Source organism: Xenopus laevis, chromosome 5S (genome assembly GCF_017654675.1).
Source record: "Xenopus laevis strain J_2021 chromosome 5S, Xenopus_laevis_v10.1, whole genome shotgun sequence".
Taxonomy (NCBI): Eukaryota; Metazoa; Chordata; class Amphibia; order Anura; family Pipidae; genus Xenopus; species Xenopus laevis.
In genome coordinates, this window is record NC_054380.1 from 44,544,982 (window position 1) to 44,605,929 (window position 60,948).

The following is a 60,948-nucleotide window of genomic DNA, read 5'->3' on the forward strand; positions in this document are numbered from 1 at the left end:
GGAATATCAGATAACTCCCCCCCCCCCCAACGAACATTTTACAATTGAATAAACTGAGATACTTGACTTCTGGTATTGGAGTCACAGAACTCAAAATAAGGAGACCATATAAGTCTAAATGATTCTTTGGAATTATTTCCTTTAGTTTTTACTAATAAAGCTTCCTGCCAACTAAGCTGGTTCATATAAGCCATTGTGTCTGTCTATGAGGGAGACTCATTTTGTAGCCAACAGTTAAATAAAGCCTTTCTGGAGGCAGCCAAAAATAAAATTGTCAATATTTTATTTTCTTGGGACCTAAATTCTATATTAAAAATTGAAGAGAGCCTACCATCATCTAGAAGCAACAAAGCAAAACCTGGAGATAATTTAATTTTTATTTTCAGATTAATGTTTAGAAAACTGGTAACTTCCCTCCAAAATATACTGATCTTTGGACAAGTCCATAGATAGTGAAAAAGGGACACATTATACTCATCACACTTGGGACAGTATGATACAGGACTAGAAAAGATACCTTTAGAAAAAATTTTCCCATAGCCTAAGTGAACTAACTTAAAATGTTCTGGTCTACCCTAGACTCACCAACTGTTTTCCTTCCTGGGTACAGATATGCTGGGGTCACTGCCACATGTACATTCTTGGTGGGGGCTAACCTAAATGCCTTTAACCGCTGAGGTTAGCTATTGGGTCCAACTTGCCACTAGTTTGTCAGACAGGCCAACTTGCACCTACAAGGCCATGCCAGAAGAAGGACCTTGCTTTGTGGTATGACCATCCAAGACAATCCTCCCAGAACCTTCCAGAAGATTGGTAACCAGACCCAACTTTAGGAGTTGTTCTAGTGACAAACCGCTAAAATGCATATACCCCTGTTACATGTGGGAAGTGCTCATACAGGCATACAGGAACAGTCTCTAAGTTACATGATGCTAAAATCAACAATAACAGTGGGGAAATATGTGTATTTTGCTGCCCACAAAGGTTCCCCTCCAAATCCTAAAATCAAAGATGTTGGAATGAGGGTATAACTGAAACAAAAAGAAAATTGTGTTCAGGTTATATGTATGTATGTATAATGAATAAAGTACACCCTATTGTAAAATATAAGGATATTATAAGTCAAAGAGGAGTTCCATGATCATTTATACAGGTCATGGAACTCCGAGGTTACTTCTTTTTTTTTTTTTTTTGTTTTCAATAATTTTATTGAGTTTTCCATAAACACAATAGAATATATTACGCAGATTGAGTATGTCAAGATAACAAAAGAAAAGAATATACAATGCTGTACAACATGCCAAAGATACAAACACATATCTATAAATTTATACTCAAAAGCACACATTCCAAAGGAAAATAATTAACATAGTAAATAAAATAATGAAGTAAAGAAACAATAATAAACCAAACTTCACTCAGTGGATTTACTAATTAATGTAAAAAGAATTATCAACAAAAATGGCAGTATCAAGTATCCAAAATATGCATGAACTGATAAAGCCACCTTACATTTCAATATATTTAGATTTGTAATAGTTCTAAGACTTTAGTTTCTTGACCAGGATCGATTAGTTTGAAAAAAAGAGACCAGTCATCCATGAATTTGCGCTTTAAATGTGGTTCAGCTGTTTTTGCCCATATAGCTTCTTGCCAACACAAATTATTTATCTGTGATAAAATATCTTTCATGGAGGGGGGAGATTCTAAAAGCCAATATAAGAATAAAGTTTTTTTCGTAGCAGCAACAAAACGAAGGATTAAGTTGGCTAACATTTTAACATTGGCATTGCATTGATTTATCTTAGAGAAAGAAGGTGAGCCAATATTTAAGAGGACATAAGCTGGAGAGAAATTAAAGCATATTTTCAACTTTGAACTAATGAAGTCTTTTAGTCTTTGCCAGACCAACTTAATCCGTGGACAACCCCAAAAGTAATGGAACAGGTCTACATTCTCATGCTTACATTTTGGGCAAAATGAGACATGACCCAATCCCTTACTTTTGCGAAAAAGCTTCCCGTATCCCAGGTGGATCAGTTTGAAATGCTGGACTCTCCAGTCCTCTGAGGTAAAATACTTGTTAAATTTTGTAATAGAAGAGGACAATTGGGAAGGGGTAATTTCACAATGCAAATAATTTGTCCATTTTAAAGCTGCATCTTTAAGAGGGTGCATTATTCTAAAAGGGGGACACCAAAGTTTCCATGTTATATAATCTATATTTAAGATCCCCCAGTTATCTTCTATTTTAGCTAGCTCCTCAGCTAACCAATGTTTCTGAATAGCATAGAGGTTTTTGTTGGCAACTGAAAGAAAAGCGCTTTTTACAATAATATAGAGAAAGTGATCTCCTATCTTCAAACCAAGTTGTCTTTTTAAAACTGCCCAAGAAAGAAGTTTCCCATTAGTAGGATCCACAAAGTCTCTAATCATAAGAGGATGGCGTTTTTTAGAGAGGGAAAGTAAGGAGTAGTATCCGGGTTGTGAGTTTTTCCAAAGGCGATGAATTGGCATGAAAGGAGTCTGCATATGATTAAAATTGTGACTGGAGAATAGCAATTTCCATGTAAAAATTGAGTCCCTAAATAGAGGGTTTACTTTACATTCAAAAGGAACATCCTTCCATTTCAAATGGAGGATATTTAAAATGTGGGAGGTGGATGTGGGAAAAAGTTCAAGAGCAGGATTTGTAAATTTGTCTCCTTTAAACGTCCACTCAATAAGGTATCTAGTAATTGCAGCTAAGTTAAAGATTCTGAAATTAGGTAACTTTAGGCCACCTAAAGCATAGGGGCCTCGCAATTTGGATAGGGCAATTTTAGGTTTCTTACCACTCCATATAAAACTATTCAGTACTGAATCCAGTTTCTTAATGTCATTATGTTTAATTAAAATTGGCAAGTTTGTTAATGGATAAATTAATTTGGGAAATATCAACATCTTGAATAAAGCTATCTTTCCTTTTAGATTTAGAGGGGTATTATTCCATTTATGGCAAAGAGATAATACTTTATTTATGGCAGGCGTAATGTTTAGTGAATAAAGGTTCCTCAAGTCTTTGGGAAAAATTAGCCCCAAGTATTTAAGCTGTGATTTTGGAAAGTCAAGTCTCAGGTTCTTCAATAAGGCACTAGATAAAGTAGCATTGATGTTCATAATCTCAGTTTTATGAATGTTAATTTTGTAACCTGAAAAAGTGCCAAATTTATGTAACAAGTTAAAGATATCAGGGAGTGAATTGTTAGCATTCTGAACAACTAATAATAAATCATCCGCAAATGCTAAGGTTTTAACATAACATTTATTGATTTTAACACCTTGAAATACTTCCAGATTATCTAGTGCTCTGATCAAGGGCTCTAATGAAAGATTAAAGAGGAGTGGAGATAGAGGGCATCCCTGTCTGGTCCCTCTAAAGATTTTAAATGGGGGGGATTTCACACCAGCAATTAGTAATTGAGCCATTGGAGAGGAATATAAGGATTTGACAAAACTGTTGAAGGGGCCAACAATACCAAAATGGTCCAGACAACTGAAAAGATGTTCCCATACTACATTATCAAAAGCTTTTTCAGCATCAAGACTAATCACTGTACAAGGAGTTTTATGTCTAATGGCAAAAGCAATGGTACTCAAAAGGGCTCTAATATTTTTAATACCAGAGCGCCCTTTAATAAACCCATTTTGTGCTGAAGAGATAATTGAGGGTAAAATCAAAGCCAGTCTATCAGCTAATATTTTTGAAAGTATTTTAATGTCCTGGTTTAACAGTGAGATGGGCCTATATGATGATGGGAGAGAGGGATCTTTGCCCTCTTTGGGTATTATAATCAAGCTAGACAGAGAACTGGTTGGGAGTATACTTTTATTTAATAAAATATCATTAAACAAATTGGTAATGAATGGGCAAATTTTTTCTTTTAAGATCTTATAAAAAGTTGGGGGAAGACCATCTGGACCACTAGCTTTTTTCTTTTTCAGGTTGTTAATGACGGATGAAACTTCCTCTATAGAGACTGGTTTATTTAAGTTCTCCAACTGCTCTGCAGAAAATTGGGGTGTCTTAATTGTTTTTAAAAAAGCTATACTATCCATAGGGATTGACTTTGATGAAGAGTATAGCAACTCATAATAATCCTTAAAAATTTGAACCAGCTTAGATGGGTTATTAGTTAGGGAACCATGTTTGTCCTTAACCTTAATCAATGAGGACTTCTTATTCCAACACCTTGTAAGATTCACTAATACATTATTAGCTTTATTGCTAAAATTAGACAGTTTTGCCTTAGAATGTTGAGCAAGGACAGAGTCTCTTAAAGTTATCCAATTCTTTAAGGATTTAGATACTTCTTTATATTTCTGACTATTTGCTGGAGAGGGAAAATGTTTTAGTTTAAGGTAGCAATCTCTTTGTTGTGTGCTTAGCTTAAAAAAAATTTCGTTGATTTTACGTATAAGACGAAATTTGTAAGATGATATTTCACCCCTAATCACGGATTTCCATGTTTCCCACATTAAAGATGGATTATTAACGTGTTGTGAGTTGTCTGAAACAAATAAATCCCATCTCTCTATAAGCATCTTTGAAAATTCAGGTTGATCTGCTAACGTAACCGGGAAAGACCATGACACATAATCCCTAAAACCTTTAGAGGTGGCAATTTTAGCAATCACAGGTGCATGGTCAGAATGATCAATAGGACCAATATCAACAGAGATTGTTTTACCTACAATATTATTTGAAACTAAGATATAATCAATTCTGGTCCCCACCATATGTTGGGAGGAAAAATGTGTAAAATCCTTTTCAGTTGGGTGTAATAATCTCCATATGTCAGTTAGACTAGAGGAGTTAAGTAACTCGTTCATCTAATTGGATTTTTTCCCTGCGTTAGCCCTATTAGAATCTGATCTATCCAAAGACCACAGATGAGTCTCATTGAAGTCACCTCCTAAAATAATATTTGATTGAGGGATTGTTGAAATTCTATGTCTAAGGTCAACAAAAAAACTTTCTTTATGGTGATTAGGAGCATAAACCGAAATTAAATGCCATTTCCTATCCTGGATCAATACTTCAACATGAATAAATCTACCTTGCTCATCTTTATATTCTGATAAAATTTGGGCATTTAAATTTCGATGGAATAAAATTGCTACCCCACCTTTTTTATTTATGGCCGGGGAAAAAGCCATAACTCCAACCCATTCTCTAAGCAGGGTATTGTTGTCAGATTCATTAAGATGAGTTTCCTGCAATAGAGCAACATCACATTTACCTTTTTTAAGCTGTTGTAAAATGTTTTTCCTTTTTATATAATGATTACTGCCATTAATATTCCAAGAGACTATGTTAAGAGACATTTTACTATATATTGTAAATCAGGATAAAGATGAGCATACTTACATAAGCACAAAATAAAATATCATTGTAAAGAGCCACTGAGTGAGATAACCTATTAACATATATGAGAAGGATAATAAGTAGGTATAAAAACATTTTCAATCTCATAAAATATAAAACTAGAACTAATCTAACCAATAACTTGGGAAGATATATAGTCAGCAAAACAAAAGCAAAAATTGACCTCCTTTTTTCCCTAGAGGTGGAGGACTATCAACCCTCTTATAAAGAGAAGTTATCAGGAGAAAGAGAGCCATCTGTCAGCTTGTCTATGCAGATAAACATTAAGACACAAACATTGTATCTTCTTCACTTGAGATAAGTGGAGAAGTCCCTTTAGGTGAGATGGGAGATCTGGATCTGGATCTATGTTTGCGAGAATGAGATTGCAAAGACTCTTTAGTAGAACCCTTAGGTCTTTCTAACTTTTTATCTTTGTGATCTCTTTGGGGAAGAGAAATTGAATGGCCAGAGAAGGTGCTTGAATTAAGAGTAGACAAGTTATTACATCTCTGCTTATTTAGGTGGTCCACAAAGTAATTAGCTTCTGAAGCGTCACCAAAAATCCGAGGACCAGTTGTCAGAAAATTTTTTAATTTTGCTGGGTACAGCAGTGCAAAGTTAATGTCAAGAGACACCAAAGTTTGGCATGCTTTTGAAAATTCCTTCCTTTTTTGAGAAAGGTTTACAGAATAATCTTGAAAAATTAGGATTTTATTCCCTTCAATCTCTAGACTCTTAGATTTCTTGAATGCTTGGAACAGAGTATTCTTATCAGAGTAATCAAGGAATTTAGCGATAACAACTCTAGGTCTAGTGTGATGCATGTCTTTCAATGGGCCTATTCTGTGGAGCCTTTCAACTTTCATTGGGTAAGATTCCAATGAAATCCCCAGTTTTTGAGGGATTATTTTGGTAACTATTTTATGTAAGGAATCCATTTTGTGAAGTTCTGAGATTCCAATGAATCTTAAATTATTGCGTCTGGAACGGTTTTCTAAATCATCAACCTTCAGAACAAGTTCTTCTGCACGTTTTTCCAAGAAGTCAATTTTCTTTTGCGCTTTAAATGAATCATCATAAATGGAAGAGACAGTTGACTCTAGTTCAGAAATTTTTTTATCATGACGTCCCAGTTGTTGGGAAATTTTATTAATTTCCAGATGAAGTTTACTTAAGGCTTTATCCACGGATTGTTCTATGACAGGATTTAATAGTCTTGCCACTTCAGCCGCAATCAAAGCATGTTCTTCTCCAGAAGCTGAATTTTGAGAGAGAGTTTTTTGAGACTGAACCGTAGTTGGGGTGTCAGCATCTGACTGCTTTGCGAATTTCTTATGTTGTTTTTCATACGTTTTGCCATTGAATTTGGATGCCATATTAGGACTTATCAGTGTTATCCAACAAATGACGAATAAAGAAAGAGTTCAGAGATCTCCAAAAAAAAAAAAAAATACAAAAAACAAAAAAAAAATACAAAAAACAAAAAAAAACAAAACAAATAGATAAACAAACAGTTTTTTTTTGTATTTACCTCTTTTTATTTGTTTTTGTTTTGTTTTTTATGTCCTTCTTTCCCTTTTCTTTTCTTCAATTATATATATTTTTTTTCCTTCAGTGAGAAGTATGAAGCAAGATTCCAAGTTGTTGCTATAGAAAGATGTAGTGAAAAATATAGAGATGGGAGTGCAAGAGAACTAGGTGTCAAACTTACAGAATTTGTATAGGTGTAATAACCAGTGAAAATTTAGGCTGAAAAGCTTAGTCCCAATTGTATCTGGTACTGCAATAGGGATGATATGAAGTAACCCTGAGGCAGCAGAGAAGAGATGAAAAATTGTAGTTTGCAGCCAGCCGAAATTTATAAAGTCCAGCAGATGGCGCCAAAGTATTTACCAGTTAACTACTGGAATTTTAATACACGGCACCGATTGATTTAAGACTGAGATGAGGGCAGTTCTCCCCCACCGCACCGCAGTAAAAGAGAGGAGAGTAGCCAGCCGCCGTTATCAGTGTCACAGGGTCGCCATTTGCACACGTCAGGTACCTCAGGAACCGCACTAAATCTCTTTATTCAGCTCCTTGCCGTTCAGTACCCAGAAGAATGATTTGCGACGGTGACCAGGAACCTCCCCCACCTACTCCGACTCTGTTAAGGTAAAATGCAGGCTACAAATTGCAGATTTTGCCACTAGACAGCAGCTCTCAATCCCTAAGCCTCCATTCCTGTCAGGCGCCGAACCGGAAGTCGAGGTTACTTCTTATAGCCTCATATTCTCCAACAAGGGGTACTTTATTATAATACACCAGTTTTAGTGAGTCATGTGACCAAAATGACATCACTACTCATCGTGTATAACTGATGTCATCACTAGTCATAGTTTATATAGTGAATAAAGTACCCCCTCTTGTAAAATATAAGGATATTATAAGTTACAGAGGAGTTTCAAGACCATATAAAAACACGAGGCCGAAGGCCGAGTGTTTTTATACAGGTCATGGAACTCCGAGGTAACTTCTAATATCCTCATATTTTGCAACTGGGGGTACATTATTTATTATAATACACAAATTTCAGTGAGTCAAGTGACAGAAATGACATCAGAACTCACCGTTTATAAGGATATAATTTACAAGATATTCATGGCATTTGTGTATTATAAGGATATAATTTACAAGATATTTATGGCTTTTGTGTATTGTATATATACAGTATATATATATGACGGTGCGTGTCAACTTATGCATACTTTGTACAAACTTTGTAACTGAAAGTGTCTCTTTTTACTAATTGTTGATATGTTCCTTTAAGTTGTGCAAAATTAAGTTTTTTTTCCCTGGGGGCTATACATTGGAGTCCTGGGGTTATGTGTTAATATGTGATACAAGCTACACCTACGTGCGCCCAATAAAAGGGATGAGCTGCATTCTTTGGACAGAGACAAATTTTTGCTAATTTTGGTTCTGTATATTACTGCAATGAATTTTAAATGAAACAACTTGGATGCAGCGTGGAATAGCTCATTATCCAAAGCATACCACATCATCTGTAAAACATGGCGGAGGCTGTGTGATGGCTTGGGGCGTGCATGGCTGCCAGTGGAGTTTATTAAAGCAAAGAAGCATAATATTCTTGAATGGCCAAGTCAGTCACCTGATCTGAACCCAATTGAGCAGCATTTCACTTGTTGACGGCTAAACTCTGGCCAGAAAGGCCCACAAACAAACAGCAACTGAAAGCCGCTGCAGTAAAAGCCTGGCAGAGCATTAGAAAGGAGGAAACCCAGAATCTGGTGATGTCCATGAGTTCAAGACTTCAGGCCGTCATTTCCAGCAAAGGGTTTTCAGCCAAGTATTAGAAATTAACATTTTATTTTCAGTTTTTTAATTTGTCCAAGTGAGCCCCTGAAATGAAGTGATTGTGATAAAAAAAAAGGCTTTAGTTCCTCACATTTTTATGCAATCTTTTTGTTCAACCCTCTGAATTAAAGCTGAAAGTCTGCAGTTAAACTGCATCTGAGTTGTTTCATTTAAAAAATCTAACAACGGGGGCAATGAAAGTAAAGGGAGAAAAATATACTCACAGTTCACCCCAGTCCACATGTGCATAAGCAAGTAGCAACAGACAAAAATTGAGAGTTTTTTCTCCAAGAAGTAATAACAAAAATGGAATTAAAAGTTGAAACCATTTATTAGGACATAAAGGTGTTCATGTTTAATAATATGAAAAAGCAGACAATAAAGCAATAGCTGCACAAGACAGAAGGCCAAAACAATGTCTGATGTCACTGGGTCTTTATAAAGAATGGAAACCGTTTTTTCTTCATTTTAATAATAATAATAGGTGTTATGATTTTGTAATTCCTTTAATTATATGAATATATATTCTTGTCAGTTTCTATGTTGAACCAATTTAGTGCATGTTGTATTAATTGATATACCTAATTGCGCTGCTATAAAATAAGCCATTTGAATCAGTGGCAAGATAATAATTATGGAACATTGTTGAAAATATTTTATTTGATTTTCACGTTAAACAAGTGATAACAGTATGACAGCAAATATTATGCAGATGAAGAAAGACATGCTGTAATCGATACAATGGCATAGTATTAAAAACGAAATACCATTTAAAGAGACTGAGAACAACTAACTGAAATTAACTACGTATAATTAACTAAGCAAGTGGATGTACACATAATGAAAGAAAGAAAAATGTTGATTTGTCGACTGGAATGTCTAAAAACGCATCTTACAATTGGAGAAATCGTCCTATTTGTTCACCTGTATTGGAGTTACAGGCTTCAAGATAAGGACGCCAATTAAATTTCAAAGAGTCTATGGAATTATTGCCTTTGGTTTGGTTAATAAGGCTTCTTGCCAACTAAGCTGGTTCATGAAAGAAATAGCATTTGCTAAAGAGGGGGGATCTTTTTGTAACCAAGAATTAATAAAAGCTTTCTTGGAAGCAGCTAGAGAAAAATTGCCAATTTATTTTTATGGGAAATAAAATTTGTGTTAGGAACTGAAGAAAATACTATATTATCAAGATGCAATAAAACAAAGCACGGAGACAATTTAATCTTCAATTGATAATTCAAAAATTCTGTGATTTCTCTCCAATATAGATCAATCTTTGGACAGGACCATAGATAATGGAAAAGTGACACATTAGTCTCGTCACATTTAAGACACTATGAAATAGGGCTATTAGAGGAATTTTTCGAGAACAATTTTCCATAGCCTAGGTGAATAAGCTTAAAATGTTGTATTCTCCAACTTTCTGCTAGAATTAATTTATTGTAATCCCTAATAGATTTTACCAAATCTGAGGGAGTTATTTGACAATGTAGAAATTCAGACCATTTAGTGGAAGGTTTCGATAACGGGTGTAAATATGAACTATAGATATTCCAAATTTTTTTTGAAAGAGAGCTAATAGAGATCAAACCAGGGAATTCCAAAAACTCTGCCAAATCGTCTGCAAGCTTGTGTTCAGCTAAAACCAGGTTTTTATTATTCTGTATCAGAGTAAGACCATATTGACACGCTAAATAATAGTATCTCTCAGAATCCTGAAGCTTGTAATGTTCTTTGAGTTTTGACCAAGGAATTAAGGCTTTCTTAAGCAGATCAAATATATCTTTTACCAAAACCAGTGACTTTCTCTTAATTGAAAATATAAAAGTATCCAACCATATCAATGAATTTCTTGTGTTATAAACGGATAAGTTAAATGTCTCAGAGCAAGTATTACAATTATTACAACATTTGGGGAATTTCGCTGGTGCTGCTTGGAAATGTATGGACTAATATATCAAATAATAATGCCTCACATGGCAGCACCCCACTGGTTACCACGGGTGGCTCTGGTTACTTAGAGAAGTCCCATCAGGCAGCAGAGGGGCCAGGGTTGTCCCTGAGAATCAGTCTCTACTCTGGTCTACCTGCACCCAGAACAATTGGGCTGGCCCAGGAGCAATTTGCAATTGATTTTCATTGTTTATTATTTGTGGTTTTTGATTTATTTAAGCTTTTTATTTAGCAGCTCTCCAGTTTGCAAATTCAGTGGTGTGGTTGCTAGGGTCCAAATTATCCTAGCAATCATGCACTGATTTGAATAAGGGACTGGACTATGAATCGGAGATGGCTTGGATAGAAAGATAACTAATACAGTAAAAACAAGCAATAACAATAAATGTATAGCCTTACAGACATTTGTTTTTAGATGGCGTCAGTGACCCCCATTTGACAACTGGAAAGAGTCAAAAGAAGGCAAATATTTCAAAAACTATAAAAAGGAAATAATGAAGGCCAATTAAAAAGCTGCTTAGAATTAGCCATTCTATAAAATATTCAAAGTTAACGGGAACCACCCTTCAAAAGATAATCTTTATATCATTATGGCAGGAGCATATTATTATACGAACAGTGTTATATTTATAGGGGCAACCCCTACAGGTATTACTGCAGTTTCCCTTATTATAAAGGGGTAAGCAATTTTCCCTCTAAGGTGTGTGCTTGTGTGCACAAATTGAGGCCAGCACACATCAAAATGTGTTGTGCGCACAAAGAATTGTGGGAAAATACAATATTTTGTATTAATTCTGATCTCAAAAGATTTTTTTGTGTGCAAAATAACTGGGAAGGAAGAAGAAATTATGGGTAAATTGAAGGTAAGATACACTTCCTGCCAAACTAAAGGTAATGGGTAAGAAGAACAATGATGATAGACTTCCTGCCAAACTAAAGGTAATGGGTAAGAAGAACAATGATTCCTGCCCCAGATGTGGAACTCCAGAAGCCAACTTTCTACACATGATCTGGTCTTGCCCAGTAATAAATGCTTACTGGTCGCAAGTAATGGCTCCGTTAGTGAACACACTGGAGTTCCCACATATACTCTCCCCCACTGTGTGTCTCCTGGGTGTAGTGGAACACCTTGTACCCACTGTCTGTGCAAGATTAAGGTTTAGAGCATTATTATTCTATGCTAAAAAATGTGTGATTATGCACTGGATGGGACCTACCCCTCCCACAAAGGACTCCTGGATTAACCTAGTTGATTCAACTATACCCAAAATAAAGCTTACCCATGAAGCAATAGGCACAGCAGATAAATTTATGGAGTCCTTGGTGGGAATTGGGCCCGGGCGTGCAACCAAGAAATTATCATACAACCGGATAATACATATGCTTTACAGTTTACATTGTGCCCGTAATGACTTCTGATGTTAATTCAACCTCAATCTATGCTGCAACATTTGAAAGCAAATAATTCAGGACCAGTGACACATGTTTCAAATGTACACATGTTTATTAATATATTACTATATTTTTTTCTTTTTTGTAATGTTTATTAAAGCAAATAAAACATAACCTTTAAAAAAAAAAAAAAAAGATAGACTTCCTGCCATTTTGCATAGAAAAGTAGTCCATGTCTCTGTTATAACAGAGGCGTCAAATAATGGAACCGTTTCCCTGTGTGTTGTTGTAATCACAAATTTGTGCTTGAGTCTTGAAAGATCCCCATGGGAGACACTTATTCAGAGACATCTTTCAGAGAAGTCCATTACTCAGGGGGGGTATATCTAAACTTTTATTTGTCAGTGCAATGAAACTTGTAATCCACCACAGCTCAGGTTACTTTAATGGAAGAAGACAAAGGTGATATGAGATTTTTAAATAAAGCTTAGTAAACAGCCTCCAGAGCCTATATACAAAAATCCAAGGAACAACTTTGTTAATGTGCCGTTCCATGACAAATGACTAGAAGCAGGTCATAGGATAAACTTGCAAAATGGAACAATATAAACAATGTTGACACATTTCCAACAGCCAAGGACTAGAGACTTAAAGTACAAGGATTCAGTGGGGTTCCAATATGTTAGCTCTTTGTTTCATTGGGGGATGCCTAAGTTGTTACTCTGTATTGTGCCTGCCCCAGTTCAAATTTATTTCCCATTAATACATTTATGCAAAAAAAAAGTAAAGTACATCAACTTAACTATATTGTATTTATATTTTTAATATAGAAATGTATACATATGTACAGTGGCGTAACTAGAGTGTGCCGGGCCCCCCTGCAAAAAAAAATAAATTTCAGAGGTAACCAGCGCATCCGATCCCCATCCTCCCTCCCACTTCCTGCCAGGACTCTGCCCACTTCCTGCCAGAACCCCGCCCCATACCGACACGAACTGCTTACCTGCAGCAAGTAATAGAGGCTTGGGAAGGGGGGGTTTCTTCTTAGCCATAGAGGAAACAGACCCCGAATTCCGGGCCCTGCATACGCCACTGCATATATATGTACAGTATACATACACCCCCCTCCCCCCAAGAAAGCAAATTTAAGAGTCTTTTTACCTTCCTCTGGATCAACAAGCAACTTGGCAGGTTTCATTTGGGCAAAAAAGTTGACGGAATTACCTTATTTTAACCTCACCCATGTTCTATACAGTAAACAAAAGATGAAACCTTTTTAGAATGTGAATTTCCTTTTTAATATACCAAAAAGTATATGGGTATTTTATGCCACAGTCATGCATGCCTATGGTTTACGTGTGTTCCGCTACTGTCTTCCCTTACAAAACTAAAATGGATGAAAGAAACAAGCAATATAATCTACAAAAAAAACCTTTATTCACTGGAAAAGAGAGTAATGGCATGGAACATATTCACTGAATATACACTTCTCTGATCAGTAGTGAATTTTAAATAGTTTGTGCCAAAGCAGAAGCTCTCCATATTGCTTCTCTAACTAGTTCATTGTGAACACTCTGCAATGACAGCAATGGTTGCTGGTTCCCCAAACTCAAAGGCACACATGGTATTTAGTCAACACATTAAATATATGGTGAATATACAGTATAAGTGAATTGTTGCTGAGGTTGGGTTGGGATTGATTTTAATAGAGGAGTTCCAAAAAGCATTGGATAGTTTCTGAACAATTGTTTTTCCATTGCAGGGTATGTCTTTATAATCTATTCTTGGTTAAAAACAGGAAAACTATTTTAAGTGTACACATAGGGGCAGATTTATCAAGGGTCGAATTTCGAATAAAAAAAAAGAGTGAAACCAAAACTTATTAAAATAATCAAGGTTTTTGATCGTTCGAATCGAAGTAAGATCATATTCGATTTAATGTATTTTCAACAAAAAAAACCCGTAGATTTTTCAAAGTCCACCAATTGACTCCAAATAGGTTCTAGGAGGTCCCCATAGGCTAAAACAGCAATTCAACAAGTTTTAGATGGCAAACGGTCAAAGTAAGAATTGAATTTAAACTATTCCCTAGTCAAAGTACACAAATAGCTTGAAATTAGAATTTTTTTTACATCGAATTTTAAATTTGACCCTTGATGAATCTGCCCCATAAAGTCAGCCATGGTTCATATGAAGGTACAAGGCACCAAGTGAAGAAATATCTATTTAATGCTGAAGCCCTTTGTTAAGAATTTCGGCTTTTCATTTTGCCACCTGTATTTTTGTGGAAAATTTCTAAAATCGCCAGTAAAACCTTGTTGGCAGCCGTAAACCACCAAAATTCTTAGAATGTCCTTCTTAATTACCTCCCACACCATCAGGCATAGCACTAACAGAAACAAATACTTTTGTGGATATCCTTTACAGTGAGATACTATTAAATAGGCCAATGCAAGGCAAAACCAGCAAAAACTGTTTAATGCAAAGCGGCATTTAGTGCTGGCAAGCAGGCATTGTAAGCTATCTTCAAGGATTTCAGCTTTTACATTACAGAAGATATATATCCAACAACAAAATGCAAATGTCGTACGCTTTCCTGACGTGGTACATAAATAAATTGTGATTGAAATAAATAAAGTCACACTCTAAGGCTGGAACTACACAGTGAGCGTCCTTCCGATCCGAAGCGATGAGAGGAAGCGCAGGCGTCACATTGGATGCGGTGAATCTAAAGTAAGTAATACAAATGTTGCATCTACAAACTTATTGCTGCACGTTGCATCTTCATTCAACAGTCGTGTCGGATGCAGTCAGTTTTTAGATGCGTCATTTGTATTACTTACTTTAGATGCGGCGCATATGACGTGACGCCTGTGCTTCCTCTCATCACGTATGATCGGAAGGACGCACACCGTGTAGTTCCAGCCTTAGATCTATTTTATAAATACATCAGTTATTCCATTACCAATAGATGCCAATTTTCCAGGGACAGTTCACATAAAGTGGTTGGAAAAGTCACCTATCATTTCTTTTTACAAGGCAGCATATATGAATGAAATGTCCCGTGGATATATCAAAACGAATGCATTTCATAAAACATGAAAAAAAAATACAGACTGACATGGTTTATGTGTGTAAATAATTACTAACTTAAACTGAAAAATAATGTGAAATCTGAAACTCCCATCGACATTGTTACCTTTTGGATTCTCAATTTTATTTGGGTTTTCGAGTTTTTTATGTGCTTAAAGGGGTGGTTCATCGTTAAGTTAACTTTTAGTATGTTAAGGAATGGGTAATTTTAAGCAACTTTATTTTAAAAAAATGCTTTAAAAACCCTCACCCTTAAATGCAGAGAAGCGCATTGGAGCTCCAGGTCGCCATCTTGCAGATCTTCATGTTGTCTTCGGGTCTCAATGCCCATTTGCGCATGTGCAGTTAAAGCCAAGTCCTGACATGGCCGAACTGAGCATGCACCGGCAGGCCTTGTGACGGTGAAGAGACCCGAAGACTACAAGAAGATGGTGACCGGGAGCTCGGCTGCGCTTCTCTGCATTTAAGGGTAAGAATTTTTAAAAGGGTTTTTAATAACACTAAAGCACTAAAGGAAGAGGGGATCAATGCCTGGAAGCTTATGGTGGGGGGTTAGTTCTCCTTTAAGGTCCCAAGCATTGCAGATAATATACAGTACAGACTAGGAGAAACAATTGGTTGTACAGTACCTGCTGCAGCTTTGCTTAGTCTTAAGAATGTCATACACTGCCAGATCTGCTTTATTGTCTAAGGGTGGCCATACACGGGCCGATAAAAGCTGCCGACAGACCGAGTAGGCAGCTTACTGACCCATCCGATGGGCTTCCCCGATCGATATCTGGCTAAAAGCCAGGCAGATGTCGATCGGACGGGACTAAAAATCCCTTTAGATTGCGGGCCGCATCTGTTTGTTGATGGGTCCCACAATCTGACTGCCCATTTACTCAACGTTATGATAAGGTGGGCATATTGGGGAGAGGTCACCAAACGAGCGCATCTCTCTGTGTATGGCCACTTTTAGACATCATCAAACCAGCAGATCTGGACCAGAGATCTGGCCACGCACAAGCAAGGCCAAATTGTGTTGACCCGATCACACACCAGGGCCTAAGAGGACTGCCTCAATACGCAGGTCCTCGTCCTCGTTCATAGGGATTTTTAAGACTGTCAACTGAAATCTGGCCTCTTTTCATCCATGAATTAGTCAAGCAGGCTCATTAGAGGGCCCCACACAGGGGCCGGTAAGCTGCAGACTTGGTTGGTCTTGAGGAGCTGCAGAAGACTGCAAGTGACACTACCTGGTGTAATTGTCAGTAAACAGCATCTGAATGTGTTTCTGTACTGCACATTGAACTATTTCCTGTAAACACACAGGGCTCAATTACTGGGTTAAGGCTGAGGGGACATGGAGCGTTGGCTCACGTAGACAAGAGGAGACGCAATTTGTACTTATCAGTTTTACCGAGGTATTTAAGGGAGTGGATCCACTTCTCTCAGTCTGCAAACAAAAAATAGGCTAAGAGCAGCTGAGTAAACGTTCCTCGTGCCGTCAGCCTTAGGCAAATCCGACCCAGTGCAACAACCAGCCATCAGCACATTAAATATATTAAATATAATGGTTGGGATTGGATATTGCAGTAAGATAAATTTGGCTAATATTAGCAAATGACACACAGTAAGAAGGAAGCTTGTCTCCGCATGTGTCAGAGGCTACAATAAACAGATGCCGTATACAGTCACATATTAATATTTCCATTAGAATTACAATGGGAAAATAAAACCTCAAGCCCTTCCCTAATACAGGTGTAGAAAAGCTCTGAATTATGGAATTGCCGTCTCCCTAAATTTTAAAAAATGATTTCCTTTTTCTGTGTAATAATAAAACAGTAGCTTGTACTTGATCCCAACTAAAATATAATTAATTCTTTGACAAAATCTGGGGCCCATGGAGTGACATTGACCCAAACCCCCCATGGAGAGACTGATAGGTAAACCCCCCTACGCTTAGACAGTGGGGGATCACTCTATTAAATTTAGAGGGCTAAACTTAGCCCTTAAGTTGAACTATACAATGATGTTTTGGGGTGTCCATCAATACCCACTAACAACCTTTGCTGTAATATGCCTTGTGTCAACTTGTGACGTTATACCTTCTTTTTGGACCTTATGTGCATTAGTCTGCTCAACTGTCTGTCATGTATGTGATTGATGTGTGTTTAAAAAGAAATACCATTTACCTTTAAAAAAAAAAAAATATATATATATATATATATATATCTATATATATATATATATCTATATATATATATCTATATATATATATATATATATATATATATATATATATATATATATATATATATATAATTAATCCTTATTGGAAGCAAAACTAGCCTATTGGGTTTATTTAATGTGTATATAATTTTTTTAAGTAGACTTAAGGCATAAAGTTCCAAATTACGGTCCGTTATCCGGAAGACCCCAGGTCCCGAGCCTTCTGGATAACAGGTCCTATACCTGTAGACTGTTTTTATACGACAATGACCTGAATTTTTACAAATTTGCATTAGTTCCTTGATCTTTGCTTGATGCATCTGGTCAGAACATTCCATCATTTATTTTCTGTAATACTGAGTGCATTTGCTTCTTGTGGTTAATTGAAATTGTATGCAGATGTTAGGGGGACCGAGTATTCTATATTTGATATGCAGAGTCAGTCCCACGGACTATAGTTTAGAAAAAACAAAGTAGAAAAATTGTACAGGCCTGGCTTATTTCAGACATGGCTTCTTCAACTTGTAGTTTGTGCAAGTGTTGACCAGTAGGTGCCACATGAAATAAATAGTATGTAGCATGAATCCACATGGACCGGGTTTGCACCTAATACTGTAATTTAGGGTATAAAGGCACGGAGTGGTGTCACAGTCGGAATATATTTAGCGAGGCAACCGTTTTAGTTTTGTAAACCAGCTGACCAGAAATGATGGCTCTGTGGAGGAATTCCTTGAAGACGAAGAAGCATTGTGCTTTTTTTCAACATCTTCCTGGTAAGGCATTGTGGAACTATTGTGCAAGTCCACGTTTAAAAGGCTCGGGCTAGCTCGTACATAGTCTGCTCCTCTTACCAGCCTTCTGCTGGCTGGCTTTGTTAAGTTGCTACAAGAATAAATATTTTCTTCACTGATAGGTGCTATTTGTTCATTACTGAAATACCTGGAAAGAACCCCTTCACCTTTGAAAAAAAATAAAAAAAGTGTCAATTCATTGTTAGAAATATCCTATTATTGTACATTTACATTACATTTCAAAACATGGGGGCCAATACGCTGGATCTAGATTCTAGAACTTTATATAAAATAATTATATATTATATAAAATAATTTAATGTCACAGCTACTTTGATTGAAGCTTACAGATAAACACTGAAAAGTGCACAGGCAGCAATGGGCATATTCTATAACTGCAGACATCATTGTAGGTGAAGTATGGGAGCAACAACTGTCCATTCTCATACACCCTCCAGTCAAATTATGGTGCTGGCCATAGACACAAAAATCTCCCAACCTGCCACTAACCATTCCGATCAAATAAAGTAGAAACAGAACAGAACAGCCAATGTTCTGCCCCTGACAGCAATCGTACGAAAATTATGTCTGACAAAACTAGTGACAGTCTCCCTCTGAAAATCGTACGGTCGGCAATACATGCAGAGATATTATCGGCAGCCGACAGAAATCTTTTAACCTGTCCGATCCTTGATTCGTACGATCAGATCTTTGCGTCTATGGCCAGCTTAAAAGGGGAAGGAAAGTGTAACATCGCACAAGGTGCCAAATGTAAGGCACTCCCCTCTTTCCAGTGATTGTAATCACTTATCCTGAGCCAGTGTTCCTGTTAGAAAAAAAGTGCACAGGGTCCGGGGTTCATCTTAATGAGCCCCATGCAGAGATTCTCTTCTTTCCCTTCTTCTAATGCATGTGCAGAAGAGTGAAGAGTGTTAAAGTTCAGCTTTTCACTCTACTGGGCATGCTTATCCATGTGAAGAAAGTGGATGCTGGAAAAGGCTTTTTATTAGGTGCTTGCTGAAAAGAACCCAGGAGTAACAGTTTTCTGGCTTCGGGTACCAGCTATGTGATTACAATCACTGGGGGGGTGGCTTTTATTTGGCACACCCTACTGATTTACACTATTTTCTCCCCTCTGAAGCCATAAAAGTCAGCACTTGCTCCTCCTTGGATTTCAAATAGGCCCAATACAACTTTGATGCTCTTCAGGATCACTGTCCTGAATCCTCTATCACAAATTTTTAACCCAGGTAAATGGCATGTCTCTGCACAAAATGTTTACTTCTGTTTGGTTTAGCTGATGCTGTGCAAGGCACTACCCCCAAAAACAGGCAACTCCCCATCTCAATATTTCTTGTTTCAGTGTTGCTTTATGTAGTCACACAAGCTCTCTAACTGCAAACTACAAATTTAGATTCTTCTGCAAATAAGACTTTCTTCTTCTTTCCAGTTTTCAAAAGTGAAACTGATGTCAATCAATACTTACTTTCTTTACTTTTGGTGTGTCTGTGCTAAAAGTAAACTATAGGTTTCTGTGTAGGATCTTTCCTTGTGGTGAAAAACATGAAACTACAAACACAGACAATCCAGAAGTTGTCTGCATGAAAAATCAATGAGCATTCCTGTAGCTATGTTAAGCTACGGATTTTTTTTACCATAACAAGTCAGGTAGGTCCTATCACCCTGATCGGTATTTTAGTCTCCTTGTTTATATGTGCCATAAAGTTATGGAAAACAGAGATCTTCAAAACTAGGGTTTGAAGCTGCATTTGTTGGACTTCAGCATAAGCTCCCTTGAACTCCAACCCTTGCTCAATGCCCACCTTAGGTCATAGAAATATTTACCCTTACATATATGTCTGCATGAGTGATTGAAATAACATATCAATGGTCCGTCTATTGGCATAATCAGTAAGTTTAAATTAATCTGTTATCTTGCCTTTTTTTCCCGTGAGTCTGTGCCTTGAGTATGTTTCAGGTGGTACCATCCAGCTCGGTTCAGCAGGCATTGACAATGGACGTGGTTTACCTTTATACAGGAAGAAAATCAAGAATGTTAAAGCAATTCCTTCTTTGCCTTTACATAAGTAAGAAAAAAAGCAGGAAAACCGGAAGCATTAGGACAGGATGAATGTAAATGTACTCGGTAACACCAAAAAAAAAGAAAGGACAATATAATGTAACTGGTGTGCAGGACTACATAGGCATAGGAAATTGCCTATGACTAAGTGCTAGGTAAGCATGAAACGCATTAAGCCATGTGGGGACTTTTTGATACTTTTTAATATGGATTAATGAACACTATTTTTATCCTAATGATTGCTGACCTAGGCAAGTCTCTTTGCAAAGGAAAACAACAAAGGCCCGGGCCTAGGGCGGTATGCTGCCCAGCCGCGTATTAAAGTGCAGTGGGGACCCACATTTCTTGCGTATAAGTACGTGTGTGCTTGCAGGGGCATGCGAGATCCGTGGGTCGAGCGGGTTCAGGCCAACCTCGCACCCCCCATTCCGGGTCATGGGCGGGTGCGGGTTGAGCTCTTCTGACTGCTCTCCCCGCCTATGATCTTACAAATGCGGGCTTCCTGCTTGAACTTTTATAGACTCGCACCTGCGCGCCCCACCCCTTTTGGGACGTCATTGGCGGGGCGGCGCGGGTCTATAAAAGGAACCCGGAAGTCGGGTTTGGGTGGACGCGGGTACAGGTCGGGATCACTAGTGCGCACCAAGGAAGATGGGGGGCTCTAGGACCGAGTGGCCTCAGGGAGCCGCTGAGGAAAATCCAGCCCAGCCCACAGTCAGTTGTGCAAAAATATCCCATTCATTAAAAGGTAGCTGCAACAAAAGGCACTCGTTGCGCTCAGTCTTTCCTGCCCCCTGTCTTGAATTGAGTGAAGTTGTGCCTATTAGCAGGGGAATTCTGGACCTTCTGCCACCTTTGAACCAGGTGGTAGTTTTAAAGTTCCCACAGCGGTATGTGTCAATCAACGCAGCACAACTCTGAACCAGGCTGTAGCTCTAGGGTTCCCACCAATGTCAATCACCGCAGAAGCCCGTTAAAAATAGGGTAAACAAGCAATTATGCTAATTTTAGAGCACCAGGAATAGTTGTGTTACGTTAATTTCTCCTAATAATGATTATGGAGAAAAGTCTGCCCCGGGGTGGAATCGCACCTGAGTTAAGTGAAGTTTAAAGTTCAAGATTAGAACGCACCATATGAAGGTGTTTTGTCTCTAAGTTTTGCAGGTTGCACCTTCACTTCCAATGGACACGAGAATAGCTGGTCAGAGTTGCCAATAGTAAACCATCTCCTGCGGCTTTCATGATCCAAAAAAGAATTTGGGGACTCAGAACCTTCTGACCCAGGAATAGGATGCACACTTCTATTGCTTCCACTGCTGCCAACCTCAGAACTGTAAAGATAAAAAAAAATTGCCACATGAATTTCTTACCTAAAAGATATATTTAAAAATACAGCATTTTTTTTTAACTGTAGTGTCACCAACCAGTGGTGTAACTAAAATTTACTGGGCCCCACAGCAAATTAGCTTTAGGGTCCCCATCATATCCAGAGGTTTTCCTGTTTTACTAATATATGTTTATTGCTCTTTATTTTGGCCCCCTATACCTCCTAGGCCCCCCTGCAGACGATAGTTAAAGGGAACAGAGGAAACAGACCTAACAGAGGAAACAGACCTATCACCTAACAAACACTGATATATGCAATAGTAGGTGGTTTACATGCAAGTCAGTGGGGAGGTGAAAACTGCTGAAATAGGCATGTGTCATTGCCCTTCAATTGAGGCTGTTACACTTATCCAGCAACCTGTTATCCAGAAAGATCTGAATTATGGAACCGTGCATATCAGAAGGCTTCTCTCGTTTGCTATAAAGGAAAGTTACAAATACCCCAAAAAAATAACTTTTAGGGCTGTGACACTCAAGTTAGAACATTTTATGCTGTTTAGTTCTCACCACTAGTGATAAAGAATTATATTATAAATTAATACTTGTGTCCTATTTTTGAGGTATTTCCATGCATATGTAGCAATAAAAAAAATTCATGCGGATTTTAGGGCAGATTTTTACGTACCCATTTATAGTTACTATAGCTACCTCTATGGTAAAAACCTAAAACAAAAATGAATAATTACATACCGTGGGAAATAAGGGACACTTGGTGGTGGTGGTATGTAAAGATCAAGTATTGCTGGCTTTTCTTTTTTTAAAGAAGAATCTGAAGTGCTTTCTGGAGACTGCAAACCTGTTGGTGAGTGACTTGTCTAAAAAGAATTATCTTTATTAGTAACAGGCATAAACTAGAGCAATATTTCAAGAAACAAAATACATAAAAGCACACACACGCACTAGCATCAGCAGACTTGGCTTGTAGGCGCAATGTATATTGGGCTAGTGTTAAAGGGTAGGACTTTGCAAAAGAAGAATATTAACCAATATAATGCTTTAAAAATGCTTCCTTTATATTGTTAGAATTTGCCCTTACCCAAACCTTCAGAGGGGGTCCCATTGTGAAGGGGATTCTGAACCCAAAATAGGGTAAGTGCTTAATTTTAAAGGAGAACTAAAACCTAAAAATAAATATAGCTAAATATGCCATATTTTATATATTTAACTTTTTGCACCAGCCTACAGTTTCAGCTTCTCAATAGCAGCAATGATCCAGGACTCCAAACTTGTCACAGGGGGTCACCATCTTGGAAAGTGTCTGCGACACTCACATGCTCAGTGGGCTCTGAGCAGCTGTTGAGAAGCTAAGCTTAGGGGGTCGTCACAAGTTTGCATGTAATTTAAGATGATGCTACAGGGCTGATTTAATTTAATTCTGATGCTAGTTTCCATGCTGCCAAGTAGTAATTATCTGTATTAATTACTAATCAGCCTTATATTGTGACATCTATATTCTATGTGTACTGTATATTGTAAATCAGTGCCTAATCTCAGTAAGTGACAGCAGCACAGAGCATGTGCAGTGAATCAGCAGAAAAGAAGATGGGGAGATACTGGGGTATCTTTGGAGACACAGTTCTTCCCTGCTGAAGGGGCTGGTACAGAAGCCAAAAACATAATGTACAATATTTCTAGCCCACTTCTTTACTTAAGCTTTAGTTTTTAATATAATATAAATAAAAGGAGGTTTTTTTTTATTATATTGGGTAGTGTTTTTTTTAAACAGTTTTTTAGCCTTAAATACTATGTACTGTGTACCTAGGTAGCAAAGGTGTTTTCTGTGCATTTGCTTTAAAATAAATATACTAAATAGTTAACCAAAATAATTTTACCTGTACAAGCTGAGGCCTCCATCTCAGGTTTTTTAAAGGCGCAGGAGTAAAACTCAGACTGCTGGTGGGTCTCTTTTTCAGAAGAAGCGTGACTCCACCAGAATTATCCCTCAGTCTGGCTACAAGATTCTTTAATTGCCAGCCAACCTTGAAAAGTTACAAAAAACCTCATTAGATCTTCTCCAACTCAAAAAACAGATAACAAAAATGATTTTTTACATGAAAGCTATTGGTTGGTTGAGGCTTTAAAATGTCTTGGAGGCATGGATCTGAGCAACTGGACAGCCATGTAGATTATAATGATCACATAGATCTAAGAGATGTTGTGTAATCATTTTGAACAGCCTTAGTCAATATTTTGGGTCAGGCATTTAAACAGCTACACCCTATGCCTGCATTTCCAAAACTGTCCGAATTACTAGATTAAAAAGAAAACAGAAATCAAATATCTTTTATAATAGGCAACTATAGCTTAATTTTTATTTTCCCTGTAAATATATCTAATGCAATGATTTTCAAACTTTTTGTTTCAAGGCCTCTTCTAGGTCCAGGCCCTCAATAGCTTATGATAAGCTTACAGATAAGTGGCAATATTGCTAGAACATATTTTCTAGAATAACAAAAAAAAAAGTTTCCCTCAAGCCACACTCTAATTGAGATCATTCTCGGCCTCCAAGAAATAAGCAAAAAATATGTTATTTTACATCTAAAGGGCACATTTCCTTGTCTTACAACACCTCCTATTGGTTAGTGGACCTGCTATTTCAGCATCAGCAGCAGTTTTCAAAAAAAAAACCTTTACGTAATAAGGAAAATTCCAGTCAATGCTTTGGTTCTGAAATCCAATAATGAATACACCACAAAGGTAGCACAAATTTACACCAGAGAATTTGATGGCTGCACTTCCCAGCCATCAATACCAGTTAGTATTATTGTATGATATCATATGACCAGAAATAGTGTTACAATGCTTTTTTTGCAACAACACCTAAAATCCAATGTGTTATGATAACACCACATTAAAACTTTAAAAGCTTTTCAAATGGTCCTTTATACAAAACTAACATTACTTCACAATAACAAAACTTCAAGGGAATATCCTTACTCACATCTTGTACACAAGTTTAAAAGATGCAGTGTAGGCAACTGCTATTGCAGGGGATGTCACCTTTGCTGGAAAAAAATACCGACCCTATATTTTTAACTTTGCTTCCTATTAACATTGACATCAAGCATATTTAATAGCAACCATTACTCAAACTTGCAGCTAGTAGGTGTACTGTCTTAAGTAGACCTTAAGTAGTATTTAGTACAACATTGTGTAAATGTTCTGTATGAAGCAACCTTTTTTCATAAAAATGCAATATTTGTTTACTAAAAAAGTAAAAAAAACTCTACTCATAGTAACAGGTCAAATCAGGTTGAAAAAAGACAAAGTCTATCAAGTTCAACCCCCTCCAAATGAAAACCCAGCATCCATACACACACCCCTCCCTACTTTCACATAAATTCTATATACCCATACCTATACTAACTATAGAGTTTAGTATCACAATAGCCTTTGATATTATGTCTGTCCAACAAATTATCCAAGCCATTCTTAAAGGCATTAACTGAATCAGCATCACAACCTCACCCGGCAGTGTATTCCACAACCTCACTGTCCTGACTTTATGGGTAAAAAGACCCCCTGCTATTTGTCTATAATGTCCTCTCATGTACTTGTAAAGTGTAATCATGTCCCCTCGCAAGAGTCTTTTTTTTCCCAGAAAAAACAACCCCAACCCCAATCCTCATACTTTAAGTCTTCCATCCCTCTAACCAGTTTAGTTGCACTTAGTCTCTGCACTCTCTCCAGCTCATTTATATCCCTCTTAAGGACTGGAGTCCAAAACTGCACTGCATACTCCAGATGAGGCCTTGCCAGGGACTTATAAAGAGGCATAATTATGTTTTCATCCCTTGAGTTAATGCCCTTTTTTATGCAAGACAGAATGTTATTTGCTTTAGTAGCCACAGAATGACACTGCCCAGAATTAGACAACTTGTTATCTACAAAAACCCCAAGATCCTTCTCATTTAAGGAAACTCCCAACACACTGCCGTTCAGTATATAACTTGCATTTATATTATTTTTGCCAAAGTGCATAACCTTGCATTTATCAACATTGAACCTCATTTTCTAGTTTGCTGCCCAGTTTCCCAACTTAGACAAATCACTCTGCAAAGTAGCAGCATCCTACATGGAACCTATAGTTCTGCACAATTTAGTATCATCTGCAAAAATAGAAACGGTACTTCCAATGCCCACCTCCAGGTCATTAATAATAAACAAGTTGAAAAGCAAAGGACCAAGTACAGAGCCCTGAGGTACTCCACTAACAACACTGGTCCAATTAGAAAATGTTCCATTTACCACCACTTTGTAGTCTATCTTTTAGTCAGTTCCCTATCCAGGTACAAATACTATGTTCCAAGCCAACATTCCTTAATTTAACCAGTAACCTTCTGTGTGGCACTGTATCAAATGCTTTAGCAAAGTCTAAGTAAATCACATCCACTGCCATCCCAGAATCAAGGTCTCTACTTACCTTCTCATAAAAAGAAATTAAGTTAGTCTGACAAGATCTATTACGCATAAAACCATGCTGGCACAAACTCATAGTATTATGATTTGCTATGAAATCCAGTATCTTATTCTTTATTAACCCTTCGAAAAGCTTTCCTACCACTGACGTCAGACTAACTGGCCTATAGTTTTGAGGCTGAGAACGGGATCCCTTTTTGAATAGAGGCACCACATTAGCAATTTGCCAGTCTCTCTGCACTATGCCAGACCTCAATGAAACCTGAAAAATTAAGTAAAGAGGTTTGGCAATCACAGAGCTAAGCAGAATACCATCTTGCCCCGGACCTTTTTTTATCTTAACATATTCTGGTACTCATTGTGTGCCTTAACCCTATACACTACACTAAAATCAAAACTTTAAAAACATTTCTGATACTATTTAAAAATCCTACTAACGGTTGTGATTGAAATCCAGATACTTACCACTGTACGATGATTAACTTGAATCACCTCATCCCCAGCATGAATCTTCCCAGAGCGATCTGCTGCTGACTAGTGAGATGGAAGGTAATAATTAAAACTGCCCTGTCATTAGGAAAATTATTTAAAGCTTTAAAGTAAAATGGTCATATACATTGAATGCACAAAAAGAAACATAGTTTAGGTAACATGCTCAGGAAAACACACCTAGTCTCCTATACAAGTACAGGGTATATTCATAATATTATATATAAAATATCAAAGTGTCTGTACATCCCATCTAATCAGTGGTATTGGCTTTTAAAGCCATGTCCATGTCTGCCATAGTATGTTCTAACAAATCCTCTGGCTACTGGCACATGGTGCTTTTTCTCCATTGGCATATCACAACAATCTGCAGCCTTCCACCCCGCGTCTGTTCGCACACACAGGGCAGATTCCAAGGCAGAAACAAAAAATTATGCATTTTCGGAAGACAATAGATCACTTTTTTCCACTGATGTATCATGCCAGTTAAGAAATAAAACCTTGTACCAGTGGAGGTCTGGTAATATGTGCTTAATGGTGAAAGCTATTTAGCTTATTACACTCCGTCTCACGAAATACTGCAACTTTAATAGAAACGCTTGGAGAAATCCTACTCTGGACAACCATGCAAGTAAGGGTTCCTTACTTCTCATCTAACAACTTCTCCCCCAAAATCATAACCAAATAATCCCATGAGGTCCCAACAGCTCAATTTCAGCTGGTTACAATGGAAAAAAAATACAATTCAAAAAGTGGTCCTATGGCTAATGTCTTCATATAACATTATATTCTGACAATTAACCATAATATGTATGAATGAGATAGGGACCTTAGACTGAATGGTATGTTATCTTACTTATAACATTCTTTATGATTTAAAAGTGTTCATTAAGGTTTTGTCTATAAGTGTTTTCAAGTGAGAATTGCCTGATCTGAAAGTCCATTGTGTGGGTCCATGCAATTAACATTCAGGTGAATAGAGGGGCAACATGGAGCGTTTTATCAGTCGTTCGGCTAAAAACTATGCAAGTGGGACACATTGCGTTTTTTCCGCCAGCCTAGAAAAGGCCGATATGCTTCCATTTACCCCTTGCTGTATGCGCACAGACAGGCATGACAACACACAAGTGAACAAACAACGTGTCTAAACTGATGGCTCAGCGCCCAAATAGTTTTTTTTGTACAAGGATCTTTCTGTAAATTAGATCTCCATTTAAAGTCAGTAGGATTATTTTTGCAACCAAAATTGATTTGTATCAATACTTATTGAAGGATTTATTTCAATTAACAATAATTAATAATTTAGCAGCAGCAGTGATCAAAACACTGCATGCGTCATAGCCCATAAAAACTGGAAAAAATTGGAGGGGACAAAAGAAGGAAAAATATTATTATCAAGTATTTTTGGAGCATCAACATATTGTGCAGCGCAACAAAATTAATTTTCTAAAAATATACAGTCTCTGTATCTACATTACTTTTATATACAGTATATTATAGACAATTATCGCACAAATAATAAAAACACAGTTTTGTAAGGGTAATTAAAAATCGTTATCAAAATAATATAATTTTTTACTTACATTCTCAGTAGTTCCTGTAATGACATGCAACCCATTGTACGTGGATTTGATATACATTCCCTAAGGTGAGGTATGGGAAAAATATGACCATTAGTATATGCATGCTATCAGTTTATCACTACTTCAGCATGAAAAAAAAAACCATTCTGCTACTTCCTGACTTGCCAGTGGCGCATTCACTTGACATGAAAGGAGACTGTCCAACAAAAAAAATCCCACAAAATATGCAGACAGTCTGGCAGTAAACTCATTGCCAAACTGCCCAACATTTTGGAAATAGAAAGAGGGACAAAAAGATTTGCTGTGCGGCAAATTTTTGACCACGCCCGTTTTGTGGCCACACACCCCTAATTACCTTGTCCATTTTACAAAATTTGTCAGGTTATGAAAGTTTGAACACATTTCTGTGTTTTTTATGTATTACAGTTTTGCTAATGAAGGAGAATTCAACCTGTGGGGGAAAAAACTTGTACCCCCCCTACCCCAGGTAGACCCCCCCCTCCTCCCCCAGGCTAACTACCCCCCCCCCCGGGGAAATGCCCCATACTCCATACTTACCCCTCGCCGCAAAGATCGGCAATTTCCGTGTAATTCCGCGCATGCACAGTTGTCGCAAGCCGGCAAACTGCTCCAACTGCGCATGCACAGAAATACTGATCTCCTAGTCAGCTTACAAAGGACGCAGAAGATGGACGAGCGGAACTTCACTGGAAGAATCTGCCGCGAGGTGTAAGTATGGAGCATCTCCCTGGGGGGTAGTTAGCCTGGAGGGAGGGGGTACGGGTTTTTTTTCCCCACAGGTTCTATTCTCCTTTAAGCTGCTTCACAGTTTCCCCAAGAGACCTGCTTATCTTAAACTGTTTCAAAAGTATCATAAGTATCTATTCTGGGCTCTCTGCGAAAAGCCAATTAAGTTAGAAACTTTGTATCTTTTTCTGGCTGTTCAGTGCAGTAGATCAAAGAGAAAGTCAGGACTTTTCAGTAACAAACCTGGGACTGTGTGTTGAGCTGTCAAAATCGGGCTGTCCCGTGAAAAATGGGACAGTTGGGAAGAACGCCAATCATATCTGTGCATGTAAGTAATACTGCAGGAATGAGTGCTAATTAGTTCAGCAGTATTGTAGACAGTTGCACAATACTTGAGGTTATCACTTTAACCCTGTAACACTACACATACAGTATAGCAGGGGTCCCCAACCACCAGGCCGCGGACAGTCTTGAACTGGGCCGCCTAGCCTCGGGGTGCGCCGAATTGGACGCCGACCCCCGGGTCAAAAAAGGTTGGGGACCCCTGCAGTATAGTATAAAATCTACATCAGTGTTCTTTATCCCCAGCAACTTTTAGGGGTTTATTTGCTAAAACTCGACTTTTTCTCACTTTATTAAAAAAAAAATATTGAACCAAACACCCAAACCTGAATCCCCTTAATTTACCAATAAAACTTCTCTAAAAAAATCATGCGACAAAAATTAATTTGAATCATGTGACTTTTTTTAATTGTCTCTCTAAAAACTCAAATCTATCCAATTATTGAACGAAAACCAGCGCAAACAGCCCAAAACTATAGAGAACCCTGAAGGTAAAAAACCTTTTTCAGTTGGTAAAGGGACCATCTGCCATTGACTGATTTTGACAGGTTTTAGCTGGAATATTTTCAGATTCAAATTTATCAGCGCATAATAAATCTCAAAAAATGTAAAGGTTTTATTCCTGTAGAAAGTAAAGTTTTTCCCCTTTAAAAACGTGACCAGAAAAATTTGAGGTTTAATAAATAGGCCTCTTAGTCATGCACTCTACTAAAGCTACTTGCCTCTGTCTGCAAGTACTGTGGTTACAGATTAGCACCACAGGAGTGGTGACTAACAAACATCCCAGCACAAGACTCAGTAATTGCATCTACTTAATAGTACAATTAAGGTACATTGAAGAGAGTGTCCGTGTAAATCTTACAAAAAAATATAGTTTGAAAAGATAAAACATGCCAAAATTCACACTAACTGGAACAGGCAAACATTGCTGCTGAAGTTAAAGGGCATGTAAAGTCTAAAATAGAATAAGGCTAGAAATGCTGTATTTTGTATACTAAATATAAACATGAACTTACTGCACCACAAGCCTAATCAAACAAATAATTTATGCTTTCAAAGTTGGCTACAGGGGGTCACCATCTTGTAACTTTGTTAAACATCTTTGCAAGACTAAGACTGTGCACATGTGTGGTCTGAGCTGCTTAGGGATCATCATAAACAAAGCTGCTTGAGTTCTGCATGGCTGGGAAGTAAGGCGGGGCTCCCCCTGCTGTTCATAAGTAAGATTGTTTCCCTATTCAGCAGTTAGGGACCATCTGACAATTCCTATCCACAGCAGTAAATGAAGGGAGAATTTCAATGCATACAGTCAGGTGTCTTATAAAAACTAGGGATGCACCGAATCCAGGATCCGATTCTGGCTTTTTCAGCAGGATTCGGCCGAATCGAATCCTAATTTGCATATGTAAATTAGGGGCAGGGAGGAAAAATGTTTTCCCCTTCCCACTCCTAATTTGCATATGCATATATAAGGACTCGGGGGTTCGGCCGAATCCAAAATTGTGGATTCGGTGCATCCCTAATAAAAACGGTACACATTTTTTAATTAAAGTATATTGGAGATATGTTTCTTTTTCATTAAAGAATGTAAAAATTGGATTTTATTTTTTTTTGCCTTTACATGCCCTTTAAAGTCTTCATACACACACAGATTTTCAGAGAGTAGATTTTATTTAGTATTATGAAGAATTATATTATTAGAGCATCACAGGTAACACATAGATTGCTTACCAGGCCTTCACCGGGTTTAATATTTGTTACATGCACTTCCTCCAAACAGGCACAATGATTTGGAAGTGGGTCTGAAGCCAATCTGATTGTCTTGTCACATATACCATTTAGTTCTTTGGACTATGAGAAAAGCAAAAAACATTTATTTGTTATTTATACACATCCACCTCCTTCTTACACAATTTCATACAGAGTCAAATGCTGTTAAAAAGCCTAGAAGCACAGCCTGTTGGATCGTGCTTACAAAATAATGAATTTTATACAATATCACTACGAAGTTAAAAAAATAAAATAAAAAACTTCTAAATATTTAGTTAATAAGCTCTTTCTACATTGTAAGGCAAATGAAAGAAAACAGGATTGTGATCTATTATCCCAAGTTTTCAAAAATGCCCACAAAGGCTGTAAATGCAAATATGGCCAATATAAGCCAAATTGTAGGATCAAATCTAGACATGTATAACCAGCTTTTGAAGGTTATTTAAAGGGATTCTGTCATGATTTTTATGGTGTGGTTTTTATATCTAAATTAAACTGTTTACACTGCAAATAATTCATTCTCCCATGTAAAATTTAATTTCTAACCCAACAAATGTATTTTTTTTTTATTTGTATAGTTGTAATATTGGTGTGTAGGCAGCCATCTCAGGTCATTTTGCCTGGTTGTGTACATTCAGAAAGAGCCAGCACTTCAGAATGGAACTGCTTTCAGGCAGGCCAACTCAATGTAACTGAATGTATCTCAGTGGGACATGGATTTTTACTATTGACTGCTGTTCTTATATCTACCAGGGAGCTGTTATCTTCCCATTGTTCTGCTGTTGTTCTGAAGCAAACACAGCAGTTTTAGTGCAGGGCAATACTGCATTATATTTTTATTACGTTAAAACAATTACATTTTTTGATGTTACTGGTCCTTTAACTGATGCATTTTTTAAAAAAAAATGTTTTCCCATGACAGTTTCCCTTTAACACATCTGTTGAAAACATTTAGTTGGATAGGACTAGGGTTGCCACCTCTCCCTGCCATGAGCTCTTGGCGGGGGGTCAAGTAGGCCAATGATATCCTGGGGGTGATGGTGTTATGGGCAGGACAGTGACATTGTGTGGGCGGGTCGGTGGGTGGAGCTGGTTGCCGATTGACCAATCCCTACGTCAATGTTAGGGAGTACTGCCCAGTTTTCCAAATTAGGAAAACCAGGCAGGCAGTTTTGACCCAGACAGCCCTCCCGAAAACCGGGATGTCCTGGTCAAATCCGGACAGGTGGCAACTAGGGATGTAGCGAACTGCCGATTTGGTGTTCGCGAACGCCGTTCGCGAACACCGGCAAAAAATGCGAACGTTCGCGAACAGTTCGCGAACTTCGAACACCGCTAAAATCGTTCGATTCGAACGATCGAAGGATTTTAATCGTTCGATCGAAGGATTTTCATTCGAATCGAACGATCGAAGCCATTCGATCGAATGCTTTTCATTGGATCCAATGCTTACAATCGTTCGAACGAATGGAAATCGTTCGATTTTTAGCGGTCGAAGGAATTCGAATGGTCGAATGGTCGAACGATCGAACGCGAACTCAAACTGCGAACGTTCCCAAACGTTCGCGAACATTCCGCGGACGGTCGAAGTTCGCGCGAACTAGTTCGCGGGCGAACAGTTCACTACATCCCTAGTGGCAACCTAGGCAGGACTAAGAGTGAACTTTTTTTGTGGCCACTCGTCACAGCAATAAATGTATAGAATTAATGATTCCTACACAAATAACCATAGTGGAGGTTATCTAATTTACAGGGATAAACATTTTAATAATTTACAATAGGTAAACGCTATTGAACCTGATGCTTTTGTTGCTGTCATATTTCTATAAAAACAATAAAAACTATACTTACAACAGTTAGTACATAATTTTCCATTTCTTCAACAGAGAATTCCTATTAGTAAAAAAAGACAACTATAAATGAAAATCCTAATGGAACACAGACATTTGACAGGTACAACCCTTCCTTCAGTTCATTCCAAAGTAGTTTTTAAGTAACCTATAAGAATTAGCAAATTGGAAAGGGGGGGGGGAGTGGAAGATTTTTAACCCCTCTCTCAAACTGAATAACTGCCCAGTAGAAAATCCCTTGCAGAACCCTGCAGCAGAGCCACAGCCATCTTGGCAGGTGTTTTAGCTACTACTACTTACTTACATTGCCCCGACTGGGAACCCAGTCATTTGTACCGGGAACACAAGGTTCATTGAGTTCAAATGAAGAAGTTGAAACAGTTGAGGACAAGATGGGGGCCATGGTCCCCACTGCACAGATCTACATTGTTATCAGCAATACAGCTGCAATGATGTAGATTGGGAGATGGCTGGGTCTCCAATAAGAGGCCAAAACTTAGAAAAGCTAATGGGTTTTAGTTTCCCTTTAATATAGACAAATCCTATTTACAACTAGCCATTTCTACCATTTAACCAGTTAAAGGAACAATAACATCAAAAAATCAAAGTGTTTTAAAGTAATAAAAATATAATGCAGTGTTGCCAGCACTGGTAAAACTGCTGTTTTTGCTTCAGAAACATTACTATTGTTTATATAAATATATTGCTGTGTAGCTATGGGGGCAGCCATTCAAAGGCGAAAAGGCTCAGATTACACATCAGATAAGCTCTGTAGAACATAATGGTGTTATCAGTTATCCACTATTTAACCTGTGCCATATAGCCTTTTTTCAATTTCCGCCATTGCTACACAGCAGCTTGTTTATATGAACTATAGTAGTGTTTCTGAAGCAAAAACACCAGTTTTACCAGTTCAGGGCAACAGTACATGATATTTTCATTACTTTAAAGCACTCTCGTTTTTCTTTTTCTGTTACTGTTCCTTTAAACAAACTAAGAGTTTATAGAAATACTGTAGAACCAACTGTAGACAGCACCTGCATATTTAGAATATCATTCCAAGTGAGAAATATCCCCAGGTAAAGGATTGCACAACACTTAATATAATATATATTCTCACTTCACATATAAGTGAAGTGAGAGGGATGTTCAAATTGCTACACATGGGTTGTGTTCAGCCCCATGTGCCTGGATCCAGAAAAGACTGGAGAGTGAAAAAAACAAAACAAAAAAAAACAGCACACACACCTAGAAAACACTTCAAAGTGTCAAATGAGCAGTAAGAGTAAACATCACCAGGAAAGCAACTGACCTGCTGAACGGTCGTTGTTAGATCCAGACAAAGTTGAATAATTTTGTTCTTTGTTGAAGATAAATCGGTAATCTCTGTAAATGGAGCTCTGCAACCAAACAACAGGCATTCTGAACAAATACTTTATAAAACATGTCACCTTAGTAAATGGTTCACAAGACAGGGAAACTGCAAACAGCGCACATTTGTAACAGTTATTCTATAATAATTACTTGAAAGAGCAACGTCTGCCCTTGTCCGGTGACTTTCAGTTGACAAGTTGTAAGAGAATCATCTGAAAGTGATTTAACTAGAATTTTTGGGTAATTCTCATAGAGGAGATGGGGGTGGTTTGGCGCATTTTTGACCCACGTTTCAGCTAGTAAAACGTCTTAACAAATGAATGATAAAATGCATTTCAGTGAACATTTTTTAGTTCAGCATGTATTTATGTAATGCATAATCACTTAATATGGGGCACCTAAATAGTTCCAAAGCCAGATTAGGCAGATATGACTTTAGAGAACAAAAAACTAAAGCTTGCAAATACGGTATGGGACCTATTATCTGAACTTGAGCAGATAAGATGTTTCTATACATCTCAGAATTCATTGTGCAACTGCCATTAGCAGTTACATAATCAATGAAGATAAATGTGCCAGTATCTGTGGCAGCCATACATGCCCATCATTACACTGCCACCACCATGTTTAACAGATGAGCTGGTATGCTTTGGATCTTGGGCAGTTCCTTTTCATCTCCTTTTCTCTTGCCATCGCTCCAATACAGCTTAATCTTGGTCTTGTCTTAAACACCTTTTTCCAAAATGTTGCAGGTTCTTTAAGTACTTTTTCTCAAACTGTGATCTAGCCATCGTGTTTTTGTGGCTAAATAGTGGTTTGCATCTTGCAGTGTAGCCTCTGTATTTCTGTTGATGAAGTCCTCTGCGGATAGTTGTCTCGTGATTAAGGCACACCTGCCTCCTGAAGAGTGTTTCAGATTTGTTGACAGGCATTTAAAGATTTTTCCTTTACCATAGTGAGAATACTTCTATCATCAGCTTCCTTTGCCCACCAGTCCTTTTGTGATTACATAGTTCACTAGTGCAATTTTACTTCTTAATGATAATCCAGATTGATGAATAATGATATTCCATTTGATCTTTGTAATCCTAAAGTTGGACCGTGCCTCTATTGATTTTATTCTTGTTTTTCAGCCTCAAAATACAATACTTCCTTGACTTTCTGCACAGCTTTTCTCCTCATGTTGAAAAATGGCAACTAAAGTACAGAATCCAAATGGTAGAAGCAAACCTAGGTTATCTTATCCCTGCCCCAAATGAAGCAAAACAACACACCCGAGTAATCACAAACAACTTTGAAGCCAATTGCCCAAAACATTATGGTGCCCTGAAATGAGGGGGACTATGTATAAAAAGTAATTTCTACATGGTAAAACTGAAATAACGTTAAATGAATGTCTGGAAAGTGCACTTTAACCAAGTTTGAGTGGTTTGATTTAAATTAAAATTTTTATTGAAGAGCAGAGGGGTAAACCAAAGAAAATGTGTCTTTGTCCCAAACTGTATTATAGTTCAACAAATGCTAAAACATGAACTATTTCAGTCTTTCAGTCTTACCTTTCAAGCCATGTTAATAGCGCTTTTGCAGAGCCAATGAGTTCTACAACAGAGGTAAGAAAATCATTGTGGGGCTTGTGAGATGTACTGCCATCATAAGATGTGCTTTTCCTCTGATTGCCGATGTAATTCTGAAGATTGGTAGATGCTGATCTCAGTTTTAGAACAATATTTTTCATGTTGTCCATTTCCAGGCCATAATTCTGCAATAAAGTAATAATAAAATGAAAAAAGGCAAGTCCTTTTGTGAGTGTGTATTTTATTTATATATTTATATATATATATATATATATATATATATATATATATATATATATATATATATATATACACACACACTATATATACAATGAATAAAGTACCCCCTCTTGTAAAATATAAGGATATTATAAGTTACTGAGGAGTTTCATGACCATATAAATACACGATAGATAGATAGATAGATAGTTGTGTATTGAATGTATGATAAATAAGTAATGAAATGTTATAAGATCATCAGTTCCAAACTTCTAGTCTACATTCTGTTTAACCCTTATGATGGCTCAACATTTGCTTAAAGGAGAACTAAACCCTCCCCCATACCAAAAGCCCCCCTAAACTTCCTGGCATTGATCCCCCCTCCTCCCCACGATGTGCATTATTTCTTCTGTTTGGGTGCTATTCTCATATCTACTAATAGGAGAGCATTTTAGCAATGCAGAGCATGGGAACATTTTTTTAGCATTTTTGAGTTAATTTCGATGTATACAATGCTGAAGCCGTCTCCATCCTGGAAGGATATGGGTGTCAGGAACCATTGCAACTCACTGTATGTAATGTATTTGTTGATTAATTTCCCACTATGTTTTACTTTATTTAATATATATTGTTTCAGTACACCGCTCTGTCTCTCATTGTATATTAAAAAAATATAATATAATATAAAACAGACATCTTTCATAATTGTGCAAAAATGCTCCCACTTGCCAAAATACAGGATTGTTTCACTACCAGCATATTTTATTAGCCCAAAGCAGAGCAATGGTGGCAGCAAATAGGTGATATCAGTAGTGATGAGCAAATTTATTCGCCAGGCACAAATTTGAAGCTAAATTCAGTACTTAGCCGGGATTTGCTGCAGAAAATTTCGCCAAAACAGAATAGTCGCCATAAGAACAAACACCCATTGACTTTAATGCATCTGTACAAAAAAAGTTGCAGAGACAAAAAATCTCCAACACAAAATTGTCGAACAAAAAAATCGCCATAAGAAACAACTCCTATTGACTAATGAATTTGGAGTGAGGAAAAAATTGTCATGCGTGTAAAAAATGGTCTTGTGTAAAGAAATTTTAGATGCCCTTTGACTTCAATGAGTTTCTCAAAATTTTTTGGCGAAACGGGACAGATTCGCTTATCACTAGCTATCAGTTCAGGCAGCTGAATCCTTCAGCGGGTATCAGGCAACTTATCTTTCTACCTGCCTATCCTGCGGACAGGTTGTTGTGCGAGTGAAGGGGACTGACATAACTCCAATTTGCAGTGCAGCAGTAAAGAGAGATTGAAGCTAATCATAGCACAAATTACAATGCTGGGGGAAGTAAGAAAATGGCTTGCCTCATGACTAATTCAAATATTTAATGTTAAAAAACTAAATCTGCCCTTTTGAACAACAGATTGCAATACAGGATTCTGTTTAAGGAGCCCTATTAACTTATGCATTTGAAAAAAAAATTTAAAAAAAAAAAGTTACCCCATGACAGAATCCCTTTAATACAAGTTATAATAAAAAAAAAAAATCTTGACATCAAGTTAGACTTAAAAAACAAAAAAATCATAATAATAATGAAAGGATATTGATTAGTTAACTGGAAAAATCAGCTAAATAAGATTTAATTATATAAGTTGAGCACAAGTTCGAGGACTAAACAAGTATTGCTAACCACACAGCTTTAGAATTAATCCCACAAGATGGCAGTGTTAGTTCATTACTTTTGTCAATTGTACTATGGAAGCCGTAGAACAAAATTAGAAAAAGTTTTATGAGTTCAAGTGACAGTTTTTGGCTATTTGGTGCTTTTGTGGTTAATAATAACATATCTTCATTAGACATGACGTTTGCATAATATTTTTTTTATGTTACATATCAAACTTCTTGCCAGCCTGCAGCTGAAAATGTTTACTCCCTAACTTTGGGTACTTTTTCCTTTGTTTAACAAACCAGCCTGTGTCAAACCCATCGTTAAAAAGGCAATACTGGACCCATCATGTCCAATTACAGCCCAGTTTTCTTTTTTTCTGCAAGCTGAGAAACTCTCTGAATGTCTTTTCTTGTATTATTTTCTCCTCACATATAATCTGCTTGAAGCTATGCAGTCTGATTTTTGACCTGTGCACTCCATTGAGAAAGTCTTAAGGTGGCCATATACGGGCTGATAAAAGCTGCCGACAGACCGAGTCGGCAGCTTATTGGCCGTGTATGGGGCCCACAGACAGGCTTCCCCGATCGATATCTGTCCGAAAGTTGGCCAGATGTCGATCGGACAGGACTAAAAATCCCGTCATATCGCGGCCACATCTGTGTATGGCCACCTTTACATAGAGTTGCAAATGATCTGTTATTGTTGTTACATTCTAACTGAAGGACTAGTAACATGAAAAAAACTTTTTTTAAAAAATTAGTTTTTACTTAATGGAAAAAAAAACACAAAGGCAGTTTTAACTTTAAATGTGCAAAGTCTTGATTAAGAAATTACTTACTGATTCTCTGCTTGCGCTCCTCTTCAGAAACAGCATCAGGATGATGATCCATCGTGCGGCGCTCGACTTCTCCTCCCTGCCTTCTATAGGAGCTGGCCAGGGAGGAGAAAATCGAGCGCCGCACGATGGATGGTAGCCCTGTTGCCGTTTCTGAAGAGGAGTGCAAGCAGAGAATCAGTAAGTAATTTCTTAATAAAGACTTTGAAAGAATTTAAGTTAAAACTGCCTTGGTGTTTTTTTGTAAAAAAAATGTTCATGTTACTGGTCTTTTAGTCCTGGTTTTCTTACTAGATTTCTAACCGCTCAGTTGAACAAATTGTCATCTCCACCTACGGGTATCGAAGTTTTCTCTACTCATCCCTCTATTGTTCTCCCTATATTATCTCTTTAGAGGACCTCATATCTACACTAGGCCTTAGAGGAGAACTAACCCCCCCACCCAATAAGAAAAGCCTATTTATCCAGTTTTTATTTGTACACTGAACTGTTCCTTTAAAGGGATTCTGTCATGCTTTTTATGATGTTGTTTTTATTTCTAAATTACACTGTATACACTGCAAATATTTGAATCTACAAAATAAAATTTAATTCCTGAATCAGCTGAATACTTAGACTGTAAATGCTACAGGCCAGTGAAGTCCTTCATTTTGTCGCTTTCCGCATGGGTAAGGTTTATTATGTGGTGTAAAAAACAGCGGAATCATTTGCCACACATCACCAGGATTCCCTATGTAAAAACAGGTGTAAAAATTGCATAATTTTTTTACGAGCTTTTTCTTTGAGCAACTTCAACCTTAAATTACTTACAAAGGTCTGAAGCAGTGCAAAATAATGGCGGAAAATCTGGCGTTCGCATGGAGTAATAAATACTCGTTTTACTCAGCATAATAAATAGGCCCCTTAATATCTGATTATTTATTACAGTGTTCGTCCTCCCTGTATATACGGTTCTATATTAGAAAATTGTATAGCATTGTGTTATCCTAGTAGTTATATCTATAAATACAGGTGTAGGACCGGTTCTCCAGAAAACTGCTATACAGAAAGCTCAGAATTACAGGAATTTTTAAAAATGATTTCCTTTTCCTCTGTAGTAATAAAGCAGTACTTTGTACTTAATCCTAAATAAAACATAATTCATGATTATTGGAGGCAAAACAATCATATTGGGTTTAATTATTGTTTAAATTATATTATAGGAAATCTAAAGTATGAAGATCCAAATATTTGGAAAGAGCCCTTCTCTGGAAGAGCCCAGGTCCTAAAGTATTCTGGATAACAGGTCCTGTACATATACATACATAGCATTATGTATACAACCTGGCTGTATGAATTTGCTTTCTGTAATTGTAGGGTCACTTCATTAGATGCCTTGACAGCACTTTAAAGTCTACAAAGCACAAGCCGAAAATAGCTCAATTAATAAAGTGCGGTCAGGTGAGGACCATATCAACACATTGATGCAGTCCTCTCACAACAGGTCTCCACATCCTACACGATTATGTGGGTTGTCTAATCACCAAACAAGCAGATCTTGCTGTGTGTGGCAGTAATCATAAAGGAAGATAGATTAGCGTATTACAGCTCACAATCAGCATTTACAGGTTTAGTCAACTGTTGTTGATGAAGGGTGATGGCTACCACTAAGAAATGTCCAAATACTACCAACTGTCAGTTTACTATGTAATAAACATGCATACAATTAATACATACAGTGGCTAAATGTACACACAATCAGCATATGAATGATCCAGCAAGGGGAAGTTGGCCAAGGCTATCCTTCCAAATGGAAACACGTGACAGTGGATGAATTCCATGATGGTCCCCAACACGGAGTTATGCAATTGCAATAAAATTAATTCTACCTCAATCACTTCACTGCATTACTTTATGTGCCCACTGCTGTGGCAGCCTTCCTTTTTAATCTGGGTGAGTGGATTATGTGATGATACCATACAAGTAGCAGAAGGGGGTGGGGGACATATCAGTTTTCCATTTGGAGATTGTTCTATGAAACTTCATTCAAGGCACTCAGAACAGATCAATTGTGATACAAAGTGATCAAAAATTTACCAAAATTTTAAGACCCACTACGTCAATGTAGAATTCCACAAAAATCAATCAAGCATGGATTATTAAACACATGAAATGATATTTTACAAAGACTTACCAAGGCACAAAGAAGATCAACTGCCTCAAGAACAACCTCCTGATGTTGAATTTGCGTAATTCCAAGTTCCTGAAGATCCTGATGAGTAAATTTTAGTAGCTGTTCACCATTTATCTTCTCTCGCTCTAGATTAGTAACATACTGTAGCAAACAATCATCAAGTCCTAAAGGTAGGGAGCAGAAAAAAAATCGGTCATATAGTTTCCAAATTGTATTGAGTTTTTATACACGCGCTTTATTACAGTTTCCTTTAAGATAACCTTTATATTAATAGGAAATTGCAAAACACAGTGCTGTGGATCCTGATTTTAACTCTAACCGTGGCTTTATCTGCAAGAGGTTTATATGCTTTATAATACACAAAAGCCATGAATATCTTGTAAATTATATCCTTATAAACGGTGAGTTCTGATGTCATCAGTTATAAACGGTGAGTTCTTATGTCATTTCTGTCACATGACTCACTGAAACTTGTGTATTATAATAAATAAAGTACCCCCAGTTGCAAAATATGAGGATATTAGAAGTTACCTCGGAGTTCCATGACCTGTATAAAAACACTCGGTCTTCGGCCTCGTGTTTTTATATGGTCATGAAACTCCTCGGTAATTTATAATATCCTGATATTTTACAAGAGGGGGTACTTTATTCACTATATTATGGTCTGCATGAATGCTCTGGTGTCCTTCAACTACCAAAAATATACAATACAGCATAGGGAGACATGCTAATTGCACATTAGCCTTATAGTTATGGAAATGGCTATAGAGTTACAAGCTACAATCCAAAAAACACAGACTGCAACAATGGTAGAAATGTTTTTACAAACCTCAGAGTAGCAAGATTCTCATAGGCAGAGTTATAAATCTGCATATCACTAAACTGATGTAGAATTTAGTTCAGGTCTAAAATATGTCATTGAGGAATAATCTCCCTATAATACACAAAAATATGAATATCTTGTAAATGATATCCTTATAAACGGTGAGTTCTGATGTCATCAGTAATAAACGGTGAGTTCTGATGTAATTTCTGTCACATCATGACTCACTGAAATTTGTGTATTATAATAAATAAAGTATCCCCAGCTGCAAAATATGAGGATATTAGAAGTTACCTTGGAGTTCCATGACCTGTATAAAAACACTCGGCCTTCGGCCTCGTGCTTTTATATGGTCATGAAACTCCTTGGTAACTTTTAATACCCTTAGAATTTACAAGAGGGGGTACTTTATTCACTATATTATCAAAAATATATAAACTCACAAACATGACAGAAACAATACACTCACACTTGTACATACTCAGACTTAAAGACTGAAGAAAAAGTCAATCAGCCTCAATGACTTCCAAAGACTGTCATTAGCGTGAACCCTTTGGCACATCATGCATACACTAATCTGCACTTTGTCATACTTTGCACTGTTATACACTGCCCAAAATAGCCTTCTAGCACACCTCCATAGATTGATCTACACTACCCTTCACTTTGCAGTCTTGCACTAAATCATATCATATAAGGGAAGGGGATCTTGCAATTCCTCACGCCTAAGTATTTTACTGGTTTGCTTAGACACTGTTTATATTAGCACCAAAATACAGTCAAGTCAAAGTTCACATACATTTATGCTAAAGATGTTAAAACTAAATTTTTTTTGCAACTTCACTTTTAAAACACTTCAATGAAATAAAACCATTATGCCCATTTTGTAATTTGTTGTCATTATAGGAGTTGTTTTCAGATCGTTCACCATAAACAAAGACTTTTTTCAATTGCTTTCCATCTTTTATTTTTTTTTACAGTTTTCCCATAATTGAAGTTTAAGGCTTAATGTTCCAGACTGGTGTTTCAGGCTGGCAGCTCAGTGATCCAGGAGCATCTGAACTGTTACATTTTGTTTCATTTCATTGATATATTTAGTGGATACATTTCTCAGCAGTATTTGGCAAATATTGTATCAATTCTAACAGCTGCCTTTAATGAAACTCATGGATTCTGTTCAGCAGGGACAAAGATAACAAATGTATGAAATAAACGTATCAATTCAGAACCGTTAAAGAGTCGGCGACCCCCCTCCCAGAACTGGTTTAGAAGGTGAAAATTTAAACTTTACACTTCAATATTAGAAAAACGGTCACAAATAGAAAGTGGTTGGAAAAAGTCTTTTGTTTCTGGTGAACAATCTGAAACCTGCCGAACTAAAAAAAAAACAGTTTGAAGGTGAGCAACCCCTTTAACAAAAGTTCACTATTCCCAATATATTTACCTGGAAAGGTTGCACTGATTTGATACTTTGGAATCTGCCTTCTGGCTAAGCCAAAGGGATCGCCGACACCCTGGCTGTAAAATATACTGTGTCTGGAGTTATGACTCTGCAACCCTGGAATGCAGGAATTCGTCACTAATGTGCATGCTTCCTTCATTTGCATATCGTTGATCGGAGTGGCTGAATTGCCAATCAGGTCACAGCTATGCAAAAGATCAGGTCACAGGTATGCAAAAGATTAGGTCATGGGTATGCAAATGATCAGGTCATGGGTATGCAAATAAAGGCGGATGTGTATCAATCGTGTGGTCAGGTTTGTCATTATGGGAATGGGGAGGAAGCCCTGGCTTCCAGGCAGAGAGGGGGGCTCTAGGTAAATGTTTTAAAAACAGTTAATTTTTGTTAATAACAACAAATAGTAAATATTATCTAAATGTGGAAATATGTTTAATGAGTTTGTTTTAAAGGTGAACATCCCCCTTTAAGTCAAATGTGCAATCTACTTTATTTCTATAAGACAGGGCTGTCCAACTGGCGGACCCCCCCCACCTTCTGTGGCCCCCCAGATGCTGTGTAGGTTTACCATATGTAAGATTTAAAAGGTATCGCTACAGAGATAAACTGGCCCCTGCATTGTTTAAACCTCAAATTCAGACTCTAACCCCCTGTATTGTTCACACCTGTGATCCCCCTGCATTGTTCACACTTGTGACACTTCTATTGTTTATATCCTGATGGTCTGTACTGTTCACACCTAAGACCCAGACTGAAACTGCCCACATTGTTCACCTGTTTACACCTTATTTAACATGCACCAACAATGTGTCACTGTATGTAGTACATATTAGAATGATAGCTTTCCTTGTCTCCTGCTCTGTTCTGCATTCCCTCCCTGCAGGACCGGAACTAGGGACAGGCAGAGTAGGCGCCCACCTTGGGCGCAATCATGGGGGCACACTTTTAAGGGGAATTTCCTTTCTTTCTTTTTTAAACCCTAATTTGCTTGGCCTTTAATAGTTTTCCAACTTTATAAACCCCCTGTTCCAGACAGAATCACTCCCAGCTCCCTTTTGGCAGCTGCTGGCACAGGTACATATTTGTGGGCAATATCTTGGCTGCTACTTGCACAGGTAAACAGATGATATGATGGATATTTGGCTGCTGCTGGCACAAGTACATATATGGAGGCAATAGTGTGTATTTTTTGGGGGCAGATTGGGGGCAATATAAGGGATTGGCTGCTGCTAACTCAGGCACATGGGGCAATATGGTGGCTGCTGGCACAGGTACACAGATGTTTGAGGGCAATATGATGGATTCTTTTGGTTGCCGCTGGCATAGGTACAGATTGGGGGTAAAAATATGATGGATGTTTTGCTGGCACAGGTACAGACTGGGGCCTGGGGGCAATCTGAGGGATTGACTGCCATTGGCATAGGTACAAATCGAGGCAATATGATAGGTGCTGGCACGGGTACAGGGGGCTATATGACTGGTAAGGTGGGAAATGGTAATGCAGGACTGGGTGGGGGGGGCACTGATTGAAGCCCTTGCCTAGGGTGAAGAAATACCTTGGCCCGGCCATGCCTCCCTGTGCGTGCCATTCTCTGCTTGCCCAGTGCTGCTTGTGTGTGCCATTCTCTGCTTGCCCTGTGCTGCCTGTGTGTGCCATTCTCTGCTTGCCCAGTGCTGCTTGTGTGTGCCATTCTCTGCTTTACCAGTGCTGCTTGTGTATGCCCTTCTCTGCTTGCCCAGTGTTGCTTGGGTGTGCCATTCTCTGCTTGCCCAGTGCTGCTTGGATGTGCAATTCTCTGCTTGCCCTACGCTACCTAATGTAAGCCTGTTAGGGGTTTGTTCTTGGGGTTATTAGCATTTGGAAATTGTTGTTAAGGACCCCCTAAGGTGTTTAATCATGTGTTGGGGGTTGTTGTATTATCCACAGGGGAGGATGAGGCATATGGATTTAAGGGTATGTTTTTAACATGGCTTCAATTTTTCACATATGAGTGATGAGGTATTTGCCTGCAGTGAGCACCAAACATTTGGTTTTTTAGTGTGCTGCCACCGTAATTGTGGATATGATCTTAAAATTTCTTGTGGTAATATGGTTGTGGTTTACAGTGGGTGTGGTTTAAAAGGGGGAGTGACCAATACCGACTTCCATTATCGGCCCTCCTCCACATAGGCCAGTAAAATTTTGGCCCTCGGTACCACAGAAGTTGGACAGCACTGCTATAAGCGGTCAATCCCAGAACAACAAAGGACATCAAACTTGTCACAGGGGGTCACCATCTTGGAAAGTATCTGCAACACTCACATGCTCAGTGGGCTCTGAGCAGCTGTTTAGAAGTTAAGCTTAGGGGTTGTTGTAAAATATCAAGCAGAATATGAGGTTGGCATGTAATAAGCTGATGCTACAAGGCTGATTATTTAATTAGCTAGCTGCACTGGTTTCTGTGCTGTCATGTAGTAATTATCTGTATCAATTACTAACAGCATGTAAGGCGTTTATATCACTATACATTAATCCTGCTAAAAATAATTTAGTGATATACATTCAGAAACCCCTTTCCAAAAAAAACCCAGGCCCCAAGCATTTTGGTTAATGTTGTATATCATTTACTTGTAGAAGGTACTCCCACAACCTAGTGGGAAAGATGAACCTTTTAACACATATTGCCATAAAGTGCAGTATACATTTCTTGTTCCAAATCACTGGGTAGCATAAGAGGAAAAATAAATGTAGGAAACTGTTAAGGCAATAGCACACAGGGACATTCAGGCACTGTGAGCACCGGGTTTCAAAATTGTCCTTATGACATGTAATGAAATCACCCAAGCGTTTCTGGAAATAATGCCCAGGAAACATGCTCTTTTTCAGGCGACTATCACCTCAAAAGTTCGCAGGTGATTCTTGTTCTAGACAACAGGTGCAGTTTTGAACCTTTAGGGCTCTTACACACGGCCGTTCCGACCTGCGCTCCCCTGCGTTCCGTTTTTTGGCGTTCAGCCGCAGGGGAGCGCAGGAATAGACGCAAGTAATGATTTGAAATGGGGCTGTACTCACGAAGGCGCGTGTAGGCGCCGAACGCAGGATCAGACGCAACATGCTGCATTTTTCCTGCGTTCGGCGCCTACACGCGCCTTCGTGAGTACAGCCCCATTTCAAATCATTACTTGCGTCTATTCCTGCGCTCCCCTGCGGCTGAACGCCAAAAAACGGAACGCAGGGGAGCGCAGGTCGGAACGGCCGTGTGTAAGAGCCCTTAGTGTTGTAAAAACCCAACACTTAAAGCACCTGCAATCACCTTTTACGGCCACCAACTTTAGAAATGATGGCACCGGCAAAAAAAATACAATTGTAGATTCTGCAGACCCACACACAGTCCTAGGTTTTGCTTTGTGTTGTGTGTTACTACCTTTTTTGACCACCACTGTCAGGGCCGCCATTAGAAATCACGGGGCCCCGTACAACAAAATTTTTGGGGCCCCCTGGGCCCCGCCCACACTGACGACCAAGCTCCGCCCCATATCCCGCCCACATCGCAGTTAAAAGACCACACAGACATCAGCGCTAAAAAAGTAACCCCCCCCCCACACAAGTTGTAAAAAGCTATTGATGGTCAGGGCCCCCTTATAAAAAAAATTGGGGCCCCAAAAAAAAAAAAATTAAAATTTTTTTTTTTTTAAAAACATTGGTGGCAGGGGCCCCCTGTTAAAAAAAACTTGGGGCCCCAACAAAAAAAAAATGTAAAAAAAACTAAAAAATAAACAAACATTGGTGGCAGGGGCCCCCTTCTAAGTTAAAAACAAATTGGGGCCCCAAAAAAAATTTGAAAAAAAAAAAATTTTTTTTTTGAAAAAAAAAAAAAACATTGGCGGCAGGGGCCCCCTTATAAGTTAAAAACAAATTGGGGCCCCAAAAAAAAAATTTTTTTGAAAAAAAAATTTTTTTGAAAAAAAAAAAAAATGGTGGCAGGGGCCCCCTTACAAGTTAAAAACAAATTGGGGCCCCAAAAAAAATTTAAAAAAAAAATAATTTTTTTTTGAAAAAAAAAAAAAACTGGTGGCAGGGGCCCCCTTACAAGTTAAAAAAATTTGGGGCCACCAAAAAGAAAATTAATTTTTTTTTAAAAAAAAAAACCCAAAAAAAAACAATGGTGGCAAGGGGCCCCTTACGAGTTAAAAAAAAAATTGGGGCCCCAAAAACAAAAGTTTTAAAAAAAAGATTGGTGGCAGGGGCCTATAGAATATTAAAATAATACATTGGTGGCCAGGGGATTAAAAAAAAAAAAAACACAAACTGGTGTTCAGTAGAATTGAACTCATGGCTTCAGTACTTCAACTTCGCCTCCTTTCGTGACTTCGGGTCTTTTCACCGCTTCAGGACTTCGGCTTCGGCTGTTTTCGTGACTTCGGGTCTTTGCGCTGCTTCAGGACTTCGGCTTCGGCTGTTTTCGTGACTTCGGGTCTTTTCGGCGCTTCGTGACTTCGGGACTTCGGCTTTTTCCGTGACTTCGGGTCTTTTCGTCGCATCGGCTTCGGCTTTTCGGCACTTCCGCATTCGGCACTGAAGAGGCAAGACGTACGGCTCGGGCGCTCGTAAGGGGGGCCCGGATCTTCAAAAAAATGCAGCGCTGCCGGGCCCCCCTTCATGCCCGGGCCCGGTACGCTTGTCCCCCCTGTCCCCCCCTGATGGCGGCCCTGACCACTGTACATGGGTTGTCAAATACTGCTATCTGCCTGTCCCAACTTCCCACTGAGATATAGGGAAACCAGTCTGACAAGCAAAAATCTCTCAGAAATTTCAAAGCAAGTATTTCTGAGTAGAGTCTAAAGTCTGCCATAGGCAGAATATAACACATGGAAAACAAGAACACCTTTAAGAGAGAAATGCCTTTACATACAAACACACAGTTGACTTTAAAAAAAAGTGTTATATTCTCATTAGGTCTTGGTTATTTTTTTCAAAATTTTCAATACAAATAAAATTATTTACTATGTCACCCCCTAGTTTAATTCCTGGGGCAGCATTCCTAACTAAAAATAAATACGACGGCCTGAGAAACTTGTAGTGCTGCCATCTTACCCGACTTTCCCAGGCATCCCTTACACAGCTTCAGATTTGTTTAGCATAACATATTCTAGATGTCTAGCTGTTGGTGTGGCACCACTATAGAACCTTCCCTGGGTCAGTGCAATTTGGTTTAACTTATCCAGATTTATAGACTAAATTTGCTGGGCTCATATTCCCTCTTGTAAAGATTTGCATGATGTCCTTTAGCCTACAGTCAGAAAACTGTAGCCACCTGGATCCACTGCTTGGTCTGACCATAGCCTTACAGCAATCCCACTGATCATCATATAGTTTGTTTGAAAGGTGCAATTTACACTGCAGGTCAGGCTTCAATCTAATGACAGGCACAGAGTGGGCAAAAGCTAAGGTGGCAGAGTAGATGTTAAAGAGGCCATACACTTAAAAACTAAATCACAGTAGAACCCCCATTTTACAGGAGACCAGAAAAAGATGATTTCAAATAAAGGGAAATGTAAGGAAATGCATTAAATATATTCATAGGAGCACAAAAATGTGTAAGTGAGGGAACACTTAAAATCAGGTTATGTAAAATTAAGATTTCACTGTATAGACTGCTGATTAGAAAACCTTGAAATGCTATATGAAATTTCATTCTGCTTGTATGAGTGAAGAATATGAGAAAACGTTACATTGTCCCACAAATTACAGGACACTTGAAAGGACTGTAAAAGCTGCCATACACTGGCCACTGGTCAAATGATCAGCCCAATACTGCACTAGGTCACTGTAAATTTCCCAGTTTAAAACCATTTTGAGCCAACAACACTTATGTGCTAGCAACCAAACCCTAAATTTAGTTTTAGCTATTGTACTTTTATTTTCACTCGTCTTGCCTTTTGTAAGTTCACACCCTCACATTGTACAATGACATTTTCTTGCTGAATTGTGGTTAGAGCTAGAAAAAAACCTATGCTAGACACAGTTTAGGCTTAACTCATTGTTACACAGAGATTTGCTGAAACAAAATAACCAGAAGGTCAAACAATGGTCTGCCCCAACTGATATATGGGCTGGGATCAGCCAAATATCTGAATGGTCAGAGAGATATGTATAAGCACAGGCAAAAGCAGTTGTGGTTCACCAACTTTCCAATACAATATTTGTAATTTGACCAAACAACTCATTCCAACACAGAGCAGTGATTATTGAGCAAACCTAAAATATGTCACAAATTTACAAAACAGTATAAGATTTTACATGTTCCCTAGACTGATCATCATCATTTCATCATCATTTATTTATATAGCGCTGTCAAGATACGCAGTGCTTTATATAGCAAAATCAGATGGTAGGATGCACCAAATCCAGGATTTGGTTCGGGATTCGGTCAAGATTCTGCCTTTTTCAACAGGATTCAGCCGAATCCTTGTGCCTGGCACCTCCCACTCATACCAGTGGGTAAGACTGAGCATAAGGAACTTTTTCTGCATTAAAATATGACCATCTGATAGGGATGCACTGAATCCACTATTTTGGATTTGGCCGAATCCCCGAATCCATCTTGGAATATTTGGCCAAATACCGAACCGAATCCTAATTTGCATATGCAAATTGTGGGGAGGGCTGGATTTCACGTGACTTTTTGTTACAAAACAAGGAAGTAAACCAATTTTTTCCACTTTTTCCTTTCCTGCCCCTAATTTGCATATGCAAATTAGGATTCGGTTAGGTATTCAGCCCAATCTTCCAAATTGGATTAGGGGATTCGGCCAAATTCAAAATAGTGGATTCGGTGCATCCCTATCAGATGGTCATATTTTAATGCAGAAATAGTTCCTTATGCTCAGTCTTACCCACTGGTATGAGTGGGAGGTTCTTGTTTGATTTCCCCCGTGAATTCATTCATAAAACATGGCAGTTGATTGTATAGGGGTATTTGGCTTTATTTTCCACCTGTTTAAGTTCACCCCACAATGCAAAAAAAAATGGAGTAACATTGCAATATACTGATTGTAAAAAGCAATATACCAATATGGGACCTGTTATTCAGAATACTTGGGACTTCCGGATAAGGGGATTTTCCGTAATTTGGTTCTCCATACCTTAAGTCTGCAAAAAAATCCCTTAAAACTCAACAGGATTTCTTTGCCTCCAATAAGGACTATTTATACTTTAGTTAGGATCAAGTACAAGGAGCAGTTTTATTAAGTTTTTATTGTGTTTATTAAGTACATTTTTAAAAGTTTGAATTATTAGATTAAAATGTTGTCTATGAGAGATGGCCTTCCCATTATTCAGAGATTTTTCATTTGAAGCAGTGTAGGTGGCTCTTCACAATGAGGACAGGGAGGTTGTGGAATGCACTGCCGGATGATGCTGTGATGGCTGATTCTGGTAATGCCTTTAAGAATGTTTTTGGTGATTGTTTGAACAAGCATAATATTAAAGGCTAGTGTGCAGTGTCGGATTGGCCCAGACCCGGTTCTTGCACGGAAGCCAGAAGCAGCTTCCGACCTACTTCGCCCCCAGCATGGCTGAAATAAAAAAAAGATGGTAGGCGAGATGGGCTGCAGCTTGGGGTGGGGAGCCAGTGGACGCTTTGTGTCTGGAGTGGTGGTGGGCCCCCGTTGTGATGTGCAGGCCGACCCAATGCCCACGGGAACCGCGGTTTGGGTGGGTTCAGGCCATCCTCGCACCCCCATTTGCAGGTGGCGGCTGCTCTCCCTGCCAACTTACACTGCCAGCTTCCGACCTCCATTTTTATAGCCGCGCACCTGCCCCTTTTGTGACATCATTGGTGGGGTGAGTCTATAAAAGGAACAGGCGGGTGGACGGAGGGTGCACTAGGCCTCGTGGTCCCAAATCCAACGCTGCTTTTGTGATACTAAAATTTACAATTAGTATAGATATTGGAATATGTCGTTTATAAATGCGAGTGTATAGAGAAATCTGTATATGTATTTGATCTGGGTTTTATTTGGAGGGTTTGAATTTCATGGACTATGGAACAGTTCAGAACGGAGCCCAGACTAGCAATGTGTGTGTACTCTGGCAAATGCCAGAAAGGTTGCAGTAACATGCCATAAACAACCTCTCGCCATTGGGCTTGTGTAGGGCTGTTTGGGCCTCTGTGAACTTAAAATGCCAGGGCCCATTTTCAATCCCACTCCGGGCTTGACTGAGATTGTAAGCAGAGGAATAGCTCAGTGTTATATAAAGGATAATAATAATAAAAGCCCAATTGAGCCAAGTCTAATATAAACAGACAATGTAGCCAAGGACAGAGCAATATTAAAGAGCTACAGTAATAACTTATTAGCATAGTATTTGCCATAATTGCTTAATTGCTGTTCTAAGAACTTTTGGTGTGGCTGTTCTGATAATACTTTATGTAATTCCAACGTCGATTTGAGAAATCGTAAGCAATATGGTGGGATAACCTTAACCAAAAACAGCCCTAGCATCTAGTCCACAATCCTGTGTGTTTCTATTCAGGACCCCATTACTGACATTTATTAGCCCCCTCCCCCCGTGACATTCGTTGTCACCGCACAAAACAAGAGAGTTCATGCGTTCATTGTAGCGGGGCAAGCAAGGTGAAGTTATTTTACAAGCTGGGAGACAATATACTTTCAGACTTACATACATATAAGTGTAAAAGAATACTTGTTTCGGGTAGGTACTCAGAACTGGCACACAGCACCCGGCCAGCAAGTAGCTGCTACACGTCCGGGAATCGCACCAACATACCTTTCATCCACTCAACAACTTGGATCGGGGACCACTTAGTTATGGGCTCCATAATTAGTAAAATAAAGCACCCGATCTCTGACTTTGCAAATTGCGATTGTGCGATGGGCACTGCTCACACAACATTAGCCACAGTTAATCTCGCTGCACAGAGTTTTGGGCATCGTGTGGCGTTTAGCCGCTATACTGCCTGTTATTAGCACTTTACACTGCGCCCGTTCTTTATGGAAAGTCACCTGCCCCTGTTAAATGAAAAGCTCACTCCTGAGCGCTCACCTCCTCCTCCAGGCAGTGTCCGATTTTAGCCGCCTCACTGGCACAGCGCACCGCTCCCAGCCCTCCTCTGTTTGTTATCTCGTTCCTCCCTCAGCTCTGCTGCCTCCCCGGTCTCTTTTTTCCCCACACACACGTCCTTCCCTCTCCAAATATTTTCCCTTTATTATCTCACTGACTTTCCCATCCCACAAGCGACTTTCGTTTGTTCGCAACTTTAGCGCTGGGCCTCGCTTTTTAGCACTTTAGGGTTTCGGCTAAGAATAGAATTCTTCCACATGGGAAATGCTTCATAACAACAACAACAACCCTTCATTTTGTCGAGAAATATCTCCTATAAAGAACATAGAAGCATCATTTAAGTTCCCAGGCCCCTCTGTGTGAACAAAATGTTTTTCCTCTTTCCTGACTTCAATCCAGAAGGTGGGAAGGGTGAATAAAGCTTTGACTCGTGAGAGCAGATTAAATTGCAGCCCATTATGCCTGAGGTAGACTGAAACTTCTGAAAAGGGAAGGGCTGTTCAAATATTTAACTCTCTGTTGCACAGAGCCAAAAGAGATAAATGTGTTCCCTATAACAGAAAGGGGCCTGTTTATTACGCTGTGTAAAATAAAATTTGCTAGAAAAAAAAAACTGTGTAAAAAGCCGTGTAAAATAAATGACAAATTTACCTTGGTGTTTATTTTACACCACTTGAATGCCAGATTTAATGCTGTCATTATACACTGCTTTAGATATTTGTATGTTTAGTAACGGAGCTACGAGGTGCGGGCCCGGGTGCAGGCTGTGTAGCTGGGCCCCACACATTCGGTTGGCACCTGGCTGGTATTGTACCGGCCTGGCTGGTAAAAATTATGGTTGATCCCAATGTTATTAATATGGAAAAAAGATAAATATATAGGAAGGCCAGTATTTTTTTCCAGAAAAGGTGGCAACCCTACCCCCTCTGGAAGCAGAGATTATGGCGGATTCGCAATCGTGCGAACCTCCTGAGGGGGTACAGGCCCTGGTGCAGTCCAGGGCCTGTACCCCCTCAGGAGGTTCGCACGATTAGTTCCGCCACTGTGTATGTTCCAACAGAAGTTGAACTAATAAAAAACACAAAATTATGCCACATTTACATGGCAAAGCCTGGCGTTGTGCGGCAAATTTTGTCTCTGTTTTTTTTTTTTGTACCACATAAAAAATCTGTCCCATGCTGTGGATTGAACGAAAGCATCAATTACTTCCTAAACTTCTATTCAAACATTTTTTTAAACTTAAATACAATATAAAATGATAGCATAGCCGGGCCAGGCGCCCTAGGCAACCTGGTCCTAGTCTATACGGCTAGTCAATCGCATGCGCAAACCGCTGCTCACATGCGCGGAGGCCCAAATACACAGGCAAATAGAACAGACGTCGGAGAGAGGGGACCGGGTGTGGGGTATGCGACAGAGGAGGTACGTGCCTGGCGCCCCCCCAGCTTTTGCAACCTAGGCACGTGCCTACTCCTGGATAGTAGTGAATCAGCAGTGCAATAAAAAGCCATTTAACATTGTAGCTCAGACAATACAGCCTATTGTGGTGGGTTGTTTCGCTCTAAATTAACTAATATGGAAGTAGAACATGACCCACACTTTAAAGGAACAGTAACGTCAAAAAATAAAAGTGTTTTAAAGTCATGAAAATATAATGCAGTGTTGCCCTGCACTGGTAAAACTGCTGTGTTTGCTTAAGAAACACTAATATTGTTTATATAAATAAGCTGCTGTGTAGCAATGGGGGCAACCATTCAAAGGAGAAAAGGCTCAGGTTACACAAGAGATAGCAAATAAGCTCTGTCTGTCTAATGGTGTTATCTGTTATCCATTAGTTAACCTGTGCCATATAGCCGTTTTTCAATTTCCGCCATTGCTCCACAGCAGCTTGTTTATATGAACTATAGTAGTGTTTCTGAAGCAAACAGATCAGTTTTACCAGTGCAGAGCAACAGTACATGATATTTTCATTACTTTCAAACACTTAAATTTTTTGGTGTTACTGTTCCTTTAAGGTGGCCATAGACTCAAAGATCCGCTCTTTGGCAACATCGACAAACGAGCGGATCTTTCCCCGATATGCTACTAACAGCATGGCTATATCGGGGTTAATTTGAACGATCGAATTACGATGCGCCAAGGGGCTCCGACGGGTTGGTCAGTTAAAAATCAAACCTTCCCGATCGATATCGTGGCCAGATATCGATCGGGAAGACCCGTCGGAAGCCCCCATACATATAAGTCCAAACGACCGATATCGGCAGCTTTATCTGCCCGTGTATGGCCACCTTTAGCCTGTTTAAGACAACAGCTGATCAGTGGGCATAGTACAGCTTACAGTGGTCCAGTAGTTCTGTTTAAATGGGAACTACATAAATGGTAAACAGGTAATACAAACAGAGGTATAAAAAAAGAATATCCCACAGCACTTTCCAATTTGATATGCAAGTCGTAAGCAATCAGTATCAAGTATCCTGAGCAGTAAATAACTGGAGTTCCAAGGGACAGCACCCATGAATTGTTAACACAAAATAGAGAAGAAAAACAAAAGTGTAAGTAAAAACACCATTTAAAATGAATAAAAGAAGAGGTTGGTGGAGCTCACCCCTCCTCCTCTAAAGCTGGCCATAGACGCAAAGATCCGATCGGACTTTCCCATCTCCCGACCTGCCACTAACCATTCCGATCAAATAAAGTACAAAAGATCAGCCGATGTTCTGCCCCTGACAGCAATCATACAAAAGTTATGTCTGACCACAGCTAAGTCTCCCTCTGAAAATCGTACGATCGGCAATACATGCAGAGATATTACCCGCAGCCGACATCTTTTAACCTGTCCGATCAACCAAACGACCAATCTCTGCTGGAAGAAAAATGTTGGGACTCTCCACACACGGCCCGAAATTGTACAATCAGATCTTTGCGTCTATGGCCGGTTTAACTCTTCACAAAGCTGTTAGACTCATTATCCTCAGTGGCGTAACTAGATTTCATTGGGCCCCACAGCAAATGATTTTTCAGGCCCCCAAAATGTCTAGGCCTGATAAATCATCCCCTTAATTTTAACTATTCAGTTAACTATTTCAGTTTCAGTAGTTTTAAGCAATTTGCTGATTCTGCAGAGATTGTATCGATGAATTTAACAAATTACAGCAATCCCACTGATCATCATATAGTTTGTTTGAAAGGTGCGATTTACACTGCAGGTCAGGCTTCAATCTAATGACAGGCACAGAGTGGGCAAAAGCTAAGGTGGCAGAGTAGATGTAAAAAAGGCCCTACACTTAAAAACTAAATCACAGTAGAACCCCCATTTTACAGGAGACCAGAAAAAGATGATTTCAAATAAAGGGAACTGTAAGGAAATGCATTAAATATATTCATAGGAGCACAAAAATGTGTAAGTGAGGGAACACTTAGGGGCACATTTACTTTGCTCAAGTGAAGGAATAGAATAAAAAAACCTTCGAATTTCGAATGTTTTTTTTTTTGCTACTTCGACCATCAAATTGGCTACTTCGACCTTCCAATCTAACGTTTCGAACTAAAAATCGTTCGAATATTCGACCATTCGATAGTCGAAGTACTGTCTCTTTAAAAAAAACTTCGACCCCCTACTTCGCCACGTAAAACCTACCGAGGTGCAGTGTTAGCCTATGGTCGTAGAAAAATCGTTCGAACGATGGATCTTTCGAATCTTTCGATTCTAAGGATTTAATCGCTCGATTCAAAGGATTTAACCATTCGATCGAACTAATTGCGGTAAATCCTTCGACTTCGATATTCATATTCCATATGTAAATCTGCCCCTTAAACTTCACTGTATAGACAATCAAAATGCTGATTAGAAAACCTTGAAATGCTATATGAGATTTCATTCTGCTTGTATGAGTGAAGAATATGAGAAATTGTTACATTGTTCCACTAATTACAGGACACTTGAAAAGATTGTAAAAGCTGCCATACACTGGCCAAATCAGATCAGCCCAATACTGCACTAGGTCACTGTAAATTTCCCAGTTTAAAACCATTTTGAGCCAACAACACTTATGTGCTAGCAACCAAACCCTAAATTTAGTTTTAGCTATTGTACTTATATTTTCACTCGTCTTGCCTTTTGTAAGTTCACACCCTCACACTGTACAATGACATTTTCTTGCTGAATTGTGGTTAGAGCTAGAAAAAAACCTATGCTAGACACAGTTTAGGCTTAACTCATTGTTACACAGAAAGATTTGCTGAAACAAAATAACCAGAAGGTCAAAACAATGGTCTGCCCGAATGATATATGGGCTGGGATCAGTCAGATATCTCAATGGTCAGAGAGATATGTATCGCACAGGCAAAAGCAGTTGTGGTTCACCAACTTTCCAATACAATATTTGTAATTTGACCAAACAACTCATTCCAACACACGGCAGTTTGATTATTGAGCAAACCTAAAATATGGAGTCACAAATTTACCAAACAGTATAAGATTTTACATGTTCCCTAGACTGATGGCAAAATCAGATGGTCATATTTTAATGCAGAAAAAGTTCCTTATGCTCAGTCTTACCCACTGGTATGAGTGGGAGGTTCTTGGTTGACATGAAATGACAGGGATAATAAAACGCCCTTCCACTTCCCCCATGAATTCATTCATAAAACATGGCAGTTGATTGTGTAGGGGTATTTGGCTTTATTTTCAACCTGTTCAAATTCACCCCACAATGCAAAAAAAAAAAATGGAGTAACACTGCACATTGAATGAAAAAGCAAATACAGTACTGGTATGGGACCTGTTATTCAGAATACTTGGGACTTCCGGATAAGGGTATTTTCCGTAATTTGGTTCTCCATACCTTAAGTCTACTAAAAAATCACTTCAATATAAAACTCAACAGGATTTCTTTGCCTCCAATAAGGACTATTTATACTTTAGTTAGGATCAAGTACAAGGAACAGATTTATTATTTCAAAAATCATTTTTAAAAGCTTGAATTATTAGATTAAAATGTTGTCTATGAAAGATGGCCTTCCCATTATTCAGAGATTTCTTTCATTTGAAGCAGCGTAGGTGGTTCTTCACAATGAGGACAGTGAGATTGTGGAATGCACTGCCGGATGATGCTGTGATGGCTGATTCTGTTAATGTATTTAAGAATGTTTTGGATGATTGTTTGAACAAGCATAATATTAAAGGCTATTGTGTAGTGTCGGACTGGGCTGGCCCAGACCCGGTTCTTGCATGGAAGCCAGAAGCAGTTTCCAACTTCCTTCACCCCCGGCATGGCTGAAATAAAAAAGATGGTAGGCGAGAGGGGCTGCAGCTTGGGGAGGGGAGCCAGTGGGCGCTTTGTGTCTGTAGTGGTGGTGGGCCCCCTTAGTGCGGGCCGGCCCAACTTACACTGCCAGCTTCTGACTTCCATTTTTATAGCCGTGTGCCTGCTCGCTCGCCCCTTTTGGGGCAAAACTATAAAAGGAACCCAGAAATTGCCCCCCCATCACTAGGCCCCGTGCCCCCAAATCCAACGCTGCCATCCTCGCACCCTCATTTGCTGGTAGCGGGTGCTCTCCCTGCCTGCCAACTTACACTGCCAGCTTCCGACTTACATTTTTATAGCCGCGCGCCTGCTCGCCCGCCCCTTTTGTGACATCATTGGCGGGGCAGGTCTATAAAAGTAACCCAGAAATTGGGATCGGGCGGGAGGACAGAGGGTGCAGATCAAACCCGCGCCCCCATCACTAGGCCCCTGACGCTGCTATTGTGATACTAAAATCTACAATTAGTATAGATATTGGTATATGCAGTTTATATATGTGAGTGTATAGAGAAATCTGTATATGTGTAAGTATGTGAACATGGTTTTATTTGGAGGGTTTGAATTTCAAGGACTTTGGTCTTTTTTTTTAACCCATCTTAACTATGTAACAGTTTAGAACGGAGCCCAGACTAGCAATGTGCGTGTACTCTGGCAAATGCCAGAAAGGTTGGAGTAACATGCCATAAACAACCACTGTGTAGGGCTGTTTTGGCATCTGTGAACTTAAAATGCCAGGGCCTATTTTCAATCCCACTCTGGGCTTGACTGAGATTGTAAGCAGAGGAATAGCTCAGTGTTATATAAAGGATAATAATAATAAAAGCCCAACTGAGCCAAGTCGAAAATAAACAGATAATGTAGCCAAGGACAGAGCAATATGAAAGAGTTACAGTAATAACTTATTAGCATAGTATTTGCCATAATTGCTTAATTGCTGTTCTAAGAACTTTTGGTGTGGCTGTTCTGATAATACTTTATGTAATTCCAACGTCGATTTGAGAAATCGTAAGCAATAAGGTGGGATAGCCTTAACCAAAAACAGCCCTAGCATCTAGTCCACAATCCTGTGTGCTTGTATTCAGGACCCCATTACTGACGTTTATTAGACCCCTTCCCATGGGTGTCCGCAGAAAATTTTCCAGGGGGGGCAAGGAGGCAAATTTCAGAATCCACAAAGCTTTTATATATATATATATATATATATATATATATATATATATATATATATATATATATATATATATATATATATATATATTTATATTAATTAGTACAAATTGCATACATTTAGCATCTTCATTCTGTTACTGACACTACCATCAATTGGATCATTCCAATTTGGCGATTTATTATATTATTTTATTAAATATAAAGGTTGGCAACGTGGCAATCTCATGTATAAATACCCCCAGAGCTCACACAAAGATGGCAAAGTGGCAAGTTCATGTATAAATACCTATAGAACTCATTGCAGAATGGCACAGTTATTTTACATGATTTACTGCCTTCACAGCTCTCTGGTTTAACTGGAAAGTGGACCAGTAGCCGCACATTATCCACAGACAACTTGGAAAAACACAAAAGCAGAGCCACTGACCGTGTGGGTGAGAGGGTGGTGAGCGGACTGCAGTGTTTAAGGGTTAATAAGCAGCTCCTTCCTAGGTTTTCTTTTTGCCCGCGCTGAAAGCAGGGAAATGAAGGAGGCGGGCAGTATCAGTGCTGGCCAATCAGCTCCACAGCTGCGGCTAATGCTCTCTCTCCTCCTTGTCACAGCCCAAGTAATTTGATCGGGCTGCAGGGAATGTGACAAGGGAGGAGCGAGCATCAAGGGAAGTGTAAAAAGAAACGTCAGGCTGCAGAGAAGAAAAGGTCGGAGGGAGTGGGGAAAAACTGTGAAAATCAGTGCAGTGTCCCAGGCTGCTTCTGCAGGCAAGTCCAGGGGGGGAGCAAGTGCCCCCTTTGCCCCTATTTGTGGACGCCCATACCCCTCCCCCGTGACATTCATTGTCACCGCCCAAAACAAGAGAGTTCATGCGTTCATTGTAGCGGGGCAAGAGGGGCAAACAAGGTGATGTTATGTCACAAACACCAGAAGCACTTTCACACACAAACTGGGAGACAATATACTCTCAGGCTTACATACATATAAGTGTAAAAGAATACTTGTTTCGGGTAGGTACTCAGAACTGGCAAGTGGCAAACAGCACCCGGCCAGCAAGTAGCTGCTTCACCACGTCTGGGAATCGCACCAACATACCTTTCATCCACTCAACAACATGGATCGGGGACCACTTCGTTACGGGCTCCATAATTAGTAAAATAAAACACCCGATCTCTCCGCGATTAAAAGTTGATCGATCTTCTTCCAGTGGGCGTCATGAGAAGATTCTGCTGATTCTTCAGATTGCGATTGTGCGCTGGGCACTGCTCACACAACATTAGTCACAGTTAATCCCGCTGCGCAGAGTTTTGGGCCTCGGGTGGCGTTTAGCCGCTATACCGTCTGTTATAAGCGCTTTACAGTGCGGCTGTTCTTTACGGAAAGTCACCTGCCCCCGTGATATGAAAAGCTCGCTCCTGAGCGCTCACCTCCTCCTCCTACCTCCAGGCAGTGTCTGCTTTTAGCTGCCTCACTGGCACAGTGCACCGCTCCCAGCCCTCCTCTTTCTGTTTGTCATCTCCTCCCTCCCTCAGCTCCGCTGCCTCCCCGGTCCCTTTTTTCCCACACGCACGTCCTTCCCCCTCCAAATATTTTCCCTTTATTATCTCACTGACTTTCCCATCCCACACGCGACTTTCTTTTGTTCGCAACTTCAGCACTGGGCCTCGCTTTCTGCCGGGGGTTTACTTTTTAGCACTTTAGGGTTTCGGCTAAAAATAGAATTCATACGCATGGGAAATGCTTCCTAACAACAACAACCGTTTTATTGGAAAATCCTTCAGTGTTATTATTCTTTAACTGCTAATTTCTATGGTGGATGAACTATAACGAATAATTGACAGATCCCTTCATTTTGTCGAGAAATATCTCCTATAAAGAACATAGAAACATCATTTAAGTTCCCAGGCCCCTCTGTGTGAACAAAATGTTTTTCTTCTTTCCTGACTTCAATCCAGAAGGTGGGAAGGGCGAATAAAGCTTTGACTCGTGAGAACAGATCGAATTGCAGCCCATTATGCCTGAGGTAGACTGAAACTTCTGAAAAGGGAAGGGCTGTTCAAATATTTAACTCTCTGTTGCACAGAGCCAAATGTGGATATTCAACATGTCCCCTATAACAGACAGGGGCATGTTTATTCCATTGTGTAAAATAAAATTTGCTGGAAAAAAAACGGTGTAAAAAAAAAGCCGTCTAAAATAAATGCCAAATTTACCTTGGTGCTTATTTTACACCACTCGAATGCCAGATTTAATACTGTTATTATACAACACCGCTTTAGATATTTGTATGTTTAGTAACCAGCGCCGACCCACGTCTTTATGCGGCTTGAGGCGGCCCGTTGCCGCCCTCATCACGGCGCTCACATTTTCTGTGCAGGAGGGGGTCAAGGCACTGCACAACGCTAGTGCAGAGAGC

The 60,948-nt window shown here is 38.9% G+C and overlaps 1 protein-coding gene across 4 annotated transcripts; it reads right to left on the bottom strand.

The window, feature by feature from the left end:
• Nucleotides 1-17,704: 17,704 nt before the first annotated feature.
• On the bottom strand, nt 17,705-60,463 carry cnksr3.S (CNKSR family member 3 S homeolog). 4 transcript variants are annotated; one of them, XM_018265275.2, is made up of 13 exons: nt 59,628-60,463; nt 40,716-40,879; nt 35,807-36,009; nt 34,189-34,276; nt 32,878-32,919; nt 30,988-31,107; nt 28,168-28,227; nt 26,561-26,629; nt 23,509-23,655; nt 22,367-22,491; nt 21,422-21,621; nt 20,150-20,239; nt 17,705-18,377 (listed from the first exon to the last, which is right to left on the bottom strand). In XM_018265275.2, exons 1-13 carry the CDS (start codon nt 59,677-59,679, stop codon nt 18,082-18,084), a joined length of 1,656 nt encoding a protein of 551 aa, XP_018120764.1. In that variant the 5' UTR covers nt 59,680-60,463; the 3' UTR covers nt 17,705-18,081. The 4 variants fall into 4 exon arrangements, with proteins under 4 accessions (XP_018120764.1, XP_041420421.1, XP_018120765.1 ...); XM_041564487.1 differs by lacking the exon at nt 59,628-60,463 and adding an exon at nt 58,968-59,611; XM_018265276.2 differs by lacking the exon at nt 59,628-60,463 and adding an exon at nt 51,771-52,631.
• Nucleotides 60,464-60,948: the final 485 nt, after the last annotated feature.

Coding starts and splice junctions, on each gene's coding strand:
- cnksr3.S (XM_018265275.2), bottom strand. CDS start 59,679: ATGGAGCCCGTAACGAAGTGGTCCCCGATCCATGTTGTTGAGTGGATG. Junction 34,277..35,806: donor CTATTAACATGGCTTGAAAG/GTAAGACTGAAA, acceptor GTTTGGTTGCAG/AGCTCCATTTACAGAGATTA. Junction 21,622..22,366: donor AGTGTCCCTTATTTCCCACG/GTATGTAATTAT, acceptor TTATCTTTACAG/TTCTGAGGTTGGCAGCAGTG.